At 43.3% G+C, this 72,089-nt stretch overlaps 1 long non-coding RNA gene across 1 annotated transcript; it reads right to left on the bottom strand.

Moving 5' to 3' along the window:
- Positions 1-25,447: 25,447 nt before the first annotated feature.
- Positions 25,448-57,092, bottom strand: LOC134146255 (uncharacterized). Its single transcript, XR_009959807.1, has 3 exons — positions 57,043-57,092; positions 26,852-27,012; positions 25,448-25,568 (listed from the first exon to the last, which is right to left on the bottom strand). It is a non-coding gene; the product is annotated as an uncharacterized LOC134146255 (long non-coding RNA).
- Positions 57,093-72,089: the final 14,997 nt, after the last annotated feature.

Genomic DNA, 72,089 nt, shown 5'->3' with positions numbered 1-72,089 from the left:
AAACACTAGCAGGAGCCTTTAAACTAGTGTCAATTCTCCTCCCAGATGAAGCCAATGGAACATTTCCTTGATTTTTGTGGCAATATATTTTGGTAGATCCCATGTAACCAGAGTTTCAAGAAGTCGTATCATCCTCCATCCTAATATTTTACCTGTTACAGGCTTGATCTTAATTAAACTTATGTAATCAATCCCTGTATTGCCCCCCGCTGTAAATCATGTTGTATGTGAACACAGAACGTGCGGCGAGAAAGTTTCCCACACAAAAGTTGCAGACACGTTGCTTGGGAAGGATTTCTTTGCTGTCTGCTGATAATAGCCACTGGAAATGAACGGAAGGGGATGAGAGGTGATACTAGCAAAATGCAAACAGATAAGGAAAGAAAAATGGGATATGTTTATCATTTCTGGCAAGGATTCAGTGTTCTGGGCTGTACAAGATGGTTTAGATTCCAGGAAAACTACTGCATAGGTATAGATTGGTCTGAAAAAACAGGCTTTGCATCCGTGCTTTCAATTTGCGACGTACCCAGAATATCAGCTCCTTTTCCTCACTGCAGGTGAGCTATCTAACAAGGAGTCCTCAAATCTATCGAGGCTTTGGTAGGCTTAGTGCCTCTTTCAATTTATATTGAGAGAATACTGACATTTAAAAAAAGACCCATCCTTACCCACAACTGAACTGAGCCTGCAAAAGGCTCTCATCCAGCTATTTTTGTGTACCTAACTCCCATTGCCTAATGCAATACGCATTGAAGAAAAAAGAAATGATGCTCACATAAAGCTCCCCCAAGGAGTTTTCTGAAACTATGAGTAAGAAAAGAAAGGATAGATAGAGCCTTTATTTTTCTCCTTCTAAACTAGAAAGAAGATTAAACTCAGCTAGCTTTCAGCAAAGAACTGCTTTCTGCTGAGATATATGAATCAACTCTTCCTCAGGAGTAAGATTTAGTAGACATAAAAATGAGATAATTGCTTTAGAAAATACCTAACACTTTATTCACTAGTATCGTATCAGGAGTCGGGTTGATTCAATGGTGAACGTTCAGGGTAGAATCCAATTCCCGAGCAAGTGAAGGAGAAAACTCCTAATGACTTCAATGCAGCCAGAATTTCATTTTTATGCAGCTTGATTTTTTTTTTTTTTTTTTTTTTTGGTATCAGTTAGCCAGGAATGTCTTTTGAGTAGATCTCAGTTTGCTTTTGGTGCAAATGCCATGTAACGCTGATTTGCAGTTGACCCAGAAAAATGAAAGTGAAACTCTGCTGAGTCCACACAGTTTCAGATGATGGTCCAGTTTGGAGAAAGCCTGGGACAGAGTTTTTTTCGAAACTCAGCAAGCACTCTGACAAACCTTGGCTGATTTTTCAGTTTCAAGAAAAGCCCACATCAGAGCAAATTTTACCTGGTTTCCAGTTTCATAGGTACAGCTGGCTGAATTTTTTTCAAACGAAGCAAATCACGCAAACTTGGCTTTTCTCCAAACATTGACATTTTTTATTAAAAAAATCACTAGTTTCTTTGGAATTTTTTCAAAAAAATTCTTTTAAGATCAAAAGAGGAAAAAATAAGGCCCTTCTCAGTGGCCTCCAAAATGTATCCTTTGTGTACTTCTAAGCATTTTTTGGTTTTGTATGGACAACCACAGCAAGTGTTTTGACTGGTTACCTAAAACTGTTGTGTGTTTTAAATTTTCTTCCATTCATAAATGAAACAGTTTTGGTCTGATTTTTCCAAATACAAAGCCAAATTCTACTCCTGAGCATCATCTCCCAGGTTTTCCGGGGCAATGAAAACTAAATTACAGTAAAACAAAATGGGCTGAAAAATATTATCACACTTGTATATGTTCCAGTAGGTTTTAAAATCTACTTTTCCCTCTCTGCTTTTAAGTAAAGTTTTTTCTAAATACAAAGCAAGAAGGTCATGGTGTATCACCATACGTGGGTTAGACAATGATTAGCTTCCAGTTCCTGAAGAGTTCATTTTAATTCAGATTATGTAACAGATGTTGCTGAAAATCTAGAAGGTGCAATAAATCCCTTGGTCTGACACAAGATAAAATAAGTTGTGTGACCACAGACCATGGAGTGGAAGGTCTCGGTGCTGCAGAGCTCCCGGACTCGAGCCTCGCGGTGGCTGTACCTTGGCAGGAGCAACCTTTCCTCCCGTGAAACTATTCTTTCCCCTCCTTCTCCAAAAACTGCAGTCTGCAGATTTTATGAGCAAGTGCCGGGACCTCCCAACATGGGACTCAAGCTATTCTTCAAGGTCCAGTTGGAATATTTTTCAACTAATGGGCACTTCGTAGATGGTTAACACCTCAGTGAACAAGTTCCCTCGAGCTGCTTTTTGCCAGAGATGCACAGCTTAAGCTTTTCAACAGCTGCTTTATCTCCACTTCTCACCCCTACCCCCACCCCAATTTAAGTTTAAGATGAGCCTCCACCCCCAGGCCCACGATATCTCACTCCAAAGTCCTGTCAGAGGCACAACCAAGGCCATAAATTTCCCAGCTGGGTCACAGTACTCCCTATTCATTTACTGAAACATTATAAATGTGTCCAGGCTCCGAGTGAAACCTAATCCCGACATTCCATGCATGGAGATTCCTGCAGCTGATGGCAGGGTCATCTGGAATCACTATCGGTTTATCTGATTGGAAACTCATCACCTGCATTTGAACACCAAGAGCTTGGCAATGCCTTGTAAAATAAGGCCCTCTTCTATTTCAGCTTTGCAGCTTTGGCACATCAGCCGTTAAATGTTGCAACGGGTGGCTTGCCCTCTCTTCCAGGGTTCATGCAGGAGCAGCAGAAATGACCTGTCTGGGAGAGATGCTCTCAAGCAGGGGCTCGTAAGAAGGAAAGGATGGGAAATGTCACCCCTGAGACAAAGAACTTTTGCAGTTCGAAGCTTGGCAAAGCCAGAGCTTTTGAGGAAAGGGGGGTCTGTAGCTCTTGTGAGCATCATTTCACTGAAACTAATAAATTTCGTTCTATTTTAGTTCATATAGGACTCTCACTGTGCCATATCTGAACATCTTCTGGTGGTGGTTATATGACCTTGTGCAAGATGCATCTTTTCTTTCTCTCATCCTGTCCTTAAAGGGAATTGAATCTGAAGTGTAGTGGGATTTTTTGGTTTGGAGGGAAGAAGGCTCATATTTGGTTTTTAGAGTTTTACTTCTGTTTCACCCAGGCAAAGTGAAAAGCTGTCAGGAATCATACCTTGGACTTAATGTTGTGACTGCAAAGACCTGCAGGGGCAGCCACATTTTAAACTGTCGGGCTTAAACCAACAGTCAAGCAGTTCAAATAGTTTAACCCCAACCCTGGGCCCTGTGCAGGTGCAGGACTTAGCTACGGGTAACAGCAAATTTAATTGAAAATTAACCCTATCTTCCAATACAACGCTATCTGTGCTACTTCCATTTCCAGATATGAAACAGCGAGTGCCTCTAAGCTATATGCTAAATAAACACAGCCCAGGAAAAGCTAAAACCGAAAAGCTTCACTTACTGCATTCAGCCAACATTCCTTTTCCTGTGCCAGCCATTCATTCCTGTAATATTTAGTGGATTGCAAAGAGATTTTGGATTTCCTGTCAGGTTTCTGTCCTTTGGGGAGTTAATTATGAATTGGGACTCAAAGAATAACCCCTGCCGCGGTGCCACGTTCAGGGCTTGGTTTGTGCCTGTGTTGCTGCTCTGATTTACCGCTGTCCCCCTGCTTCTCTAAAAGATCCTGTGCAAAAGTCCAAGGAAAATCAGTGATGCAGATGGTGCATAATGGCACACGTACGGTGGATGCCTCTTACGCAGCTGGGAGGGGATAAAGAGGACAGAAGGCAGAAAATGCCTAATTTTCAGTGCCTCCACCTTGCACCCAGTACCCATTATGGTGGTCAGTGCTCATGGCTGGTGAGTCCCTGCCCCATGGAGCGGGAGTAGTCTGGGTTGGTGTTGAGCTACCACCAGCCTCAGAGATGCAGCTCAACTCCCTGGACTGTCCTTGCATCACTTTGCACAAGTCGTTCACGTGATTTCTACCCTGCGGTGAGTGCAAGTAGATGCACTTAAGCTTGTTTTAAATGAATTAGCGTGGGTACTGCTGGCATTGACCGCTGAGCAACTTGCCCAAGTATTTATGCAGCCTCTCTCTCAGGTGGGTTTTCCAGCCATGCTGGATTCCGTTCTCCTCGGTGACTGCAGTGAATACATACACTTAAGTCTCTCTGTGAGGAACTTCCCCAGCTGTAAAATAGGGACAGTGTATTGCTATGTTGCAGGGGTGAAAGGAAAATAAATATGCAAAAGCTCCTAAGCAGCTTAGATATTAAGAAAATGAGATACATCTGTGGTTAAAATTTATAGACAGACTATTTGAATACAATCTGATTAGACTTATCCCATAGTAAAGGATCGTAATTTCTGTGAGTTCAAGAATGTTACTTCTGCCCCAGTAAAGCAAAAACCACTGCCAGTTCTTCGGCTTAGGTTATGTCAGCTCCAGGGGAAACATCTGAACGAAGCGGCTGATGCAGTCGAGTGGAGCCTCGCACGCTGGTTTTCCACCCATGCTCATTCCCGTTGGAGCTGCAGGAACGATTTCTTATGTGTCGAAGCAGCAGTTCTCCAAGGGCTCAGCACAGATCTGTGCAGTGTAGACATCTCCGCTTAATACGTATTCCTGTTGCACTCCTCCCTCATTTCCCAGTTTATACTGGATCAATATTTTTATGTATTATGACTGTGGCTTTTTAGATATGGTACAAGAAGCCAGAACACTATTTGCTGCACTGTTGAACTGAAGGCTCGGGAAAAAAGGTGGCGTTTACCAGAGGCTTTTTAATATTGGGGACAGGACTACTCCAACACGAGGAAGGGATCCACAGGGGTCAGCTCTTCAGATGAAATTTCTTGTCCAGATGATTTCAGAATTCTAACTGTATGGAAATCAACAATTTCTAATGTTACATTTTTCCTGGTTTTGTGCCAAATTAGCTAAAATCATGCCCCAAATTCAATGGAGACTCATCAGCCAGAACACCAGTGAATCAGTGGAAGAGCGTTGTCCCCTCCTCCTCTTCCCCACAACTGGAGCTAGCCACCTCCCTCTGGCTTGTCGTGGCATGGAGAATCACTGCTCCTGCTAGCCACCCTCCTGGCCTTCAACTGAGCGTTTGCTTGGTCTTCACAGAAGATCCTCCAGTGAACAATCCCCAGTGCTTGTTGTCCCTCCAAACAGACCCAACAGCTCTTTGCCTGTCTCTGCTCCTCCCAGCTTTGTCTCCTACTTCTCAGCATCACCACCTTTGTCGTCTTCTTCACTGTAGTACCTGGCACGAGCTCCGCTAGAGTTACCTGCTGTTTAATTGCCTTGCCACAGTTTACCCAGGGTCTGTGGGACCCTGTAGGAGGTATCAGTCTGGTACATAACGAACCTGTCTGCAGGTGGGGAGGTATTTTGTGCAAAGCATGGCAGTAAAGTTCTAGCTGTACAACTTTCTCATCAAATACTGCCTTTACTTCTTCTGCCTTTTCTTCTTCACTGCTCTCTTCCTTCAAGCTCTCAACAGCTTGCACAGCGGTTTTGCCACCTGTTGCAATCAGCTCCAAGGAAAGGACGGCCAAGGCGAGGATGGAGATCAGTTCCTGGGAGACACTTCAGGCAGCGTCACGAGGGCTCAGCCAGCTCACCCAGATTGGTTGGCTGTTTCCAGCATGGCCTTGGTTTCTTCCATGTAATCATTTTTACTGGCATTCGAACAGCCCTTCCTAAAACACTTCAGAATCTGTCATCCAAAGGCTTTGGTCTAGTTGGAAAGTTTATCGTTAGTATTATTTTCAGATCATTAATAACGAAATTATTGTCTCTTTGGGAAAAGCAAGGTACAACAAAAAATAAGTCAGCTAGGGTCACCAGCAGACTTGTTGTCAACGCTGAGATTAAACTGCCAAAGTTCAGGACCATCTCCCTTCCTGCAAGACCAAGAAAACGGTAGAAATGGACTGTCGGTGGGAGTAGGTTTTTAAGCAGGGGCTGTGTCTTTTATTAGACAAGTGGCATGTTCTTGAATTATCACAACTACGGCAAAACGCTCCTGGAGAACTAGACTTTGACAGCAGTGTTAGACCCTAACAATTTTACTCTTAGATATAAATAAGCCAAAGAATGCTACTATCTCAAAGTTTGAAGATAATTGGTTAATTTTATTAAGTTAAACTTGAAATGATTATTTTCATCCAGAAATTGGCTTGTGGTTTGTTGCTTAACACCTAAAGAAGGTTTGGCCTGCCTGACGTGTGTCATTTCCAAATACATCAGCTGTTGACAGAAATATATTGCCTCTTCCCAAAACCTTGCCTTGCTTTTATCTTTTTTCCCATCACAGCCACAACAAAACATCGACATTTACTGTATCACAAAATAAATTCATATTTTGGCATCTCTCTAGTACTTCTGGCCCTCTCTGTTTGAGCAGGGTGTTGGGGCTGGTGCAAGAGGGGATTGCTGAGCCTCAGGTGTACCTCATGCAGCCAGGAGCTGTGTGGCCACCTCTGAAAAGCAGCAGCAATTGTCATTTCAGCTGAAGCTTCACAAGCAGAGAAGCAAAGCCTGTTAATTTTTCATTTTCATGCCCTATACCTTATACACAGAAATGAAGAAATGCTTCTTTGGAAGCACTGCATGCAGGTCTATCCTGGTGTTACGTTTTTTGGAAACCTTCAATTCATCCATTTGGAGGACAGGAGGGAAAGCTTTCCGCTGCAGAGGTCTAAAAGATTCATTTGGGTTTTTTCAGTACCAAATCTTCACTGAACTTCCATGGAGTTGAGCACACCGTAATGAAGGAATTTTTAGCAATGCTACATATAAAATTGGAGCAGGTGCTCTCAATAAAGAAAATTCTTAACCCTGCTCATATTTATTTCAGTTCCGCTCTGGGCATAAAGCCACCATTTCAGTTTCAAGCTTTCCTGGCTTGCTGGAAAGGGTGAAGGATAATCTTTTTTTCTTTTTCTTCGAGAAAATGTGGAAACAGATTTTAACATCAACCCTGGAAGAAGGTTAGGTGGTGTGCCAGCAATACTTCTGAAATGAACTGCTGGGCCACCTAATTAAACAAACTCTTCCAACATTTTTCAGGCTCCTCTCTCCTGGAGTGCATGAAAGATCAATTTTGTTCCCTCGCAGGGTGACATGACGAAGGGAGCTCATAAACAGCCTTTTCCTGTTTGTCTCCCCAAAATGCATTTATTTAAGGGATGAATATCACCTGCAAAAATTACCCCTGGAACCAGACACCGCATGTTTAGCATAACTTCGTAACGGGAGTTTGAGCTGCTAGTGATGGAGATGTCCATTGCATTCGGGTTGTGTTGCAGGAGGAGGTGCTTACAGCCAACATCTAATTTAGGCTCGTTATCTTTCCTGTTTGAGTGCCAGAAATGTGCAAAGTTGTGCACCTAGGAATAAAGGCAGCTCCTTATCCTCCACCTTCTCACAAGAAGAGAGAAGCTTCTTGGGGGAGAAAAAAAAAATCCCAACCCAAAGCACCAGCGCCTGGAGCGCAAGTCAGCCGAGCCACGTTCAGATTTTATATAATTTGTGCGAGCTGGAGCTGTGAGATGCCATATCTGCTAAACTGCTCTGGGCCGCTGGACAAGTCTAGGGTGAAAAAAAAAAAAAAAAAAGAAGAAGAAGAAAAAAAGGGCTGCCAGGAGAGCGGGAGACAAGCAGGCCATTCATACCGGCATCACTGCAGCGCTTTATGACATTTCACGCTCGCCGGCAACACTGGAAGGAGGCTCCGCGTTAACCACCGCGCGGGTCCTGAACTCTCCCGCGTCTGCCCCCCGCCCCGCCGACGGCCCCTTAAGGTGGATCCCGCCGGGGGAGACGCACCGCGTGGGCATCCTCCCTCCGCCTCGCTCAAGCGGCTAGGGCACGCCAGCGGGCAGATCGGACTGCTATTCTTATTCTTATTATTTTTTTTTTTCCTTCGCCAGAGAGGAATATAAATGTTAGAGGCAGAAGTAAAGTAACTTCCATTGATTTGAGGCACTGCATATCAGCGCTGAACTTTCCTAACGCAGCTTTCCTTACAGTTTCCACAGTCACCAGGCTGGGTGACTTAAAGGAAAATATTTCTTGCCTGAAATTATTATTTGTGAAAGATTTCACAGAAATCCTTCTTTTTTTCCCCCCACCCCTCCCCAGACAGACAGGCAAATTACCAGAGCAATCCTATCAGCTGGGAAAGAGATGAATAACATTTTAGTCAAATCATTTAGTAAAGAGATATCGTGAAGTCTGCCAAAAGCACTGTCCTATGAATTTATTCAACAGACTCTAATCATCCATGGACCTGATGGCAATCAAAACACTCTACCTTTTTCTGCTAAGGAAGCAACATAGATTTTTTTTTTTAAACAACTGCATTTATGCTACTGAAAGTCAGAAACAAGTTATCTGCATACATGAAATCTACTACTTGTAGAATTAACTTATTTTAAAAATACAGTCCAATATTGCTTAAGATACTTAATAAAAAGAAGACTTAAACTGTCCCTCTTGAAAACAGATGAAAAACTGACAATCAGATGAAAGCTTAAAGAATTAAGGGTATAATCTCTATCTCTGAACTCTTCACATAATTCAGGCTTATGGATAATGTTTTTTAATAGCAGTATAAGTCGTTACCGCTATTAAAAATAGAACAACCATTAAGAAATTTATAGAAGCTTGGATAAAAATGACCCAGTCGAGAACTGCGAAGAAAATGTTATTCAGAGGCATAGAGAGAAATTCCAATAGCCAGTGAATCCGGGGTATGAACAGCCTGTTAACAGCACTGAGGTACAGCAGCAGAGTTAGATCATTTTCTTAACTGTTTTCTTTGACTAGTGAAGAAATGAACTGCTAGCAGGAGACCCTGTTTTATCCCTCCTGACTTATAACAACTGTATCTCTGTTTTATTTGCAAATCCCTTCTTTTCAAGTTCCAAACCAATAAGATTGCGCTTTTTAAAAAGTGACGTAAAACCTCCTTATTTCATGCAAAGATTAATTCAAAGATCTCTCTGTGGTACTCAGCATAGGACATTATATTTTTAAAGTATCAAATATTTTGTCATTGTTTTCTGTAGAGAAAAAAATACCAAACCCACAAAATTCTTAAGTGTAAAACTGCCCGAACAATACTGATTTAAGGAAAAGAAACTAAACAAATCTAACTAGCTAGCTTCTTAATATTTTTCCATCGAGTTAAATTCCTTTAATGTCCTTACTCCCTAAAGTCTTCAGGAGTCTGTGCACTCTGACAGAAGCTGCAGATGCAGGCGTGAGAAAATATAAACCTAAAATTATTACCTACATCACCAAAAAAAAAAAAAACAAAAAAAAAACTTTGAATTGGTGCCCTTTGAGTTTCATGACCCAGCTGAAACCCCACTCCTGCTAAGTGCTACAGAACTTGTCTGATTTCATGGTGGGGGCAGCCTGGGCAGCTATTTATAGACCCGAGATGAACATTTTTGCTGACACACACATGGAAACAATTGCGAATGCAAAGTGACTCATGCTGGGTCACAGGCTGACACACATTTGTTAATCCCCAGTTTTGCCTTCACCTGAAATTGGAAAGAAATGGTGATCGCACTTGAAGCTAAACATCTCCAGCCAGTATTTCAATTAGAACTGATAAGACACTTGACGTGTTTCAGCTGAAGAGTGAAGGCACTGTAAAAGAAAAAAAAAATCTAATTAAGTTTAATTGTTGTGCAATGGTTTAATCAATGTGGTTGGTAATTAAGTGCAAATTATGCACATAATACATTGCAGATGTGTAGCCCTACTTTAGAAAAATGGGGGCTATTATGGGATGCAGGAGAGGCTGCAGAGAGGGCAAGAAATTTGTTGCTAAAATTGCAACAGAGGCTTTGGCTATCGGAGAGTGAGGTAGGGCTCTTACGGTAGCTTTAACATTAGAACTTTTTCTATCAAAAACCTTCTTTGTTGTTAGGTCTTAAAATAGCAGAAAATATCAAAAACTCAAGCCTTAAAATACGGGATGTTATTGAGATTTGTGATGGTTATTAGTTTCCTCAGAACTTGAGTAATTCTGTAAACACAATAAACTCCAGTTGAAAGAGTCATTCCATTCTAACCCACTGTTTTTATATCTTCCCACATAACTTTCTCAAAAAATTTCCTTTCTGGCTACAATTTCTCATGTTTAGTCTGAACTTAGAGGTGACTTTTGTTTCCTTCAAAGTTGAAATAAAATCAGTGTGGCTGCTATTGGCTTTAAGACTTGAGGAAGGAGATAGGTAGAATTGGCTACCTTGCTCCATGTATGCTGCTAGCCTCAAATAAAAGAATAGAATTTAATTGGGGCTTATGCTTCAGTCATTTTGCATTAAGCTCAGAAAGAGCCAAAATCTTTTTGGCAATGCGGTAGCCTTCGGTGCGAGAGCGTGCTTGAGAAACTCTGAGGAAATTTGGTTGAAATGCATTGATTTCAGAAATTTATAGTTTTGATTGTGGACAGAACATAATTCTGAAGAGAAACGTGAGGCTATTTTAGTGTGCGCAGGACTTGCTCTTTTTGAATCGCTTACATCTCATTTATCTGAAGCTCTTGTGAGTGTGAAAGTAGTGTCATTCATCACACTTCTAAGAAAAGTAGCAATAGGATAAAAAGACAATACTTTTACCAAAAAAGGGCTTGCTTTTAGTTTATTTGTAGCCTTCAGAAAAAAATGCAGCCATTGCTGTAATATCCGATCCCCTTAAGTTTACTATCGACTGTATGTTCACAACTCTTTGAAAAGATAAAGTTTGATAAAACCCATTTTATAGATGGGGAAACTGAGGCACCAAAGAAAAACATTGGGGTGATCACGGTTTCCCAGGACGTCTATGATGTTGTTAGAGTTTGACTCATCAAACTCGTGTCAACTATTTGCTCACACACTTTTCTTTCCCTGTTATTTGTTCCTGTTCTTTACCTAAGTTCTACCAATTAGCATATATACGTATACCCCAACCCAGTAATATTGATTCTATCCTGGGGCAGACTCATAATTTTAAGCTCTCTATTGAGCTTCATAACATGCAAAATTAAAAGAACTGTTAAAACAATTGGGGTCAGAATCTGCCCGCTGGGTATGAGAACTCCTGCGGACGTTAATGGGACTATTTGAGCGAATAAAAGGAGCAGGGATACCCCACGGCTTCCTCGTTTATTCCAGCAAATGGAAACGTGGTGATATATGCCCAGAAGAAAGTGAAAGAGAGGTGGCTGAAATGTAGTAATTCTCCAGTGATTTTTGTAAGCAACTGAAAAATCCTAAATTTCCACAGAAACGTTCTTGTTTATTGACAAAAACCCAAAACCTAACACTTTTCCAAATTTTAACAACCGTTCTTCAGTTACTTCTGGTTTCTGAAAATTAAAACATATTCAGGTATATTCATAATTTTCTCCATTTTGGTTTTCAACCGCTCCTTTCCTACAGAGTCCAGTAACTAAATCATCTTAGCAGAAATAGAAATTTTAGCCAAAAAATTCAGTTATAAAAAAGGGTTCTTTTTTGTTCCAAAAAAAAAAAAAAAAGAAAAAAAAAAAAAAGAAAGAAAGAAAGAAAAGAAAACCCACACTGGAACACAATTCAACTTGTGATAATGATTGTAATATCAGACCAAGGTTTGACACGAAACAGGTAGAGCCGTGCAGATGCCGTCAGTAATGGAGATAAGTAGTAACGTGCCCGTGACTGCGTAGGGAAAGGTCAACGGGAAAGGTAGCCCGGTGGCCTCCTTGCTCTGTTGGACAATGAGGTCCATATGTTGCGTGTGCTCCTGAGTCCACTGTGGCTGGAAGAAGGTCAACAATGCAGAATTATGGGGAGGAAAGTGAAAAAGCGCGAATAGGTTTTACAAAGGCCAAAAAGTAAGGCTTTCATTTTATATTCAATTTATCTTTTAGCCTCTGAAAAGGGCACAGGGGTTGGAAATTATGACTTGAGTTTTTAATTTTATTAATGGCAGGCTTTGCGGTTGCTAGGGGAACCTGACCCAACTCAGGGAAAAAATGGCCCAACGCAGTATTATCAGGATTAATCTGCTGCCTTGAAATAGTTGGATTTCTCTCCATTGGCCTCATAAGTCCTTCCTGCTCTGCCTGTATCTCCACGACCACCTTGTTGACATGAGCCTACCGCTTAATCCTTCGAAGGAAACCTAACCCTTGGCCTCGGAGAGATGTCCCCGAGAGAGGGTAACCAGAGTGCAGCCGCGCGGGAGGTGAGCCCAGCCGGAGCGCCGGGCAGCGCTCAGACACCTCCCGGCCCCGCAGCCTCCGGGCGGTCGCTCCTCTCCCAGGCAATAAAGCAGCGAGCGCGAGTGAGATGCTAATTTAATGGGAGGCTTGATTACACTGCGATAGGGCCTTGCCGATCGCTTCCAACAGACCCCTTTATAGTATTAGTATTTATTACACCCTGTATTATAAAGCGCGGGGATTTGCTTCTGTAGGGCAGTTTGGCTGAGCAATGAAACATAATGTTTCTTTTATTGCTCAATAAACACTGTTCTCTCTTTCACTGCCTCTCCAACCTAGCTTTCCCAAGCCTGTTAAGCCTCTAACTAACACAATAATCTTCCAGCATAGCAATAGGAGACCTCAGCTTCTAAAAATTTTTGGTTACTTCTGAGGCCTCCTAGAGGTGAGATTTGTAGACAAACTATTTGGTCTCCCAGACATTTGCAATCCGTAGTTGCTTTTTTAAACCAGCCTTTGATCTTCCAGACGTAGAGATTCAGTTGATTCTCCTCATTCCTCAGAATGAGAGAAAAGACCTGTAGTAGAGCAGTCTTCATCTGAAAGACCTGGCTGTGGAGCATCTGGTATTTTGTTTTCCTGTTTTCCCGCTCGTGTAAATCCGCGTGTGGGTTTACATCCCATGATTTAACATGCCTGGTCAAGGCCAGGCGAAGTGCTGACAAGCCACCTACACGCATCTTCCACACTTCTCTGCCAACAAACCTAAATCTTTTCCTGTAACATGCCCACCTCCAAACTAGTCTCAATCTGGCCTTCTCCCGTAAGGAGACCAGTGTCTGTAGTAAATTAATTGATAGTGTTGTGAAGTGTTCAGCTGCCCCACCACGGACCAGAACAAGATTTTCCAGTGTCGGCTTCTGTCTGCATTAGTTAATGTTTGGAAACTCGGTACATCAACACGCTGGACTACAGCAACGGCCTCTCATCACCTTGTACGTCTCCTAACGTGCCAGACCGTTATCCCTCATGCCGTAATGGGATACAGCGATCACAAATACACTTCCTCGCAATAATATTGCGGATCGTTAGTGTTTACAAGGGTGAAACTGAGCCATTTTAGACTTTGGTTGCATAGGGCACATGGTTAGGCACTTAAAAAAAAATTATGCAAGCTTTGAGAGCATTCCTGAATATTACAAACAGGGATGATAGAGGCAGTTAGAATTATTTACGGGTTGTTCTGCTTAGAATTATAGTTTTAATTTCAGTTTCACATTTTACACTCAAAGCAGTTAGTATTTGGCCCCCTTTTTCCACAAAACCAAAGGTCTTTGGGTTAGTTTGGGCCAAAATCTTGCATAGGACAGGATTTGTATTTAATATGGTTTGTTACGAATGATGACAGCGATGGGTGCTGTTGGAAACCCTCCCATAAGCAACTGACCCTTTCTACGATGTGCTCCTTGAAACATAACCTTTATTTTTTCCTTCACACTGGACTATTCGAATTCTCTATCTTCCTATTTATCTTTTGTCATGCTAAATAACTTCTCTTGAGCATTCTTCATGCATTCGTAGATCGCTTTAATGCCCACACAGGTCAGTGCCAAGTGTGACTATAGTTGGCTGTTTTATTCTTCACTGAGGGGTTAGTATTTTTCAGCTCATGTAGCTATCCCAGCAGGAACCTTATCCACATGTTTTATGTTTTATGATGCTGTCCCCCTCTCCTGTTGAATGATAGAGGTTTTTGTTTTAATTAAATGCTGAAAGTATAATGATAGAATTATTGGGCTGTCTTCAATGTCAGCCTGAATATTCAACAGGAAATCAGGGAACTTAAAGTCAATTTTCACACCTGCCGTGATGCTGACAGCTTTTTCATTCCCAGAGACTACCAGGATAACAGATTTCTCTTTAAATGCACATACATGTTCATTTATATGAAGCTCTACTACTATATTTAGCTTATTATTTCTATAATTTTCTGTATTTTTTAAAAGTTGTACTGGGGGAAAAGTATACAACCAGCACTAGTATAATTGGGGAAGAAGGAAGGAGACTTTTAAATTTCCAGCAATGTGTTTTCTGGTAAATGTAACATATTTTTAATTTTGAAATTATTATTAATAATTTAAGGAACATCATTTTGATTACTCTACAAGCAGCTTTTCTGCTCCCTTCAAAGATGATTTTGTTCTGCATAGAGAGTTTTGTCTTCAGACTGTGAAGGTGGCCCCCTCTCTTCCATTGCTAGTTACTCAAATTTCTCTTAAATTGATGTTTGTAGCTATTTTTTTCCTCTCTGCAATTAGGGATGGTGGTTCAAATCTCTCTGTGGGCCTGATTCAAAACCCACTGAGGTCAGCTGAAAGACACGCGCTGACTTGCCTGCCTTTGAGCGAGCCTAAATTACCCCGGAGTTCTTCTTTTAATTTACAGGCAAGCGCCTGACCTTTAGTGCAAGCCACGGACCACTTCTACGCACCAAGTGCGACCTCCCGGGCTGCAGAGCATCGTCCCAACTGCTCCTTCTTGGAGCGGTTCCCCCCACCAAAGAAGTACACGTCTGCGCCAGAAGCTCTGTCCTGCTGTCAAAGGGTTAAAAAATACACATTTTAAAACGAATCCGTTTGAATCATAGCATGAGAGAGAGACAGCTCAAATATTTTCTCAATGGAGAGTCAGTGGAATTTTCTAAAGATCTGGGGTGAAAGAAAAGTCTTCAGAAAGTCTCAGAAGAAAGATCCTTTGAAATGGCCCGACTTCTGTTATGATAAGCAGTTCGATAAGCCCACCCATGGTAAAGTTATTAGGAATTCATATCATATGGATCCCATTAACCTAAACGTTTGCTTTTAAAGTAAACTTCTCAGTACACGACTACCACTAAGTCCAAGCACTTCAGGTTTGAGGATTGTGTTTTTACAAATGAATCTAGGGTTATCCAATCAATTAGCCGAATTCCCTGTGTAATTGTGCTTTAAATGAATCACCTGGTACTAATGAGACTGCTTGCCCATTAAAAAAGAAAAACCCCTGCTTTTAAAGGAAACAGTTTAAAATTTGTGGAAAAATATCACTCAGTATATAGTTAATCTTTGGCACTCACTGCCTTGGGATATAACCAAAGCAGGTAGATTTGAGAGATTAGGCAGAAGGATTTGGGTTTATATGTCAGTCAAAATATTACTCAAGCTACTTTTAATTTCTTATTTCAACAATTTCAAAGTCTTTATCTGAGATCAAGGCCCCAGTGTTTAGGTGATAATAAAAATGTATGCTAAGAATAAGGTTGTGGCTTATTCCTTCCTTACAAGAAGCACGCCAGTGCCATCAGGATGACAGGCAGAAGAGGAGGAAGGAGCCGAAGCTTGATGAGACCGATTAGCCCTGGCTGCACAAAAAGGCAGTTTTAGAGCTTGGAAGAGAACCCAGTTATTTTAATCATCTTCCCTGCTACACTCTGTTGCATTTTGGAAAGGCTCGATACATAAGCTTTTCCTATGAAATAATTTATCTCCATGCTATATTATTGCACAGTGTAGATGTATTAGAGGCCTTCTAGAAGCACAAAGGATTCCAGGCAAAATGGGCTATTTGTCTGTCCCAGTCAGGCAAAACTTAGCTATCAGTGGTTTAGTGAAGGATTTTATCATTAACTTATATTATGTTTCTAAACGAATTCAGTTGAGCAAAAAGAAAAAAGAGAAGAAAGCAATTAAGGCCATGCTATAACCAGCGGAGTCCGCAGGCAGGAGGCTGCAGCGAATTATACGGAACATACTTTTCCTAACCACAACGTGATTGAAACAATTTACTGGGTGCGTGCGTTGAACTACAGTGGATCCGAGTGACTGATGGGGGAGAAGCGCGTCAGCCCGCCTTCCCCCCTCCCTGCAAACACCTGATTCTCCTGTCGGGACACAGTCACGACTTTGTCGACGATGCTCTGCCGTTCCGCGAGCGGCTCCGCTCCGGTTCGTCCCGCCGGCTGGTGTGAAGTGCTGAAACGCCTCGGATCCAAAGAGGAAAACCAGCCTCCAGATCAGATATTAAGCATATTGTTGGAATTATTGCACGGGCTATTTTTGGTTCATTCAGAGGTCAGTGCACCTCCGTGTACAGGGAACTATTAGATATTCCCCTGGACAAACAGAGAGATAATTACTCGGCAAAATAAAAGAAAGCACTTGGAAGTTGGCAAACTTGCGAATATTTTTGTTCTTATTTAGAAAAAGCACTGATATGAATACTTGGGATTTCTGGCATGTAAAAAGAGTCTGATTGAATGTCTACCCAACTGTTTTCAGTGAGGTAGAAAAAAATGAGAAACATGCAAGAAGTACCTACTTTTGATCACCAAGGTGTTTTGATCTCATAAATTACGTCTGAAATTAGGCATGAACTGGAAAATGTGAGTGTGTTTTCTCTCGGTCTGGGAGCTTCTGGTTTTGAGAGAAGGAGCACTGTTCCTTTACCTTCATCAAATGCCTTTTTTTTCCACCTCTGCTTTCTAACAAGCAGGTTTCTCTTGCCATTTATCAGGGGTGTCATGTATATAGGATGGAGAAGCACCACACACCTCCCTTTTTTTCTCCTCTGGGACTTCTTCAGACCAAAGCCTGAGCTTAGATCCAGAGAGACCTGAAAATGTTCCAGTCGAAAAAGCAGGTTGACCTGCAACCTAATCTCATCCCAACTGTCATAACACTAGGTTAGCCATGCACAGCTAATAAATCATAATAATGCTGAGTTAATGGACCCAGCTTTGACAGTGCCAGGATTGGAAGGGCATACAATAAACAAAGACTTTCTGAGTAGAGAGGTACAGTGGAGCAGTGAATATCACCAAATGATGCAACAAATCTTCTGCTGGTATTTCCATGATCTGCTGCTATATACCCGGTGCCGGGGGGAGCTCAGACAGCTCCCTTCCGCTGTCCCTCTTCTCGTCCTGCTGTGCCAGGCCCCGAGACAAGGCGTGCAAAGAAGAGGTTTGGTGCGCAAGCTACGCCTGCCGTTCGCTCAGCCGGGGAGACGGCGCGGTCCGTCTGGAAGGGCGGCAGAGGACACCGGCGTTTCTTCTCGCCTCAAGTGGAGGTTTCCTCCTCCGCTGACCACATTGCAAGTTTGCAGCTCAGCAAACGGGAGCACGATCCAGCCGACTGCAATGAGGCCCTAAGCGTGTAGCTAGCTCCAATTTAAATAAAGCAGAGATAATGAATAAGGAAGGAAAAGCACGTCGGAAGAAGATGTCCATTTATCAAAGATTCCAGAATGTTTTACTGAATAGATTTTAGCCCAAAGAATTTTGTTCCCCTGTAACAGCCACACCTTCTGAAGCAAATGCATATGTAGATAGACAAGCTGTGTATAAACCTATTTATTATCTTTTTACTAGAATGCCTTTGGCACAGAAACGTGCATCTCTTGGATCCTGAAATAGATTTTAACATTGTTTTCTTAACCCCATCATGGGAAAGAGGATGGATTTTTCAACCCTTGTTAATGATGGACAAACCTGAAGACTTTTGATAATTTACTTTACAATGGGTAAATATCCAAAGTAACCTTATCTGAACTAGCCAGAATCATTTGGTCTGAATAAAGAAGCTGAAAGTCTCATGAGAACAGGATTTCTTACAAGATTTCCATTATTTCCTCTTGCCATTAGGAAAAGTGACACAAAGAGGATATCCTATCTTGTTGTATTTCAACACCTCTGCTTCTCCCGGTAGCTGGAACCAAAGAGCCGCCAAGTCATGTGAAACTAGAGATTGAGAATAATCTAACTGATCTTTTTGAAAAGATTAAATGTGGCTGCAGGTTTATCTGAATAACCACACAGTGGCAGAGAAACAACATCTCTTTGGTGCATTGCTACCATTAAGTCTATTAATTTCAGTGATGTTATTTCTTCACTCACATATTTTGTTAGAGACAAATCAGATCTCCCCTTTTCCCCTACACTTCAGCAGTATTTTTGCCAATAGAACTGGGCAAAACTTTTTCTTCTTAGTAAAAGAAGAAAAATCTTAATTCAACTTGGAGTCACCCAGAGAAATGAAAGAAGAATCTTAGGTTACGAGTTGAAAGAATAAATTGTCAACTCAGAGGAACTAATCAGTGAGTACAGTATGGCTTAGCTTTCAGATGTGAGCTTCTAGAATTGCTAGAAACATCCCTTTGCCCCAAACCCTTTGATTTCTAAGGGAAAAATTAAAACAGTAAAAATCGCGTTCTGCCTGACCTGACTACAGAATATGGAAACACACCATTTATAAAAGATCTGAGCTAAAAGAATAGAGAGCCTGACATTAATAAAAGTGTGCACCTCCAGACAATAATGGGCCCTTATGCTTTAAATTATGTGTATTAAAAAAAAAAGAAGGAAAAGAAGAAAAAAAACAAAGGAAAAGAAGGGCCATGATCCATGCTGATGCCTGCATTTTTGTTATTAGTAGTGGCCCTGTCCCAGCCAGGAACATATCACATGCAGAAATCAAAACTAAACGTTGAGTAATACATTGGGGGGTTGGGATTTGAAATCTCCATGTTTGGGTTTGCTCCAAGATGAGCAGAATAGAGCGATCTGGATCCACCCACACTTTAGCAGCTCCAACAAAATCTGTTGACTGGACTTTCGCTTAAGGCATATGCCAATTCGATCCAATGCTCTTTGGAGTGAAGCTTTCAGTGACTTCCTTGGTCTTTGAATCTTGCTGTTGAGAATATCCTAGACCTGCAATAAATGCGGTCTCCTCTCTGCCTTGAGCAAGGAGTAGATACATGGAAGGAGTCACCATCAATGCAATGGTTGCAATCATTTTTAAACTTCTCCAGTTAAAACAGATCAGTAAAAACCTCACATTCGGGTGACCGATTCTGCTTTGAAATGTGGAAGTGCTGGAAGCTGAACCCTTGGATTTCCTTGGGATTGCTGCACTCCTACAGAATACCTCTTTCTAGGAAAAAGCAGGCACACAATCAACACTTTCACAATTGGATTTTAACATCTAGAATAATAACTCCTGTCTATTTGGGTACTAAGTTTAATGTTTTTTTGATTTCTCAATTTTTTTTCAGATTTGCGTTTCCTCTGATTGTAGCTCTGACGAGTGAGAATTGGCAGGGGGCACTACGCATATCCGTGGGAGAATTAGGAAGCATAAAGAAGACAGTAAATTAGCAAGATTCTTTCCTCCGATAAATAAATATACATATCCCTCTACAAATAAGTTATTCTGCTTTAGCCTTGCAGAACCACTGTCTCCAGCAGAGATAATCCCGATTTTAAATGCGCCTGTTTTCCTCAAATGCTGAGTCCTGGCTCTCACTGCCTTGAAAGGGACGCAGTGCAACTCAACTCTTCACCACCTTAAGACTCTTTGACACACGAAATCCCCGTCCATGTACTTCCAGGTGACTGAGAAACTATTTGTGCATATTCATTTACACGGTATCTCCCAAATCTTTGCAGTGCTTGTTTTTGCAATTGTTACCCGTGAAAATTTCTCTGGGCTATTAAATGAATCTCTGCAATGCTGTTCACATTCCTGGACATTTGTTCGCTCAACATACATCTTTTTTTAAGGGTTCGTGTCCCTTCCTGTGCTGCCTGGTGCTTCCTCGTGATGTCTCAAGTGAAATGAAGGTTCTCCCCCGCACAGTTGACGTTCTGATTTTGGTTCTGAACAAGGATGTTTTTCTGCGAGGGCTGGCATTTCCGCGGGCGGCTAGCTGAGCTTGTTTACTCCCTGAGTCTTTCAAAGCCTGCACTGTCCCGCGGCTCCACGTCATGCGGGCAGCTTTAGTGCCCGACAAAAGCGTGGAGGAAAACCCCCTTGAGCATCGGGTGTTACAGCCTTCTCCAGCGGAGCGGCCAACCGCCTCAGCCCTCCGAAGCCTGCCTGCCAGACCACGCAGCGCTAAGATGCTGAAATGTGCTCTTTCCTGGCAGCGTTTAAGAACTGCCAATTTAGAGGGAGAAGGAAGTTGGCAGAGCTCTGTCTGTAGAAGACTTTGAAATATTATGATTTTTATCAGAAATGACAACAACAAAAAGAGCATAAGCCAAGCGTGCTCCAAAAGCTGCACTTTTCCCCTGCCTCCCTCCACTCTAACCAACGTCATGGGGAGAATTTCCTTAGGTTTTCTCCAGGAGACAAATAAGACTCTGTATAGATGAGTTTGACTCGGTTACTGCAAATGTCTTATGTGGCCTTACTTTCCTAAGGGTCAATGTGCATTTCAATTAAATTATTAACAAAGCAAAAGTGTGACTCTTCTGAGGTCGTTTAAGTGCATGAGGCTACATTCTTTCTTGCAGAGCTGGTGAAAGTAAACAACATTATTATAGATTTTGGTCATGCCCTGGCATCAGTAAGTATAGTTTCTGTGTTTGCCATATGCTCGCATTGAACTGGAACAGCAATGCGTACACAGGGAAATTGCTTAAAGAGCCAGTTCAGCCTCAGTACTCACTGTCAAAATTATGATGTACACGATTCATTCTGCTAACCGCAAAAGAGTTTTTGTTTGTCAAGTGAAATAATGTGTAATTTGGTATATCATTTAGGAAAGCTTTTTTCTTTTTCTTTCTTTCTTTCTTTTTTCTTTTTTTTTTTTTTTCCTCTCAATATCCGACCACAGGCCTGGAGACTGTAGCATCAGATTAGTGGATATCATCCTACAGCTCCCTGGGACAACAGTGACTCAACGTGAGATAGGAGACAGAGGACGCACAAGCCAAGACTTTAAACTGTGACTGCAGAAGGAGGCTTGCTGAGCCAAGTAAAGAGAAGAGGGAAAAATGACACCCCACAAGACATGGACAATCGTTGCCACCGGCTGGGAGGCCTTAAATTACAATCCCATTCTGTATATCCAAAAGCTTACACTTTCTATTTATATATCCCACTTCTTCTGTGCACCAAAAGTTGGATTTGGCAAATGCAGCTATTCCCTGCAGGCATATGGGTGAGGTTTTCTGCAGAGAAAATAAACTTGATTGTTGAAAACCTGTGTTTGCAATTACCATGGGTTTCAATATTCTGAGGTCAAAATAGATCCTTTAAAAAATCATAATGCTTTGAAATAGATTCGTTTTCTTTCTGAAATGGTTATTGGATTAAAATGAAATATTGAAACATTTTTGGTTAGCAAGTCATAGCAAAACTTTTCAATACAAATTATGAAAATATGGAAAGGAAAAAAATATACAAACTCGAGAGCTTGGGACAAAGATTTAGGGGAAGAAAAAAGGCCATTTCTTTTAAAAGTCATTAGTTCTAAAAATTGCAACCAGCTACATTAATCAGTTCAGCTACATTGACCATCCAAAACAGATTTCCAATACATCTTTTGGAAGGTTATTCTACAGTCTGAGAGATCTTTGCTTGGCAAAGAAGCAGGTTTAAAGAGTAAGAAACGTTTTCTTCAGGGACTTTGGTACTCTGGATGAGAATCTTAGTTCATAAATATTGTCATAGAAAACTGTGTGACTGTCTGCGCACGAAGAGCCAGATTTTGAAAGGCATTTAATGTACCTTAATTCCTTTAGGAGTGAGGAACACTGCCTGGCATTTAAAGCGAAGGAAAGGTCCTAGCCAGGACTGAACCTGGTAGGTCTCAGGAGCTAGGAATAATCTGTAAATTCTAAAGCAATTATGCAGGGCACCAAACTATTTTTAATGATCTATTTGCTCTTTATATTTCAACGACATCTCCAGAGCAGAACTGTGCAGATTCCGCATCGGACGACAGGCCCTGAGGTGGCTTCTCATATTTCTCAGCAGCAGAGAAAGAGGAAGAAATCAGAATTTCAGCAGCAGGAATAAAAGAAGATCCAGCCAAAACCCAGTACGCGATTATTTAGGTTCTTTAGGTATGCGCGCGCGCTGGAAAAAGCCTTCCATGGGAACGAGAGCCGGACCCTTCCTCCTTCACCTCGGACTGCAGCTACATCTGGCATTTCACCCTCGGAGGGAAACAGTGAGGGGCTTGTTCCCAGAAAGGTGTAAGGCGGGTAGCAAGAGCTCGCTCTGCATGTTCCTTTCCCCTTGAATTATTCCTTCACTGCATGCCCACTTGAAGGCCCCTTTATGCTAAGGAAACTTAGTGTAAATAAGAGTCAGGCTCAAAGAGCCTGGAAAGCAATAGCACGAGGGTTCAGACCGCTTCGGCTCAGACCGCCGCGGATCGGAGCAGCCCCCAGCCTCGTCCCGGGCGCCACCGCACGATAGCGGGTTGCTTTGGGCTCGTTAAGTCCAGCTGCCGGGCTCTGATAATTGCCCTATGTGTCGGGCTGTCATGTTATGTATAGCAAGAAAACCAAGAGTAAGTTTTTGGCCAAAAGGAGAGGGGTCTTTCAGTTCTCTTCAATTTCTTCAAAAGAAAAACCTTTTTTCTTTCTTTCTTCTTTTTTTTTCCCCCTCTTACCTTAAAGTGTGACTTGTAGATGGAGGCCAAAATTTAATTTCAGATAGTGTTACTCCACCTTGTGCAAGTGATTTCTCTTGACACTGCACTGCCTGCTCGTGCACAAAAAGCCCTTTATGACTTACACGCCAAAGGGCCTGAAGTATTTTTTGCTTCTCCAAAAATGACATTTCGTTCCCCCCTCTCTCTCTCTCTTTTTTTTTTTTTTTTTATCACCTGAACACTGGTCTTAAAACCACAGCACGCAAAGGCCCCATGTGAAGTAGGGAAAGGCATTCAGCATCTGCTTATATCCCCAAACTGAAGCACCAGTGTGCCTAAAAAAGCTTGTATTTAAAGGCATTGCAGCTGCATCAGCTCATATTTCATCCAGCCACCAATTTCCTTTTCCCCCTGACAAACAGGCCTCAGAAAGAACGCAGGCCAGAAATTCTCCACGTTAGCGAAACATTTCCTCTTTCCCGTTCTCCCTTCCATTAACATTATTACACTGCTCCTGGGAAAAGATGACTTTTCCAATCCAGGCAGCATATTTCTTTCTTTCTTTTCTTTCTTTCTTCCCTCTTTCTCTCTCCCCACGCTCGCGGTGACGGAAGGTCTGTGGGGCGCAGTATCGAGGGGAAAAGGAAGATGGGGAGGTGAAAGGAAATGCAATGTTCAGAAAAGGGACCTTAAAATCTGGGATTTGCTTGCAAATGCAGAGGGATAGCAGCCCCCGGGCTCTCCCCTCCCCGGGAGATACCAACAGGGAGAAAACCGCACGCCCGAACCGGGTGACAACGTTCATCGTGGGCAGGTGCCCGCGCCGGGTCACGAAAAGACCGTTCGACTGAGCAGCCAGTTCTACCTACAAACAGTTGATAAGTCTATATTTTATTTACAGCCCCTGGGATAGTCTGCCTTTTTCTAGCTATCCAGCATCCCACAGAGAAAGCATCACGTTTTGTGCAATCCCCGCAGTGCATATATCACTTTTATTTAATTTCTCCGTCCTCCCACCTTGCAGGAGCCACCCCACAGCAGCTCCCAGGCCAAGTGTCCTTACTGCCTGCCGTACAGCGTGACCGTGGCAAACGGGTTCAACCTATGCAAGACCAAGACCGGATCTGATGCAAAAAAGAGTGATTATATTGCATGTCAGGAGAGCTGCGCTTTTATCAGGTCCGATTTTGGCATGTGAATGTTCACTTTAGCCAGCTTTTATTTTCCCTTCTTGAAGAATTAGAAGGCAAACTCCTAGAGGAGAGAAAATATCTCCCTGAAGTTAGTGGCCAAGGACAACCAGGTCATAATTCCTTGCTGCAGTGTGTGTCATGACCGAACTCTCAGCTTTTTTCCATGTCCATAAAGAGGAAGAGCAACATCTACCCACTCAAAATACCCTCTGGCGCTACTTGAAAGTCATTTTACCTTATTCTAAGGTAACCTGTAGAGGAAATGTGTGCTTGAGACAGCTCTCAGCAGTTCTAGTGGGTGTTTGCTTCTTCTTTATCATTTGGCCTAAAAATCTGAAAATACTTTGGTTTTGTCGTGTCCAGGTTTTCAAGTAGTCAACACAGACAGTAGGCGCCGTTTCTGAAAAAGAGGATTCGAAAGCGGCTGAAATAAAGGGAACTATTTTCTGTGGAAGAATCGGTTTGACAGAAAGTTTCCTGCAGGTACTAGTCGCCTAGTTGTGTGCGGGTGGCTAAAGCAGGCACTCGGGATCAGCTGGGTCGTACATCGTGTTTGAGGGTCCTTGGCAGCACGTGGTAAAACTGGCCACAGGAACGGGTGAAACATCAAGGTTGGAGAACCGTTCGCGGCCCGTTCGTTTCAAACGGTCGGGCTGAGCAAATTTACACGGGCTATTCTGGTAAAATATTGCCTCTCCATTTTGACTTTGTAATTTTTTAGTCAGAAAATCTTCTGTACAAAGAATCTCACTGAGGCAGACCCGCAAACTGTTTGTCAAGCGACTCTCGGAAAGGGGCAGTTTCTCCGATCGCTTTTCGTTCCCCAGTTTTCTTTTTTCGTTGTTTTGTTTTGTTTTGTTTTCTTCCTTGCTTTTCTGTTTTCGCTTTTCCCTCCGACTTGGGAGCTTTGTTCAGACAGACCTTCCCTTGTGAATGGTTTCAGTTTCAACAAATTGCCATTCTGTGACACCCCGCCAAATAAGTACCTTGGAAAATTACCAACAGCCTCTAATCTGTACGCTGGAGCACACTTCATTTCGAAATCCTCGGCTTGCTATGGACCAAAGCATCCGTGGGTGTAGCTCCATTGACTCCAGGGCATCTCCTCTGCAAGGGAATTTGGCCCAGCATTACTGGAGAGCAATTTGTATCAGAGAGGAGTGCAGTCATTTCGGAGGTGAGACACAGACTCAGTTTCGAGCTGGGGAGGGTGTTATTCAGCAGTTTTGACAAGAGCAGAAAAATCATGTTGTATCTGGTTTCGATTTAGAATGAGCTGGATTAGAGGATTTTAAAAATTAAAATTATTCCTCTCGTGCTGGGCTCGAAAAAGATGCGTTTTCCCGTTTTTCAAGGTTACTTGCAAGTTGTCCTCTCAGCTTTATAGCTTTATCATTTTCAGACAGAAAATTCTGTTGTATTTAGCAGGGTTTTCAGCAAATAAGGAATCATTTATTTCTTTAAGTAGTTCTAAATTGTCATTTAGAATTATGAAAAAATTTTAAATATTGATAATGACAAATTTTGTAGGAAATGTCATTTTTTTTCCAGACAGGAGAATTTTTCAATGATAGAATGCTTACTGTGAAAAAGACAAGATGCATTTATACTTTCTTTCAATGAATAAATAAATCCAGAACTCAAGTGCAGAAGAGCTGTAACGAGAAGCAAAGGCATTAGATGCAAAGAGACTCAATTAATTGACAAGGCAGGTTAATTCTTCAGTTGTGTATCATGCTCCTCTTGATGACTGATTCTAGTCACATCCCCTGAACAAAATCCTTGATACAATTTTTTCTCTTTCGATTTTCATTGGAACAGCTCACACAAAAATTTTAAACTGTGCTCTGACTGATTTTCTTTTTTTTTTTTTTACTTACCTCACACAGTTTCCACAGTCCTCAAATGCAATAAGAATAATAAAAATAATAAAAGCAATGTTAAACTTATGCCTGAAGAAGCTTAACTTCAGCAGTCCACCAATGTCAAAATACCATTTTTAGCAGTGCTCATTCCTTGTCACATGGTTAAAGATTTTTGCTTCATGCCTTTCTGGTTAGAGATGTCTTTTTTGAGAATTTTATTTCATGGCAGTCATAGAGCAAATATGTTTTTTATGACATTTATGAATGTGACCAGTCTGGGAACACGCTGTCTGTCTGGCCGGGTTTAAGCCAAATTTTAATTCATTGTAACTAGAATTTCCAATTTTGGTGATAGCTGATATAGCAAGCGGGTTCAATAAACTGGCAAAGTCATCTTTTATAGTAGGAAAAGGTGGTTTGCCTTCTGACTTCCAAGAATTGTCAGGTAGAAGTTTAATTAACTAAGATATTAATCAGAAACATTCCTACCTTCCCCTGCCCTTCCTTTTCATTAAGACTTCATCTAGTCCTATAAAATTTATATTAACAACCATAGTGTTAAAGCAAAAAATACTTCTAGATTCTGAATATCTTTCAGGGAAATCAGTTTTGGATAATCACTTTTGTCCTGAAATGCAAGAATCCAGCCTGTAGCATCGAAACATCAAAGAATTTCACTTTTATGTTGTATTAAGCTTGCCTGTCTTATTTCAGCTATCCTAACACTCCGAAATACATGATTGAAAGCTGTTAACTCCCAACTATACGCTCCTGGCAAGCAGACTTGAGGTTTTTTTAATATTTTATTTTAATTATTTTTAGTTTATAGCTCAGCAACTCGACTGACCCAGGGGAACACTTAAACTAAATTTGATAGATGTCAAGTTAGAAAAAATAAAGACAGCAGTGTTCTTTCTCCTTGCAATTACAAATGTTTGCTGTAGACTTTTCTGACAGTATTAAGCCTAGCAGAGACCTGGGGAGAGCGGAGAAGGACGCCGTAGCCGTTCACCGAGGTCACTTTGGCTGATGTTCTCCAGAACCTGGAAGGGGAGGAAGAATAAGACACCTACCAGTAGCAGTGGCTCCTAGCATTAAATGTAGTGGTTTTGCCTTTTTTCCTTATGCCTGAGCGTCTTGATGTATTTTACGTCGGCTGGAGGAGCCAGAAAGAGATTGTTTTCTCAGCTGACCTTTGGAGCCGTGGAGAGCAGCGAGATGCATCATAGATGGACTGAAAAAAAAACCAAATCCAAAACAACAACAAAAATGGAGCTCAGTGATGTTTTCCAGGAAACTATGCAAAAGCCTACCTTTGGCAGTCTACCTGAAAAATAAATATCACAAATTTTTGGAAAAAAAAGCGGACCTACTGTTTTCTACTCATTTTTTTTCTTGTGAACTGAAAGATATGAAGATATCATCACATATACTGGTTCAGTCAGTGAGAAAGAGAAAGAAAAATAATCTCCATGAAGTTCTACAGAAATTATTCAGAGAGGAAGAATGCTGCATATCTACAGTATAATGTTAGCTATCTGCATCAGGGGAAAGGAATGGGCTTTCCAGTCTTTTATCATTAGATCACTGGCTCTAATCTCTTTGAGGGATTTCATCCAACATCCAGTGAGATCAGTGGGAGTTTCATTGCTCTGAATCAATACCCAGGTAGATAATAACAAAGGACTAACAAATAGTATTATAAAAATCAGAATTTTAATATGCTATTTTCAAAATTCATTCAAAACTCAGAATGTTTTTCTTCCATTTGGAGTAAGAGGAGAAATTTCCTAATAGTCTCATCTGTTAATACTTCTTTTTCTCATGGCATTTGTTTTTGAGAGATCCCCATTCCCGTACTTCTATTTTTTCACTTATGATCATTAAAAAAAGAGAAGAGAGGGAGCGAGACAGAAAGGCCAAGGGCTTGAAATAAATACCCCTCCACACCACCACCACTACCAAAAATGAGGTTTGATTTGAAGACTGGAAACCATCCCTGTTTTACTACTCTTCTTTTTTTTTTTTTTTTTTTTTTTTAATGAAAAAATCAGAATTATATCTATGGGAAAAATGGGAAAATGATTGCTGGCCTAGTTTTGTGAATTTTATGAATGAGATGGTAGTGTCAGAGAGGTGTCCTTGGCACAAAACTGAGCTTCAAAATTGCCCTGAATCTTGCAATTTTGTTAAACGTAAAACCAGAATTATAGTTTCCCGCCAGAGATGTTCTTTCCATGATGGGAACCCAGGGTAATCCTACATTTGCTCTCAATTTAGAATGTTTTCACAGTCCATTTTCTATTCTTTTAAATTAATTTTCGGTCAATTCTCTCACTGAATGGACAGATATTTTTATAACGTATTAGTGAATGTGTTCCTCAAGTGAAATACAATCTAATTTTTTCTCTATAACCGTGGAGGGCAGGAGTATTCCCTCCATATTTTTCTTCCCAGCTATCAGACAAATAAATCAGCACATGTATGTATTTGTGACAGCTGCTAACAAAGAAAGTCGAGGTCATATGAATTATTTGATAAACAGGCAGGTAAAGTGGCTTAGCAGATTACGAAATCAAGCCGCTGCCAAATTGTTCCATGATGATAATTATTTGCTTCTGTTCTTTAATTCTGGGTGGGCAACACTGCTTTTCCTCTGTCCGCTGGAAAAAAAAGCAGGATGGCTCTCCCTACGGTTTTTTGGCTTAACTGCACACATCTGGGTTTCGTATCAAAAGAAATAAATATTAGACCTAATTAATCCTCCGAGGCTGCTGGGCACTGACTCCTGAGCAGCACAGGCTTTAATTACAGCGTCAGCCAGGCATGGTGATGGAGTCAGTCGCACAAGACTGACTGTTGATTTAATGCCGTATATCATGTCTAGAAGTATCTGGAACAACACTGATTTACATCAGCTGAATATTTGGCTCATTTGAGACTCTCTGGGGAAAAAGGGGGGGATACCAATATATATGCATACACCCAAAGTTATTCAGATGCCGGGTAGAGCAAACTAGATTGCAGAAATGCTGTTGAAATCCAGAGCAGTTTTTATAACACGGTTCTCAGACTACTAAAATAGAAATGTCGAAATTGCTTAATTGGCAAAAAAAAAAAAAAAAAAAAAGAAAAAAGAAAAAAAAAGAAAAAAGAAAGAAACCATGATTCGATTCTCTTTCAAGAAATGCAAGCTGCTTGATTTACTAGTCCTTTATAAAGGATTATTTGTAACTGATAACATATGTAATGATTCTACCAGAAGATAAAGTTCCTACATTTCAGACAAAGGAGTATCTAGACAGCAGTATTGTGATTAGTTTTACATCTTTTCTAATGCAGCTAATTTAAAGATGGACTTGAGGGACTTAGGTGAACAGCAATAAAACTTGTCGGGAATGGAGTCTGTTATATGTTTTATAATTCTAAAGCTCCCTCTCCTCTACTCCCCTCCTCCTCTTATTATTTTTTTTTTTTTTTTGAAGACTTTAAAACCATTTTGATTGCAAATATATGAGTGAATTCAGAGCAAATGAAAGTAAAGAGACTGTTAACACTGGCCTCGGTACAGCTAGGCTTTGTGCAAACTTCCCCTCCCTGCCAATGCACCTCGAGTCTAGCTTGCAGTAACTCTTGTTATTCTAGTCCTGAATTTATCTAGAGAAGAGCTGCCAATGGTACCAAACCATGTGGTTATTTTTTGCAGCGTCAACTAATGAGACCACCACACTTATCTTCCCTCCCAACCAGAGCCCGACCTGGAACCAGCATCCCCAGACGCACAAACCTGGTGTATTAATCCTCTGCGACCCCCCTCCTGCCTCCCCGCTATGTCCTCTGAAGTCATACCCATGAATCCAGGCTGGTTTTGTTGTGCTAGGCAGCGGTGTGTTTACACGACTATCCATCTAATACAGGATATTATTTTTCCAGTGGGGAATATTTCAAATATTTCCAATGAAGATTTTTTTTCCCTGCTTTCTTTATTGGTATTATTAAAAATAAAAATGGAAAGGCATAAAATCATACCACAAAAAATTTATGTTAAAGTAAGAAAAGTGGGGAAAATGAGAATTTAAAGATCAGACCAACATCCTCCTTGCTCCACTACATGGTGTCCCCTGGCTGATGCACAGATCCTAATCAGAAATACTGAATTGTGCAAAACGTTTGCTAAAATTTCGTGCGTGTACATAAAATTCTTTCTTCTACTCTTCTACTCACCTATGTTATTTTAAGACAAAGCAACAGAATCTTCAGAATAAATAAATACAGTCATGATAATTAATTTTGGTCTATAGCCTTGCTATTTCAAAGTATTTCATAAACACCAAGGGCCAGATTTATAGGTGTAATGGTAGCAAAATATTTAATCAGTGGCATACCGAAGTAGATTAATTGCAGAAAATTCCCAGGATCACTGATTTCTTATACCTGCTCTGTACATATCCTTCAGTGTCAGTCCAAGACCTTCCACTGACTCTGATTTAAGTTTTAAAAAGTCCTTTCATAGATGAAAGGAGTAAAATGAAAATAATCCGAAGGGCAGCGCCTGCTGCTCTGGGGCTCCGCGTCGTCCGGGATGCGAAGGGCTGTCTCCCCAAGCTCTGCGGCTCTCAGCACTTGGGACTCCTTGAATGAACATTTCACAGCAGTTTCTTCACTTGAAACAAAGTCCTTGCAGAAAGAAACCATGGCTGCAGAAAGCTCATTCCCGGGAAGCGCGCAATTTGCCATTAATTTTATTCTATCAGTTCCTCCCAGCTGATAAGACTCACATTAGACCCTTAAGTCAAGTTCTGCTTCCCCTGATATCTTCAAGTGGTCACTTAGTGCTCCCGATCCTCACACGTCTCTGTAGGGTTGGGTTTCTCTTCCATTTTCCCTTTCACTTTGATAGCTCTGGAAACAGGAGAGTTTGGTCTCATCTGCTACATTCTCCTCACATCTTCCACTGGCTCAGATCGAGAGCAACTGCTTAAATTAGCATGCAACACCCATCTCTCCATTTAAATATTCATTCCACCTTTATCAATGATTGTAAGTGGTTTGTTTGGACACATCAGGTGAAATTATCCCCTGGCCAACTTTCTCCATGAATGGCAATGTGCTGTGCTGTCTGTCTACTCGCACTCAATAGCCCGTAGAGCATGTGTGTTCTAGCACGAGGGCAAAATATATTAAAGATAGGAAGTTTTCCTTTGATATTTCTCAAGTTATAGTGGCATATTTTTTTCTTATTTAATTACTTCTCCAGATATATATCTGATCAAACAACCTTGGATGAAGTTTAACAAAATAAGTCCTGCAACAGTTTATTCCACCTACTCTCTGCCATTCTGCTGAGCTAAGTGAAAAACCGTTATACTAATGAATAATTGCATTTGGATTCTTTCTAGCTCCCTGTTACAACAATATCTGAATTCCTCATTGCTTCTAATCATGTATTTGCCAAGGGAGAGAGATAAAATCACCCTGTGTTGTAGGTGGGACACTGGATGCTTTAAGTCAGGGACAAGGAGGTGGTAAGTTCGGTTTTCAGTTCTAGCAATGAACTGAAAACCCTCCAGCTGCATAACAGCAACCGCAAATCGAATATGACTCAGCGCGCTGGTGTAGACCCGTTGATAGGTTAATTTTGCCCTGGCAGGCGGCGGGCTGGATCGGGCGCTCTCTGCCCGAACTCCTCGGCCAGCCGGCGCTGATTGCCCTCCCGCCGCTGGCCCGAAGCGAGCGTGAGCTCCGCGCCTCGCGCCCCGGCGAAGGGTGCTTCGGCTCAAACGCGCCCTTGAGAGCGAAGCAGCAACGCGCGGCGCGACTGCTATAGCTCGTGGAGCTACAACCTAAGCACCTTGTTCGGGCGCGAAAACAAAACGTGGTCGCAGAGTCAGAGAGCGTGTTTTCCTCCGCGCGGGATTTTAATCACGTATTCCTCCTCCCTCTGATCCAATATCCTATTTTCAAGAACGACCGCGCATGGTTCAGAGGTTAGCACGTAGGGAGGGACAAGCAGTGTGACTGAACACGCAGAAAGCTGTTCATTAAATCACCCATTTTGAAAACTTATTTTGAGCCCGTTTTTATTTTTTTTTTCTTTAAAAATAACCCTGAAAGGAAAAAAGAAACAAAGTTTTGAGCACTCTCATGCAATAAAGGAACAATACGGTTTGGCTTAAATAAGGAAAACTTATGTTTAGTGCAGTGCAATAGTCATCAGAGACATTGCATTTCTCAGAGCTGCTTAGCTCAGAAAACCCATCTGATTAGGCACTTTGTGAGTGAAAAAAAATCTTACTTATTCAAATAGGCTTTAAATGTCAAAATAAAGATTTATGGCTCAGAATTGAACATAAATAAATAGCTGGCTGCACACTTGGAACAAATTCTTTTGTATTGTGCAATTAATATCATCGAGATTATTATTTAAAACGTGAACAAATGTCTCTTTCTGGTTTGCGTATTTTTGGTGGTGATGGCGAGGGCTGCGCTGAACACGTTTGCTGGGACGTATTTCTGGCCAAGGGCAAACCCGGGGATGCGAGAGGCTGGTTGCATGCCCTGCACCACTGGAACCAGCCTGGCGGCACTGAAAGCGCTGGCTTCTGCCAGCAGACGTGACCGTCGGTCCAATTTCATCCTGTTTGTTCAGCTAGCAAATATGTAGTTAAGGTGGGACTGACTGTGATCTAATTCTTCTGAGAGAGGCTTGCAAAGCTATTGCCAAAAGAAGCAACCAGAGGCACTGTTATCATCAATAGCTAGCAAATGAAGTCCTCTGTCGGTCGTACAATCATCTGCCGGGTGGATGTCCATGCCAGGCGGGCGCTTCCCCCAAGCCCCCACTTTAGCAACGCTCAGACACCTATCGAAAGCAGAAGGACACAGGGCTGGAAGACGTGTTTAACCATTTGATTACAGCTAAACCTGTACTTAAATGGTTTTCTGCTTGAAAAAGCTAGCTGTACTGGAGGTTAGAAAAGGCAGGCTGCGCTTCCAGTGTGTTTCTGCAGGAAATTAATTGATAACTATTTTGGAAGCTACAGTCAAGGATTGCAGCTGATGTAAATCAGCATTGCTCCATTGGTTTTGAGCTTGGAAAATCTGGCTCGGTTTTTCAACTAGTTTATCTGCCAGGGATAATTAAGAACAAAATGACAAAGCTGTTGGGTCTCGTGTGTGTGTGAATGCACAGTTGCTTCAGATTATGTGAGTCCCTATTTCATAGGGACTTTTATATATCTTATTTTAACTTCATAAAAGAGTTTAGAACAAATTGAGTCTTTCACATTTTCATTGTGTTATTCATATAGAAATTCATCTCAACCAGCTGTAATTTAGAAAGTGGAGGAAGGTTTTATGGTTATTGATTACATCATGCAAATCCACTTGAGAAACTCTTTGCGAACGTCAGAGTCTGGCACAGAACTGGAAAAATCCATATCCTTTTGGCAGAGGAAGCTGACTACAAATATTCAGTGATCAGGTTTTTCGAAGATGTTGAACCTCTGCAGCTCTTCAGATTTCCATAGCAATGTTCCAGGGTTTGACATGGTTGAAAATCTGTCCATTATCATCTACATATTTAGTTTATGACTCTCCTAGAAAAAAACATATCTTTGCAAAATGTGTCTCCTGGAGCAGAAAGTACTGCCAGCTTTGCCTGCGCACTTTAGGAATATACACAATTTAAATCCATGCTCATGCCGGCCCGTACGTACTGCCGTCTTCATACTCCTGCCTGACTTCACTGCTTGTACTGGACTGAAACCTGAAGATCTTTCTGCTCTTTTGTGTGCAGAGTTATCTTTAAAGCCTGTAGTTCTATGAGCAAAATTAAGGATTTTTGTTGTGAGCTTCATTTCTTGTCCTTTGGGTTCGCAAATGACTTGTATAGCATGGAGACCCACTACTGCTCTCCCTTTAGGGAGGTCGTTCACTAAAGCTCTACCTCCGACTTAACTATTTTTATAAAACATGATTAGTTAATATTTTGGCAGACTTTGGCTCTTTGGTTAAATGTGAGAGACAGACAGACAGGTACAACACAGACACAATGATTACGTAAACCTTAAGTCCCTGAGAAGACAAACTCAAAATCTCTTTATGAGAAAAAGATTCACTTATTCACAAGTCATTGCAGAATTACAGGTGGGATTTCAGATGGACTATTTAGCTTTAGCTCCAGGCAGGAATGTTTTGTGTGTACAAATGAAAACCAAAACAGAAATAAAAATGTGTGAAACGGGAAAATCAGAGTTTTCAAAAATTTATAATTGGGCGAGAAGAGACAATTGTACATATCTAATCTGACTTTCTAGTATGCGATGTGTTCCTATTTGACCAGAAAATATGTTTTGAAAGAAACACCTAATCACATTTAGAAATACTCACTGATATCTTTACCTTTTTCTATTTCAGTTTATTTTTCTTTTTCATCATAAACAATTCTTTCTTTTCTATTATGACTTCATTATAAGTATGGCATTTTGGCGATAGGGGACAGAACCACTCTGGGCCAGATGTGTTGGCTGCCTATGAAGGGCTTGGCCATAGGATGTTAGTGGTTTAAAGTAACAGGAAACCTGAGGAATATCATAAATCAGGCTTCTCTGACTAGGTTTTTTGTACAGAGTATAACAAAATGTATTGAATAACTTAAGTATGTGTGAGCCTCCTGCCTACCAAATTACTGGGGTCTGCCAGTGGAAAGCGCACTAATTTGATGTTGGCCTCAAACAGAAAATTGTTAAGCAAAAATTAGGTTTCAGCATTTTAACAAAAAATCAGCTTGGAGTACAGTGTTAACAGGAGCCTAAGGATTTAACTAACTGTAATGAAAATAAAGAGAGACAAATTTCTTGACTTTCTAAGCCTCAGTCCTGAGAAGAGCTTTCTCCTGCTGGATCTCGACACAGCGTGAGGGACACAGTATGTACCACAGGGTGGATTTGCTTTCTTTTCTCTGTGCTGCCATGGATTTCGTCGGGTCATAAGTTGACATTTTGTACTTTTCCTTACTCGTATTGACTTTTATTAACAATAAACAGAAGGTGCTGGACCAAAGTCATCAAATCCTTGACAGTGCATTTTAAAATGCTAACCTCCCACCTCCCGTGCAAGGACACTGGAAAGGGCTCAGGGCAGAGGTGCCCCTGGCCTGGCATCCTGGCTCTGCCCGGCCGGCGGCGGAGAAGCACGAGAACCACATCCGAGCTGTTCCCCACCAGGGAGCTCCCTGCAATTCGGACGAGAGCAATCACATTTTAGTGATAACCCTGGAGACAAACCCGCCCACAGCAGCGCAGACCCTGGCTAATCGAGTTCCTAAGATGTCACCTAGTTCTCTCCCAGCGATTCTCTCCCCTTATTTAATAAAACAAGTGCAAAAGGCCGAAAGCATTCTTTCCCCCTCGTTTGTTTTTTGGGGAAAGAAATAAATCTAAACTTCTTTCAGCCTCCTGCTTTGGACCATTCTGTGGAGATGGTCGTGACACGTTGATGTATTTGTGAGGGAAACGTGTGGGTACCAAACCTGGTACCACATTTGTGCCATAGCAGCTAAGCCTTCTCCGATGCCTGTCTCCTGTCTTTCAGAAAACACAGCAAAATCACATACAAATCCATTAAATCAACAGAGTTACACTGATACTGGAACTGCTGTGGGCAAGGTAAAAAACAGCCTGAGTTTTATTCTCTCCTGATACAGTAGGTGGTTCAGGTCAGAGGAGCAATCTTTGCTGCTCTTCCTCTCCCTTTTCTCCATCGTGTCATTACGAGATATATACGCATATGGGCCTCCTCCAATGCCATTTTCTTATGGATGTGAGGAGGGTTAATACATTGAATGTTACAGAGCGCTCCAACTTGAAATACGCCCGCAATCCTTACTTCTGGACCATATTTCTTATAGTTTTTTTTTTTTTTTTTTAGTATGTATTTTGGTTTCTGGCAGAAGTACAGGGAGCGAATGTGGTGTGCAGCATGCTGCGTTTCCCAGACTGTGTAGCTTGGCACCAGAAAATAATTTCTCCAGAGTTCAAAACCTGTCAGGATGCTCTCTCGAAACTGCTCCACGTTTAAGACGTGTAACACTGAAATGTCACTTTTGGAGCCCCAACCGGAGTGCCTTCAGCTTTCTGATTGGCAGAAAGCTGATGCTTAAGCTCCAGGGAATTTCTGCTACAGCTGTAAACTTTCAAAAATACTTTGCTGCTGCAAAAACTATAGAGTGTGGTTTAAATGAACAATATGCCCTCTTCATACCTCATCACCAGAAAGAGCGCACTTTCAGCTTGAGCACTTACACCCCGTGGTTTGATTTTTCACCCGCATGAAGCAGATTAAGCAGTTTTTATCTGGGTTTCTACCTGTCACAAAAAGAGGAGTATATTCCAGACCTCTCTGGGAGGAAGAAGAGATGATACAGATGCTCGTGCAGATGTTTGGATCTCATTCTTTTAATGTTCTATGCAGGACAAATTTAACCTCCTTATATGCCTCGTAGAAGACTAGATCACGGCCCTATTCTATCCCTGGGATCTCTGAGAAAGCCAAATATCTAGCTAATATGTTTATGTGACATTCTGCGCTTGGCTTTCCTCTGCTGCCATGGGCCAAATCCTAATATGACCCAGTGCTCTCTCACATCAACTGGAGTTTTGCCTGAGTAAAGTATAAGTCAAAACTGAGCAATGCCTCCCGGTTTTAGGTCCAGCAATTCCATTTCACAAAAACTCATTGTATTATAAAAAAATGCATCAGCTTCAGCCCACTGCAGGCTTTTTTTCTTTTTTTTTTCTTTCTTTTCTTTTCTTTTTTTTTTTTTTTTTTTTTTTTTTTTTTGTTGTTATGCATTTTTAAAATCTGAACTGGCAGAAGTCAGATCTCCTCCTCCCACTCCTGGGGCTACACCCTTCTCCGAACAAACCTACACTCAGCAGGACGAGGCTCCTACCTAAACTGGTTTGTTCTTGCGGGGCTGGAACTGGCTGGCATCCTGCTGTATTGCGCTAGACAGAAAGATGTCTTCTGAGGTTGCTAGGGGCTAGATTACACCCTATTAATAAAAAAAAATAAAAATAAAAATAAAGCTTTTGCTCCAGTCCTTCCTTAACGTTTGCTCCTATGCTCTCTCCCTGCACTTGATTCAAACCTAAGAAATGACTAATGGTTTTATGGGAACAATCCTGACAAGCAACGTAAAAAGAGCTAAACAATACTAGAGAGGAGATGACAGTTCTCCGGCTGAAGAAAGGCTACTGGAAACTGTGCAGGCTCAGGGAGAAGCCTAGCGCACTGATTCACGATGGGGGATGCACGCCTCGGGTTTGCCGACAGGATTTCTGTGTCTGTCAGATGGTTCTGGCCGTACCTCTCATGGCTCCTCATGCTGAGGTGCTCCAGGTCCCCTCCCGGCAGCTGCAGCTGCTGCAGGACAGCCAGGGTGTCCCGCCCAGTGAACTGTGGTCCTGGTCTGTAGGCCAGCCTGACATGCAAATCCCATGGAGACATCCCTGATGTGTAGGGTGAGCTCCCACAAAGTGGCCTCCATGTGGGACAATGCGCCCCGTTGCATGGGGGTCATCTTCCCCCAGGGTTGGATGGGGAGCTGCTTTGCTGCTTTCTGAGTTCTCTCACTGGCACTGTTTGAAATAATTATGAGCCCGATGAAGACAGGAAGCCAGCCAAGTTCATCTTTGGTGTCGAGCTATTAAATGTATGTCTAAGTGGTGACTTTGAATCAGTAATCATAATGCTTCAACGCTTTAATTGTACCTTCAGTTTTTGAAACACATTACAGCCAAATGACTCTGTAATCATCACAACAATCCCATGAATGAGCCAGATAAGTATGATTACGCATGGAGAAACTGAGACAGAGAAAAGGGGAGACCACACAGCGAGCAGTGTGAGCCATGGGATTAGAAACTGGGCTTTCTTTGCTCTAAGCACTGTCCACTAGGCCATGCTACCCCTTATGATCTCATGAAAGAAGTACATTTTCCATCTGCAAGGAACTCCTCACCATATCAGCTAAGTGCAAATTAATGTGATCATTAGACACCCTTTGCATGCGGCAGCTGCCAGGAAGCCTGTGTGTGTGTTTCAGGAAGAATTCCTAACGTCTCTGTGTCTGGAGGAGTATAAATTCTTCTACTCCTCTCCAGTAGCCTAATTAGATTTTACTCTGTTTATTAGAAGAGTTTGGTTGCTAGCTTAACGTGAAATAAAATCCACATGATTAAGAAGTCACGAGCAGTAAAGTTTGCAGTATGCTCTTAAAAATTTTCCTGCCATATCAGCAATGATGAAACACACCAGTGTTAAATAAAGTGAAAGCGTGAGTGTCTTCAGGTCCAGCGGTCAGGTTCGTATCTTCAAGAGAGAGTATCAGGGATAGAGGAAGGGTAGGAAAGGGGGATTATGTCATTCAAATGTTGCCTGAAATGAGAGAGTATTACTGGAAAAATCATGTTTTCAGACTCATAGTAGACTGAAAGAAACATTTTCTTTAATGGATCTTCCCTCTAAGACAAACAAAGACGTTCTTCAATTAGAAAATACACTCTTCAGTTCTTCTTACCTACTTGTATAGACAGAGGAGTATCTGAATATCTAAGGGTCATAAGAAGATGGGGTAAAGTCTAGATCTGAGTCTATTGGAATATCTTCAGCATGAGATTAGGCCTAACCTTGCAGGGCTTGATGGTCTCAGGCATGTAAAATAGCTTCCAACAGTATCTATATCCTGTAGACATTAATTTTTCAAAAGTGACCCCTGGTTTTGACCTTGGAATAAAAACCTATTGAGGACAATGAGGTGTTTTGCTTTTGGATCAGATTTTTGTATGAAAAATACAGAGGAGTTCTCTGATAAGCTGGTAATAATCACTAAAATGCCTGAAATTCAATTTGCCTCCCAGTTTCCAGACCTGTAGTGGCACTGAAAGCAGGATGAAGATGGAATATCAGTGCTGAAATCCAAGCATGCACCCCTCAAAACCTCCATGTAGCATTTTTGGTACTGAGGATTGAGGATCCGTAAAAGAAGGCACATATTCTGTTTCCATTGATTCGTCAGGAACAGCTGGCAGTGTGTCACATACAAAGTCATTAGGGAGCTGCACGAAGGAATTTTCCAAATGGATTTTGAGCTGATGACCCCAAAATCCTACTGAAAAAAAATGCCTCTTTATTCACATACCTGTGGAAAGAAAAATAGAGTGTTCTTTCTTTCCCTTAATAATCTGAGAAAGCAGCCTTTAGCTGCGAGGTGGATCATGCTTCTAGAGAACCTCGGTTACAGCAAGCCGCTGTGTCCTAGTGTAGGTTTGCACACATGTTGGGATGCACAGACAACCTCAGAGTCCAGAAAATCCAACTCGTATTCTTAACCTGATCTATAGCCACAAACATGAGGGGTCCTACTTTTAACAGCTCTTTTACAAAGACATTAGGGCTTAGAGTCAGGGTGCAAATCTGAGGACAGGCTAGGAAGCTTGGTGCAGAAAGAAAGTTCTGAAGGCTGAAAAAGAAACAAGCTGTCTCAAAGGAGAAGACTAGGAGTTAAGAGAAGAAGGTCTCAAAGTCTTCCCCCAAAAGCAAAAGGATTTGTGTAACCCAAGGGACTAAAAGTGCATTTCGGCCCACTGTCTGGTTTTCCTCAGCACGTGCCCGGCCACAAGAGCCCATGTGGTTCTTCTGCTTTCCCAACTCTTTTGAAATATAGATGCAAGAGTCTTGAATCCCTGCACATCCTTGCATTCCTTAAGAAATTGGCCCACCAAGTAGTTGTAATTCAGGATACCACCATACACCCACGTGTAAGATTCCTTAACAACTATGCACTTTTTTAGGCTCAAATATTTTAGAATTGTTTTCACTGTGCCTGAGCTGTAATTGGCTCAGCTTCCCAAGTGTTGGATCATCTAACTAGACTGATTTTTGACTCAGAGCCCAGGCACCATATCAAAACATTTATCAATTAATCATAAAAAGTAACTAACATTGTTGTCCACCCAAGAAAAACTGTCACTTACAGACTCATGTATGTTATTCCTTATGAAAGAGCTGCTATATAGAAGTTGATTTCCTGCACAGACCAGGTGGAAAATCTGCTAAAGGCAGAGGTCAAATCTAGTTTAATTTTATACCCTTTGTTAAGAATGTTCTCTCTCTTGCTCAAAAAAAAAAAAAAAAAAAAAAAATCGTGTTCCTTTCCAAGTTTTCTAAAGTTAATTCATGTGGAAGAAAAAAAGATTAGGATAAAATTTCAAATATTAAATTCAAATGCAGGATTAATGAGTTTTATTTCAAAACCCAAGAGGTTGTCTGGAATTTAGGACATTTTTTTAGTAGCAGACACAAGACATAGCCAGATGCAGTCGTGTTTTGGACCAGCTCAGCACAAATTTAGCACCTTGAAGGAGAAATTTTATGTCTGTTTTGCAAAGCAAACATTTCAACTATTCCAAAATCCGTAGTCCAGAAGATATTCCTATTGCATGGGATGAAAGAATGAATTTAAAATAATACTGACTTGTGTCTCTTGCACACAGTAATTACCACCACCCCCATCATCATCACTGTAGGTGATGTAGATCCTTTGCCCCATGCAACGCATACATATATATATTTATATATATTTTTTTTATTAGTGTAAAGCATCCCAGCTAACAAATGAATTAAAAGATGTAATGAAATCAAATTCAAGATATTCCTTACAACACTACAGGAAAGAGCTTTTTGAAGCTTGGTTTCTTAAAGACAAATAAGGAACAGCTTGGCAGATGTACAAATGCAATGCTTCTCACGCCCTTACAGACAGCATGGCAAATCCAAGGATAATGAGCTACTTCACTTCACACCCGATCCCTAAGGCAAAGGAGTTGTAGGCCAAACCCATCCCTTCGCTGAAAGCTGGTTTTATCATCACAGAATTTAACAGTGTTCAACTTGCTTCCCAAGCAAGGTTGCTCTCAAAAAGCATCAAATAACATTAGCATTTCAGGCAACTGCAGCATATTTGTTCAACAGGGAAAGAAACTCTTGTTTTCTGTCAAGATTGACTTTCAATGATGACTGAAGAAAAGCCAGTAACACCTGCAAAGCATGGCTTCAGCAATAGTCTGTCCAGAACAGGTTATCTGGACAGCAGTGTCTTTTGAATGGCCAAAAGTGTTTAGCATTGGCCAGATCATGCTCCGCTTGAAATCAAAGAATAAAATCCCTGCTGAGCTCAATGGAAGGAGAAGAGGCCGACATTGAGCTTCATGCTTTATACATCAGTAGCGAAAGCTTGATGGGTAAGGACCAAAACCTTGCAGCGAACACCCTCAAACACTGGAATCTTGTCTTGAAAGATTCCAATTATAGCGAGAAGAAAACACTGGCGTTTCAGTTTCAGATTCTGGCTTTTCTTCAAATTGACATACCACAGTCTGTAAATAGAACCAAAACTGAAAAATCATTCTGTTTAAATTCCTTCATTGCCTTAGAAGTTCACCTCACCTATGGAGAATCAATGTAATCAACTGTAACATGAACAGGTAATTAGGAGCTGGTGAAATGCAAGCTTCAGACAAACTATTCCGTTTAGAAAAGCACTCACAAATGTTTTTCTGATTTCTCTTTGAGCTAGAAATCCTACAAGAACAGGTTTTCTTCTCTTTCTCCCCCTCCCACCCCCCCCGCAGTATAGTGCAAAAATAGACCATGGAAATAGCCTTGTCTCACAGTATTTCTGTTTATGGTCCCCGTCAAAATCAGTAAGTGTGATGGTACACAAAATATTGCACAGAGCTATGTAGAAACTTCTGAAAAAGTTTAGCCTGAGTTGCAACTCAAGTTTCCAGTCAACCACAATTTTATTCCATCCAAGTGCTCAGAATCACATCCTGGCACTGAAGCTTGGACTTGGTACTTCATTTTCAAGTGGATGTCTTTCAGCCTTTTGAGTCTGGACCGGATGGGAGCATACGGGCATAGTTGTCACGAATTGGAATTGTAACTATTTTGAGCTAGGGACAGTGAATGCAACGGTGTGCCATCGTCGAAGGAAAGGAAAAGTTGCATAATGCAGTGGTAACTTCAGTAGCTGCAGTAGGATTTCACTTACATGTGGCTAATGTCTCTTTTGGCCCTTTCTCATCTCTGAACTCAACCCACAGCATTTTCTTAGAGTTTTAGGTTGGAAAATATCTTAAAGGCCCAAAGAGAAAATTTGTGAAGACTCGGTATTTTACGGACAAAGCTATGCAATGTGGCATCAATGGCGCAAGCGTGTTTCATTTAGGGTATGCCAAAAGAGGTTTGCTTCCTCGGCACTTGCTTCGCACAAATACGAGCACATATGTAAGTATAGTATCTGTGTGCTGTATGGTTTGGCTCAAAACACTTCTGTTCAAAAGTTGCCCCCAAATCAGTTGTATCATTATGACTCATTGTCCAAGCACAACTCAGAGACTCAGCCAAGGGAAATGCTATCCAAAGGAAGACAGCAATAGCAGAAATGTATCCTATGTACCAACAGGATGTGAACCCTACACAATGTTTTCCTTTTTTGAGAACGCACACTCTTAACACAATAAAAACATTGGGCTATGCTCCCATCTGGACCATGTGAGTCCTTCCTAAGGCAGCTTAGCTGACTAGATTTGATGGGTTTCCACTGTTGGCCTGGGCTTCAGTGTAAAATATTCCCACAGTCGGATGATCATTTACGCAATGAAAAAACAGGGAAGTATCCCAGTGGCCAGAAAACTGACACACACGAGCCAAACCCAGGCCTGGGTGGAAGCCTGCATGATGACCAATTGCTCCACACCTGGCTCTGGGGCTTGGGGAGTTCTTACATGGTGCCGTCAGGTTTTATGGGCACTCCATCTATCATCACTTCAAAAAAAAAAAAAAGTAAAGAAAAGAAAGAAAGAAAGAAAGAAAGAGAAACCCAGCAAAAATGAATAAAATGACCATTTTTATGGGCCTAGGAGGAGCTAACCTGGAAATATCATTGGCACAAATAGAGCTGTTCAGCAGATAATAGCACTCTGACATTGCCACAGGTTTGTTTATCCTCACTGTGAATTCTCCACCATCCTTGTCCCCCAGCCTGGGAAGAATCCCCACCGCCCTCCAGCTGATGGGACACAAGCACTGCGGTGATTTCCATGCTGACAGCTTTATTGCCTCCCTGACCTTGCTATTTTTAACAAAACAGGTTATCTCAGTGATGTAAACAGGTCTTCCTCATACGGTTGTGTCACTCCCATTGCAGGGAGCTGGAGCCTTTGCTCCTCGCTCGTATTGTCAAGTCAGCTGTTTCAAGTGCCCTGGAGTTTAGTCAGTGGTTTTACTGAGAGCTACCTGGGTTGATGCAGTGATTTTATTTTCCTAAGTCGTTTGAAAAATTCTGCTTTAGAGCTCTTCTTCAAGCCTATTTTACCCACACTGATAGAGTTATATTAGCCAGATCTTCAGAATCAAAGTTTAAAGAACTATCAGTGTGTCCTGGCTGGCGTTCATGAGATACTGGATTGAGCATGGATTAATTAAATGTGAGCCGGTGCTGAAACTGGGATAGTAAAGGTACAATTTTTAGTGTGTGAATCATTCTCCAGAACTCGAAGTGGTAAGGTAATGAGTGGGTAAATGACAAAAAATTGCATTGTAAAAATGGCATTGCCCTCATATTTCAAAGAGGAGAGTGGACAGAATGGCCAGATCCTTAGCTAGGGAAAAATACATATTTTCATTGGTGGAGTTATGCAGATTTACTCAGGTCTGTTGTCTAGATTATCTTTTCTGGGGCACAGACGGGCAAGATCTCGGAAAAGGTTAAAAGCTGGAGTTAATTTAGAAAAGCACTTAATAATTTAGCTAACCATTTATCCAAGGCTCATTGTATGTAAACTACTCACTCAGAAGGATACAAGTAAAATGGAAAATGTCGCAGTCTTCCTCCAGTTCTAAAATTCCTGCCTCCAGTCCTAACCCCATAAGCGAAGAAGTGCCCACAACAAAGATTAGATCAGCTCAGTCAGAAGGCCTTTCTTTAATTCCCAAGAAATGAGAACATCTCCTTTCAGTCTCAGCTGGAATGAGGAAGTGAGAAAAAGATTAAAATTCTTGCACCCATGGAGTCCAAACATGGCCAGAGCTTTCCAAGCTGCTTCAGATCATGTCATCAGTCTATTCTTGTTGAGCTCAGTGTCGAGGAGGTTGTAGGACCCTGTCACAGATCTGACTGCAGGACTTCCCCAGGGCCTCTCAGCCTGTAGGCCAACCTCATGGAAAGAAGTAGTGTCCTCTACTGCTCTACTGCTCCTTTTCAGCCCTTGGAAATGGGAAGAAGTACATACGGGTTAGTCCTCTTACAGTAAATATCTCCATTCCCTTTAGAGGTGATGGAGATGGTGCATCCGGAGGCCTCCAGGAAGCAGCCAGTGCATGTGCTCTAGGCAGTGACATCATTCTCATAATGTCATAGCAAGGAGAGACAGGGTGGAATGAAAATAGCAGTTCAGTGGCTTGCCACTCACCTTTCTCTTTAAAGGCGTTCTTTACTGCAGATAAGCAAATTGAAAATGATGTCATGACTCCCGCAGGACAATGCAATACCTTGTTATTTCTCCAACCACAGTACAACTCTTATTAGCGTGATATAACACAGTAGTTGTGACTCAATAGAAAAAACAAAGCAGGAATTCAAGAAAACTTATAGCTTTTAACTTGTTGCCCCTAACACTCAGAGCTACTGTAAGTGAGTGCCTTAACATGAAAACTCTGAAGACCAAAGAATTAAAGTAAATGTAATCAGCAGATTACTAAATACCAATGGGAAATTTGGAGCTATAGAGCAAAATCCCACAGCATTAAAGGATTTACCACTTGGCATTGATGAGAAGCAAATCTTTGGATTTCCATTTCTATCCTTAATTAGTAACTGAGGTTTATTTTAGTCTAAACTAAGTCACAAAAGATAACACACCCTAAAAGAAAATAGAAAGCAGTGCAAAAATCTTCATAAAATATCTTATTAAAAATAAGACGAAAACAGAATAGATCCTAATGGAAAATCAGTTTCCAGCACTTCCATTTCCTTTTGTTTTCTTGTCTTCCCACCCATACTCAACTCTTTTCTAATAACATTCAGCTCTTTGCTAGAGAGGTTACTGAGGGTAGTAACAAAGATAGCATTTAAAAACTGAAAGGGAGGCTCCTATTTAGAAGGGACATTTTAGGAGTGTTCTTGCTTGTTCACAGCTTGGATTTTGAAAGTTTGCTGTCTCCCTGCCCAGTTCCCAGGGCCTTCACTGGAAATAGGACCTAAAATGGGTGACTGCTGAAAAAGTGCAAGCCGTTCGTTCTCCATGCTTCTACGGGGCTCCAGCTCCGGGGAAAAAAAAAATGCACGTCTGGGCCGGGACACCCTGGCACACTGGCAGCAGCCTGGCTGGGCTGGCTCATGCCCAGCGGCTGAGATGCCGCAGAGATTTTGTGTCTGTCTTCTTCAGCTGTAATACCTAGTCCCACTGCAAAACCCCGCAGTCTTCTGAGCATGGTTCCTGCCAAGGCTTTAAGTGAAGTGGTGAAATATAACCATCTTGCTTTAAAATAAGAAAAGAAAAAGACTTCAAGAGATCATAAGTGAAATCTGAAGAAATACACAGTAAAGAGCCCAGTCCCAAATCAACTACATGCTTTGGCAAAAAAATAAAAGATTAAAAAAAAAGAAAAAGAAAAGGCTGAAGTACAATTGTGCTGGTGTTCATCACTCCTTGCTTCCCTCCCCTCCCCAGGGAACCCACAAACATATCTGGTCTCCTGCAAGACTTCCCCACTTCAGCACAGCATGGGCTGCACGTGACTTATGGGCTGTGGCTGAAGAGCGATCCCCAGACACGAAGGAGCGATCAAGGGACAACATGCTAGTGAGGCTAAGGCAGGGAAAGCACACCCGTTTAAACAGATACTTAGGAAGATTCCCTGTCTCTGTAGACATCTTCTCAACGTAAGCCTGAGGCACCAAGACAGGGAACAGAACAGCAGGGCAGAGGGACATGTCTAAGTTGCTCGTTTCTTTGTCTTCCACAGTCAAAGAGAGCAGGACATAGGGCAGGAAGGGGCCTCTTGAATCAGCTCATTTATTTCCTTCTACAGCAGGTTTGAGGTCAAGTAATTCCCCTCATAAACTCACTAAAGTCCCTTACAAAACTGAACAAGCTATTTGCCCTTACTTTACCAACTGCAACTGCTCCAGATCCTCATTTAGACATCTACTGATTTCTACCCACTTGCTTCTTTTTGAAGCACTTGGCGGGGGGAGGATCTCTAAAAAGTCTTACAGAAGCTCCTCTCAACATCTAGCCAAAATACATGATCTAAGAGACTGCATCAGGAAAGATGATACAGAAACTGGGTAACAGGACAAAAATATTTGTGTCACAAAAGCCATGGTCAGCAAGCTTTGTCCAATAGTTAAAATCTCGTAACAGACGCAGATAAACATAACCTCTTTTTTGCTTAGTTTGAGATGCATTATGCAGAGTCACTGCTGTGCTCACTGCAGTAGATAAAAGATTCTCTCTTGCCTGAGCCCAACCTGTTTAGCTCTGTTCCACTGCATTTACCCACTTACTCTGGTCCTAAGCTGTCCAGAGCCCAAAATGGACCTCAGTGTAATCAGTCACGGTTTTGAGTTCCTTTGGAGGCTGTGGAAGCTAAGTAAAACTGCATGCTCTCTCCTAGTCCTCCTTTCTGTCTCCTGTCCTTCTCAATACTCTCTCCGCTGTCACTGATGATGTCAAAGAAACAGCAGTGCTGGCCTCACCTGAGAAGCCATCTCTTTCAGAGGAATGTTTTTTCACAGAGACTTTTAGGCTACTTTGCACCACCACAAAGCAAAGCAGCCAAATCGATGGTCCAGAGTTGAGCCACAGTTCAAATAGTATTTTTAGAGGTCTCGCCCGAAATACAGCTCTGCATTGCCAAATATGGCCATAAATTTCCCCTTGCCCCGCTTCTTCTCCCACACTGCCGTGTGGCTGGATGGAGCTTGCCCAAACCAAGCGTCGAGGCTGGAGGCAATGCAGGGGCTCTGCTAATCCCCCCAGCGAGCCACCTCGCGGGCAGGGCAGCATCGGGCACACCTCGTCCATTAGTCAGTCAGCAAGGAGCTGGTAGACATGCCCAGTTCCTCATACCATCCGCGGGCTTTTGGGGTCTGGTGACTCAGAGGTACAGATTTATAGAGCTGTCCCTCAGGCAGCACAATTACACGTTGCTTCATCGTCAGGGCTCCAAGCCAAATCCAGCCCTCACATCCACTAGGTCCTCTAAGCTCATGAATCATCTAATGAGCAAAACTGCATTAAGTACAGCCAACCCCAGTAGTTTCAAGGTTGGAATTTAGGCCTCAGAAATTATCATACGGCTTAAAATGATGAGTTAAAAAAATCTACTTTGAGTTCATTTTATTTTTCTTGCAGTTTCTAGTCTCTTGGGCTGACACTGGACACTGTGCACATTTTCAAAGTTCTCATTACAAGCTAAAAGAATTAGAGATATGCATCTAAAAGTGAACACTGACATTTTTGTACAATCATATGACTCTGGAAGCAGAGCCCTTAAGAATATCATCAAACATCATGCAAAGTAAAATCGCAAGAGCTGGTGATGCAAGCTCCTTTTTCAACTATTCCTTTCATGGAAAACAAACAAACAAACAACATACAACCTGATTAACAAATTGCTTTAAAAAGTGGTGAGATTTCAGTTGCGGTTGTCCATTGGATTCTTGTACTCTAAGCCTTCTCGTACCCAGTTAGGCATTTTGTGGCTCTGATGAATATCTGTTCATCTGAGTTACCCTGTATCATCTTAGTGCTTGAGCAGCTCACACTCTTTAAAGTACTTTGTTCTCATGACACCTCTGCTCTCGGCAGATGGGAAACTACCGCAGGGGGATGCGAGGGAAGAGTGCAGCAGACCAGGAGCTGAACCTACGCTTGCCGTGGTATGGGGTACCCTGTGCTAGCTTGGAGAGTAGAGAGAAAGCAACTCCCTCGCTTGTTTTTTTAATTTGTTAAACTAACAACTCCATATTCCTAGGGGCAAATGTCAGGAATAATTGCATGCAAATTGCACTGGATTCATGCTGCAGCATCCCCGTAGTGGCTAACGCACCCATTGCCACCCAAGGGCTCCTGAAGGGTTAATATCGAGGGCTCACTGGAGTTCAGTTAATTTACAACTGGAGACCTTTATCATCTCACACTGACATTGAGGGCTCACATTTCGCACTTAATTACTTGTTCAGCAATCACGCCTGGAAGAGATAGATGTGTTTCTGTGTTTAGCCCATGCAGCTGTGAATTGTTTATTTACTTATCGTCAGGCCGGGAATGGCTGTAATTTAAAGGTTCAGATCTCTGCTACCCTGAGTGGTGCAGGTCTTCCTTTAAACACTTCCATATTGCACCGGTGGAATTTGGCTGGAAATGCCCGGTTTCTCCTCCTGTTCCACGTAATGGGCGAGCAGGTGTTACTGGTTACCGGCGACTGTGATTATTTATGCTAAACAGTCGCTGCCAAGTTCACAATCATAACGAAGATCTGCAGAGATAAATTTTGAAAGATAAAAAGCGAGCCAGAGATGAAACTAGATGAATTCCAGTAATGCGGCTTCTGGGTGATGACTCGATTCCTATCTTGGTGCTAGAATAGCTGAATCACAGCAGCTTCAAACAGTGGCTTGCAGCAATTCATAGGCCAAATGGTGTAATTACAATTTAAGCCGTCAAATGGTGACCAGATGGCTTTATCTTTCACACCAGAGGCCTAAGAAGTTGCTAGGTGTGACCTTTCTGCAAACCGATCCACCTGCGCAGCTCAGGCAGTCTGCGAAACTCAACCTTCCAGTCGCATCTAGCACGGTGCTCTGCTGCCCATCTTTGCCGGTGACCATTTCTGAGCAGAGTCACGTAAAAAAACCCGCATCAGCATTCACCGCCAGGCAGTAGGGCTTCCAGGCTGCTCCAGCTTTGAACACCAAGCAAGCAGCCACCAGCAGCGTCGATGGATATGTTAGCTAATGGAATGAAAATTTCAGTGGCTTGCTTCACAGCAGGAGCTGAGCAGCTTCGGGGAAGGTATTTCCTCTGCATATTTGGCATTTCGGATTGGCCACTTGCTGTACAGACCCCGGCATCCACCCGAGCTGGGTGTAGCTGCTGCGTGAGTGGGGACAGTGCTCAGCTGTACTGGGCAGGGCGACCTCGGACGGCTCCTAATGCCCGTGGTTCAAAGGGCGGCTGGGGAGCAAAGGGCCTTGGGGACATCCCATCTTTCTATGGAGAAAGGAATTATGTAGGACAAGAGAATCTACAGCTGCAAGACAAAGTATGTCTCAGAAGGAGACGTGGGTGAAGCTTCTTCCCAAGAGGAGGTAGCCAAATGGGTATGTCCATCTGGGCATTGCCAGCTCACGGGTAGACAAGCTGCAACATAAGGACACTATGGTCCAGCCACCCCAGTAATGTGCACGGTGCAGGAGGAGCCGTTCGAGGAGGTCCCCTGAACTGCAGTGTCTGGTCCTCCCGGCCAGAGACTCGTTCCCTGGGCAAGCCCCGCTCTCGTCCCCGCAGTCTCCCCATGGAGAGTAGGTGCCTCGCGGTGACAAATCCCCACGGCCTGGCCATCTCCGTGGGCGACTCTCCCCCACCACCGGGATATCCCGTCTGGTCCCGTGCCGGCCAGCGCCCGCGGGAAGGCACGCCGCGTCGCAGCAGGCCACGGATTAGAGCGGTATTAAAAATAAGGGCTTTGGTTTTGATGTTAACCCCAATGAATTACGCCTGTGGGCAGGTGGAAGGACTGGTGTATCCCACCAGCAGCAGAATTTCTGCCTCAAAACTCTTCCAGAAACCAATTGCTTTCGATTTAAAGGAAAAGCTTTCCTGTCTTGCATCCTTATAAGAAACTTACGTTTCTCCCAGTCGCAAGGTTATTTCTGTCCCACAGGTTAGGAGAAGTGGATGCACGCTGGCAGCTAGCACGGCAAGGAACGCCAGCGCAAAGATGTGTTGTTTCTCGATAATTTTTTAATTATCATTACCACTGCTGCTGTAATGAATCACCAATCTCTGAAGATGGAACATTATTAACACAATTTAAGAATAAGTAATAATATCAGCTTGGACCTTTCTATTTTTGAGATGATATAAGTGATACTATTGGGCATACACAAACATACAGAAATACAGCTAATTCTGGGCTGATCTGAGTCTTCTCTGAGAGGGAACACACAACCTTATGTATCATTCAGTGAAGCCAAAGAAGAAGGATACAGACAAGCATAACTGAATTACACAGAAACTTGGAGTGTGATGAGAGAGAGAATTCCTACTAATTCTCTCTTAGAAAGAGAAAAAAAAAAGAAGAAGAAATTAAGATGTCAGAAGAGCAGTGAGGTGTTTAATTGAACGTTCATTTTTTTGGGCCCGTTCACGGTCGTGTTGGCATTGCATCAGTGTAGGCACTAACGTAAAAATACTGCGCTATGAAAAACCTCCCAAGATAACTTTTGCAAAGGAGATTAACAGGGCTTAAATTAACAGCTCAGAAATATTGCAGGATTTACAAAAGAGCACTGCGAGGCATAAATAATCACCAGCGAAAGCGAAGCCAGTTACAGGCTGAAATTTCACTGAAAAATTCACGGCAAAGAAGAGGTGATTTACAGCCACAGCAACTTTGGTATCTGGACGGGTCAAAGGAAATTGCTCCCTCGGATTTTGTTTTAAAATCCTTCATGTTCAGTGCGCTGACGCTGGGACCGGGAAGAGCCACGCGGGGCTCGAGCTGTATGGGTGGCGCCAACGACTTCGACCCGACCTGCTCCCACCTCCAAAACGCCCCTCTGACACCCAGAGCTGAGAGGACAAACTTGCTTATTTGGGTAGTTTGGGACTCCAAGGGAACTAAGAAAATTTGCCTCGGATGAGGTGGATCTGGCCCCGATTTAATAGATAGGGGAATACTGGCTATAAATAAGCTTCCCAGGCTGTCGGAGGGATTACTGTACGGCCGATGATATCTGCGAGCAGCGGGACCGGCGGGAAGGGGCGCAGAGGGAGATTTCCGCAGCGGGCACCGAGGGGACGCAGAGAGAAAAAAAAACCCTCGCGCAGCCTCCCCCGGCCCGTCGCTTCGCTGGGGCTTTTCCCACGCTCAAAAGGAAGCAGAAACGTTTGCCACGAGGCTGAAGGGAGACGAGGAGGCAGCGGCGCGCTGGGGCGGAGGTGCCACGCTCGCGCCGGCGCTCGGCAGCGTGCTCCCGCGGCTGGAAAAACTAGATGTTTTGCAGCGGGAGATGGAAAATCCTGCCTAGCTGCGACTCCCCGTATTATTTTCTCCCTGTGCACACACAACACCGGCTGGTTTGGTGATAATACCATTCTCTAAAGGGTTTTCTACGCTGGGCATCGTGCAGAGGTGCATGGCCCCGAGCGTACGAAGCATCTCTGCAGGCAAAGCCTCCCCGGCACGGGGGGCCGCAGGGCCGAGGGGGGATCGCGTGCTTTGACAGTGGCTCATCGCTGCCCTCCGTTTCAAAGAGATTTTTATCAGCCTGGCACTGAAGATTTCCCAAACTGTTTATATTAAGAGCAGCTTTGGATGCCAGCAATGAATATTACTATATTGCTGAAAGGAATCAAAAGCTAAAGTGCCTGCGTGTACAGTTAATCTATCCAAACAGAGAATGTTTCTTAAAAAATTACGGCACTATTTTTATAGCAAACCTCAGCCAAATTCAAAACTGGATAAATATAATATGTTCTTTTAAAACTAATTTATTTTTTTAATCATGAGCAAAAATACTTTCCTTGCTTTCATTCATCAACTAATACTCCCCCCCATATTCACGCTGGCTACACGTGGGAGCCCGGGGCTTTGCCTCTGAATGCATTTCTGCTCCAGGGGCATCCGGATTGAAACAGATCCCACGGCTGGCGGCGAAGCTTATTCAAGCACGTAAAGCCAGTATCACGGCCAGCCTGTGGTTTGCATCTCTTTCGGACAGAACCGTGGAGATGGCAAGAACGTGCCTCAGAGGGGCTGGCAGCGATGGGAAAGTAAGGCACCCTAAAGCCCTGAGCCGACAGGAGCCTAAATAGAGGCAGAGCCTCTGCTCATCTGCTTTTAAGGCAAGAATATAGTTTCCACGTTCCTGTTAGTAAGAACTGGCCTGAGTGGTCATTACTGCAGTGTGATTTCCATTTGGGTTGCTTACAGCAGAGTTTGGCCCTTCCATGGCTTTATTATTGTTATTTTTATTATTTTAGTCTAATCAGAAGAGCCACACAGATTTTTTTTCTCCCCCCCAGAGGTTTTAAGCATTTATTTAGACTCGCATCATTGCCTAAGACCACGATTTGACTTTTTGGAAATCTCAGCCGGGGTCTGTGACTCCCGTAGACATCATGCATACGCCGTATGTGCAAAGCAAGCAATTTGCAATGCGCCAAACACCCCAAAGCATAGTTAAAAATGACTGGGGGAGAGATGCCGTTCGGTGATGAAGAGGGAAGCAAGGAAGCCCGACCCCCCGAGAGCTGCCACGTCCCCTTTCTGTTTGTTTGTTTGCTCTGCCAGCTTTCCAGGGGTTTCAGCCAGGGCCTTATAACGCCAGATAAAGTTGCAAAAATGCTGCAACGCATACCAACGCGTTGACCGTTTGTGTACGTGTTTCTCAAGAGCAGATTGTTTCAGCTGCTAGCTGTCACAGGAATATATGTTTAAATTACTTTCATCTAATTTTCCCGCTTTAAAGCACAAACTCTGTTTGGGGGGGGGGGCGTGTCATTGCCCCGGCATTTGCGCACTGCTGCTTCTGCTCCCCGATAAAGGTCAAAAGCAAGTAAAGCTCCAAGGCTGTTGACTTTGATATCAGTTTTCTTCCCCTTCTTGGGAGTGTGTGTGGGGAAATCACTCCAGCTCCTCATTGATTTTTCATGGAAATTCACCAATATCTCCCAATTCCAGTCTCTGATTCTCCCTGATCGCAAATCCTTATCCCTCTGCCCCCAAAATGAAATCCTGCCTTGTTTCAGTTGGTGATGATGCTGATGGTATCGTTGTTAGTGCACTGAGTGCGGGGGGGGGGGGGGAGATCCAGTTTGCTAGAACACAACCCTTGCGTAGAATGACAGAGGTTACTTTAAAAAAAAAGAAAAAAGAAAGAAAAAGAAAGAAAAAAAAGCAATAAATGCATCTTAAGAAAAGTTAAAAATAAGGAAAGCAGAAGGTACACAGACCTTGTAATGCAACTCTACGGGCTGCAACGTAACGTGACTGTGCCCTTGTGCAGAACATGCTACCACACCTAACGCTGCCGAATTAACCGCTGTTGTGACTTTAAATTCTCCGTTTGGAAATCACACTTCACTCCGGCTTTGTTTGTTTGGTTTTGTCTCACTGCCTCTCTCTTCCTTGGCTTCGGCCCTCCTGTTTTTAGCTGCAAACTGATACAAGGAAAAAAACTGCTTTGCGTTTCTACAACTTCAGATAATGCAACATGAATTACTGGAATGAACCACGTAACATTATGGTCTCTCCTGGAATCTGCAAAGGGCAAAAACGGCCTTTAACCAAACAAACAAAATCTCGGTCATCAACCCGCTTAAACGGCGTACAAGTGAATTAGCGCCTTCCCGTTGGGCTCCCCAGGCATTAAAGCTACTTTTCTTCGGATGCATCTATTTAGATGTTGATCTTGATTCATCTGCTCAGGCTCTTTCAGAAGCGACCGGGGAAAGCATTCCTCAGCTCACATTTATAAATGTGCATGTGGCACGAACGCTCAATTTGTCATTGCTGGAGTCTAAAAATCTAAGGTGTTAGAATTAAAACTTCTTTTCATTTTCACTGACTCACAAACTCAAATCAGAGTGCTGTAACGTTCCGCGCGCATCAGAAAAGTTTATGAAAACTTCAGTTGTCGGATTAGCCAGGTTACTCCTTTGTATGAGGAGCACAAGAGAGCAGCATGGGTCATTAAGAAAAAGTCCAGCAAATCAGAGTTTTAAAATTTGCTCAGATAAATAATCTGGTGCAGGGTCCAGAAAAGAAAACAAAATGGTAAACTATTTGTATTGTGGAAAGAAAAGCCACATCTTAAAATAAAAATCATTTTCCTAGGTAAAAATGCCCAGTGCTTTAAAATCTATTCAGCCCTTGGTGAGAGTAGGCATTTTATCATACGTGTAGCAAACTAACATTTGCAACACAGCTTACCATTCGTAACTTTGACAAAATACACAATCTGATCTTTCCCTGTGAGTCAGAATGTTTTAAATGCTTCTTGGGAATTCCTTCTTTAAAGACAGTGTCTTGAGATTAAAATGCAGATTTAGTTCTTTAGCACATTTTTCCTAAATGGGTATAAACACAAAGTCTGCCCTTTAAATTAAATGACAGCAAGAAGTCAGGGGAAAAAAACAAAACAAAACAAACAATAGCAAACTGTGTGAGACCGAGTCTGCTCTTACCAACCTCACTGTAAATAAGGGACTGGCTCTAATTTGGTTAATGAAATTTCACCAGTGTAAATTAAATTAGGCTAATTATTTTATGGTTAAAACTACCTCTGCAAACAAAATTAGTGGATTTTTCTGCAATTTAAGGATTTTTTCAAATTCAAAAAAATGCTGTCCTGACCTGTAAAAGGAGAGCTCCCACAGACAGAACGTTAAAGTGAGCAGAAAGTAGATTTTTTTTTTTAATTGATTTATATCTCATTCTTTTTTTGGAGTTGTAATTATTTTTACTATTTAAAATAACAGCTATAATCCCCCGGATCCAACATGCTCAAAAAACCTGTCTTTTTCCTGGTGTTGTCGTGCCTTTGAGCAATGTGCAGCAGAGCCGCACTTTGTAGCCGTATGAAATCCGTTTGCCCAAGCACGCTGGCTACCTCGCACGGCTAGGGTGAATCGTCAGGTATTCAAACCTTTGGAAAACAGGAAATGATAACATATTATGTTATGTTTTATGCTGGCCTGTTATGTTCCTTTTTTTTTAAGTACAACATAGTAACCAATTATTTTTATAATGCTTCTACCTGCAAAAAAGCAGATGCAACATGCATGCTGTTTATAGGGAGAGGGCATTAATTCTGAATTTTGATACAGAAGCCCAGCCGATAAAAATTATTAAACTGTCTGTTGATAAAGTAAATTGTACTATAAGTACATAACAAGTGCTGAAAAGATAAATATGCTTTCAACTGCAATGCAAATACAAGCCCTTGCAGCATGAGCGGACCGGTCCCGAGCGCACGAAGCTGCTCTGCGCAGCTTGCACTGCAAAAGTCGCAATGCCATCTAACGGAGAGAGCAGGCACCCCAGCACGAGGCAGATTTCCCTGATAGCAATCTGTGCTTCGGTTTAACAGCTTTAAAAAAGATTTACAAAGCAACAGTTTCGATGGAAGAATAACAAAATCCTGTAGCAAAGGCTGGACAAATATTTTGATTTCCTTGCTAGATGTCAACACTTGAAATGAGTAGCGTTGTCTCAACCCGTCCCTGTCTCCCAGGCAGATGCACGTGCCCCCGAAAGCTGGTTTTGTGCGGGGTGCACGTCCGATGCGGGAGTTTGGATTTATGATCGTGGTAGAAATTCCCCACTGATGTAAAACTCGAGGAAGCGACCCACTAGCAAAGAAAGGCAGAAATGCCCTCTGAGGAGCTTAGCCTTGCTCCTGGATGCGCGGTCGTGTCTCGCTGTCGTCTTCCCCGCCTCGCTCGCACCCCCACGGCCAGACCCACGCGCCGCCGGCCCCACGACGCGCCGGTGCACCCGTACGCGGCGGTCACCCCCTGGCCCCGCTGCTCACGCAGGGCCGTCTGCGGACGTCTCCGCAGAGAGAAACGGAGACCGGCGTACAGAAAAGCAGAATAAACCTTGCCTTAAACTGCGCTTTGCAGTGCATGTTGTATCTCTTTCCTATACAGTTAGCAATAGTATTAAAATATATGTGTCTGCACCTTTCCAGAAACGCTTTTGCACATCCACAGACAGGCAGGCACGCGTCAGTGCTGACAAAAATGTGCGTGTTTATTTATACACATAGAGGTAAGTGTAGGGGAGACTTTGGGCACAGGACTCAGTGGGCTCCAGGGCTCAGTCCTCCAAACTCAAATCATGCTGCATTTTTACCCAGGTAGCAAATAGAGTTTGACTAACCTTTGAGACTAACGCCCAAAACAGGCCCTAATCTGAAGATGATTTAAGATTTCAACCCTAGTTAAATACCTTCAGATGGAAGACCATTAGAAAGCAGTTTGAATTTTACTCTACCCCTTCCTTGTTGCAGCTGAACAAAGCACCATTCTCTCTGACTCGTATATATTTTCCCTCACACTATACCCAGGATTTTTCTCTAATTTATTTCTTTAGGGCCTGATCCAAAGTTCCTGCTGATTTCAGGAGGTCTTGGATAGGGCCCTTCGTGTCCTCAGCTCCTGACCTGCCGCAGACATTATTGAAGTCACTGTTGATTTAAATGATAAACATCAGACTGCACAAAATAGTTTAGAAGAGGGGGGGGAAGTCATTCTTTAAAGAGTGCTGTGCTTATTCTAAGCTGGGTGTCCCGCAATCACTACCCATTTCAAGCTTATTCTAATATAGTAGGGTTAGGGATGAAAATCAACCATAAAAATGATATGGTTTTAAAAGTAGCAATAAAAGCTAGTAGAGCTGGGGGGAAAATGCTGCAAAATAGCTTTGCTGCCCTCAAAAAACAATCGAAAAAATATTAAAATAAACTCAAACATACCCAACAACAGAAAACTGAAGTGAATAATAATAATTAAAAAAATGGAATCGATTTCCATGTTTACTTTTCTTTCTGCAGTTGGATCTCTTGTTGTAGCCACAAGAACTGAAAGGATAGGACGTGAAATCGGAAATAAAACACGGGGGGGGGGCAGAGAGAAATAAGGGTTTTTTCAGCTATTTAAGGCAAAAGAATCAAATTTAGGACAGAAGCGCCTACGAGGCAGCCCCGCAGAGCAGATCTGCTCTGCATCCCTCTCTGCCCGGGGTCTCGTCCCAGCTGCATTTTTGCAAGGCAGAAGCTTGAGAGCAGGGAAGGAGACGGTGCAAACCCGGGGCTTGGAGGGGAGGAAGAGGAAGAGGAGGAAGGTTTCGAGACGGGCTCGGAGGGGGAGAGGAAAGAGAAAAGTCCAGTACATACAGCTTGATGAGTCCACCAGCCCCCAGCCTCCGCTTCTCTCTCTCTCTCTCCCTCTTAAGCCAAAAAGGAAATGCGGTTCTCTCCTTTTTTTTTTTTCAGAATTAGAAAACGAACCGTCAGGAAGTTGGCAAAATCTCTAACTAAACAGCCCGTCGAGGAAAGGCAGCAGCGGCCGCGCGGGGAGGGGAGCGGGGCCGGCGGGCGGGCGCGCAGCCCCGCGCATCTCCCGGCCGGTTTTGCTCATTTTCAGCCCAGCAAAGGCAGGGGCGGCCGGGCCCGGGGCCGCCTGCGCTGCGGCAGGAGGCGGCACCTGCCCCCGCGGAGCGCCGCGGCAGCGGGCGCCCCCGCGGAGCCGCCGCCCCCGCGCGGGGACGGGCTCCGCGCGGGTCGGGCGGAAAGGCGCTGCGCACGGGGCTGAGCGCGCCGGGGCGAGGCGCTTCTTGGTGCCCCGTTCTCGCCCCTGCATCCTCCGCACTTTTCCGCGGCGGGTTTGCTCTTCCCTCCCCCTTTCCTTCCCGTTTCGAAACGGGGATTTCTGCCTGCTGGCACGGGCCGAAAGACTCCCCCCACCCTTGCGTAAAACAAACAAATACAGGAATAAATAAAAGCTACGTGAGCGAAAGCAGCGAGCGCAGAAAGCCCGGAGCCGGCGCGCCGCCGCCGCCGCCGCGGCGAGCCCCGGGGGGCTGCGGGAGCCGCGGCTCAGCACTGCCGCGGGCGGCCGCTGCCGGCCTCGGCCTCCCGTCCCGAGCCAAACGTCCCCGGCTGCGCAAGGTAACGCGCTAAATCCCGCAGCGGGGTTTTCCGCGGCGGGGGGAGGGAGGAGGGGGGCGGAGGAGGGGGGCAGCATGGGGGTGGGGGGGTGCGGCCTCCCCCCCCCCCCGCCACCCCCTTCCCCCCCCCCGAGGCGGGCCGGGGCCGGGGCTGCCCTGGGCGAGCCGGGCGCGGGGAGCCGCAGCCCCGAGAAGCGCGGCGCACCGCGGCGGGGTCGCTGCTAAAAGCAACACAGCTCCGCGTTTTTTAATAAAGCCCGTTCTCTGGCGAGCTGGCTGCCTTCCACCCGCCCCGCGGATGAGCTGGCTCGGTAAACACTGAATAGAAGATTAACACTGCTGTTATAACCTCACATAGAGATGTGGGCCCTCGGAAAGCTTTTGCTGCTGCCGACCCGTGGGCTCCACAATAGCCCTTTTGTGCTAAGCGTGACAAGAGGGGCGGCCCGAGCGCCCTGCGCCGCCGCCCGCGGCACCGCGCTGCCCCGCGGGCCCTGCCGGCGCGGAGCGAGCGGGGCAGCGCCGCGGGGCACCGACCGCAAGCGGCCCGGCGGAGATAGGCATAATTTTTCTTTTTTTCTTTTTTTTAATGGACGATGCCTTTCATCTGGCAGGCGAGAAGAGCTCGTAACAAATGACAGAGGTGGCTGCCAGCGAGGTTTTTGCAGCAGACACCGGCCTGGGTAACAGCAGCTCCTCGCTGATGGCTTGTGTCTCCGGGAGCGGCGGAGGGGGGGGAACAGCGCTAGCTCCAGGCGCGGGTGCGTTGCTGGTACTGCTCCTCGCCGAGCAGAGACCGAGCAAAAAAACATTCGGGAAGAGCCAAGCGGCCCGGCTTGGGCGAAAGCTGCGGGGCCGCCGCAGCCTCCCACCCTTCCCTGGCACCTTCCTGCGCACCTCGGTTAGCTGAAACCTCAGAAGGAAGCTTTTATTTCGCCAAAAGTAAGTTGAATAATAGCAATTAGGAAAAAGAAGAAGAAAAAGAAGAAGAAAAGGGCCAGTCCTGCTTTCCCTCCCTCCGCAAACAAGACCTGCACACAGCAAAATGCCTCCTTCGGTACGGATTTCCCCCCACATCGTTTTAACCTCCCGAGTCCTTTTGCTAAAGCCCTCCTTTAATGTATGACACATTTTTTTCCCTTTTGCCCTTTCCCGAGAATACTGACACTTAGCACACTTTATGATACGATGACTTGAATTTATTTCAGCCCCTGTGACAGAGAGAATGGGGTACTTAAGAGCGATGTAAAATCGGAATAAAACAGCAGACCTGTGCTGAAGAACCCGGAAAGCCGTCAGACAAAACAAACTGCAGCCACGATGGGCTTTCCCTCCGTGAAACCTGCAGATTGCTGCTATGGACACTTCGGAAGCCTTTGAAATTCCTTCATTAGTTATTTGATGCATTTGACATCCGAGCTCATTGTACCCCCAGGGCACCCCAAACCTTGAAAACTAGATTTTCTTAACCTAAGAAACTGCAAGCATACAAAATCCGGAGAAAAATTCAGGAAGTGTCTGAAGTTTTTTTGTTTTTTTTTTTTTTTTTTTTTTTTTAATGCTGGATAGAGGAGGCAAACTATTTATTTGCCCAAAAAAGATTTTTTTCTTTTTTCTTTTTTTGCTTAGACAATCAGTTTTATAGAGAAATTGCTCAAAAAAGAGAACCGAGCATTCATTTACCTATATAATTGACAAGCTGTCTTCGTTTCCATCTATATGATATACTTCCCCCTCTTCCTTAATTCCTGTATTATGCAATAACTCAGTCATTTTTATGAACAAAGGGCAAAAAAAATAATCAGAAACATTACAGCAGGAGTGTGCGTTTTCTGCCCACAGAAACAGCAGAGCGGTTTGCATGCCATAGATCTCGTTTCCAGCCAAAACTAACGATCTTAATCGTTTACACGATGCAGAAGGACAAGTTTGCAGTGTAGGCACTGTCGGCCGGGTGATTTGGACTCTCGGCCACGAAGCCCGGCCGAGCAGGCTCCGCAGCCGCTTTTAGTGCTCCGGCGCGACGAAGACGCGTCTCGGGCCAGCTTCCCACTCAAACTCTTGTTTCCGACCCAAATCCCGTCCCAGGCTCAGCCAGGCAGGCGGTGCGCTCCCAGGCGTGCTCCCAGCCGCAAATAACCGGGGCTGTTCTCCCCGCAATTGAGACTAAAGTGCCATAAACCTAGTAGCCATTAGCAATCGGTAAATAAGTGTGCGGACTGTAAAGCTAAGTGTTGTGTCCCTTTGATAAGGGCTTATCTATCTAGCCATTAAACCCACGGTTGCCTCTTTAGCAAGACTGAGAGGCTGAGACTGTTGACCCCTATAGGAAAATATTTATCTAGTCCCTTTGAGACCGAAGAATTTAATCCAGTCCAACCTGACCAGCCCAGAGAAACCTATGTCTTGCTGCTGTTTGTGGATTGCAATGTTGTGCATTTTAAGGTTTTGGGATTGTTGGTTTCTCGTAGCACAAATAAAAGATTTTTTGCATGGAGTGATATAGCTCATAATATGTGGTGCGTTTTCTGCAATTTTTTTGACAAAATTCAACATTTGACCATATATATAGGTTGCTGATGAAGTGAGCTTTATATATATGTTCCAGACGAATGTATATTGGAAAAGAGGACCTAATCTTGCCAACTCTTGGCGAGCCTGAAACAGTTTCTGGTCCACACAGTAAGCTCACAGCAAAGCCGCTGGCAACTCTCCCATGGATTTGAGCATCTTCTGGATTGGACCCTGCAGGAAGGAACATCAAGCAAACAGCCTGAAGGAAATAACTATGAACGGGCTGGTCTACATGGATTATATTAATGAGAATACAACATAGATTAATGAGAATTAACAAGATCTAGGTCCTGTATCTTGAGTCTTTCTCTTTAGCACAATTATATTCTTGTATTTAAGGAGGTCCTCATGCAGTTCGTATTGCCATGTAGCAGAGTGCCTAAACCCAAGACTTTCTTTAAAGCAACAACAACAGCAGCAAAAGCTGTTCCAGGATGCAACTTGAATGATGTCCTGTTCTTATTTCTAGGTCTTATATAATACCTATAAATTTCAAAGCTTTTTACAAAAATTGATAGCATTTATTTTTGTTTTTATAGATGAGGAAACTAATGCACTGGGAAGAAAGAGGCTCTTCCAAGATGCAATTTCAGTGGTAAACCCCAGAATTAAACTATGGGTTCTTTGCACCCCAGCCTGCTGTGCTCATCCCAATGCCATGCTGTCTTTCAAGTAAGAGCCTCTGTCAGGTTCTTACTGAAATCAATGAAAATTTTAGCATTTCCTTCAAAACAAAAAAGAAAAGAAAAAAAAAAACCCAAAAGACTCAGAAGGATATTGGCAAATGATCATTTACTATTGGTCCTTTCTGAACAGCTCTCCCTTCTATAACATAAGCCATTCTGCTTGCTGCAGAGGGGGTCCGGCATTCAAGGTGGGGGGCTGTTGAAAAATAGGAGTATTGGTATGATTTTTTCCAGAAGAAAGTAAAATAATCAGCAGAAGACAGTTGCAATCTGAACCCTTTCTTTCAGTTTACGCTGCACATTTTTAGAACAGCACCCTTTCTGATCCGTCTATAAAACCTTAATATACTACAATTCAGCTGGCAGCAGAATATATAAGAACACTAGACTGAAGTATTCATGTGAAAGCCAGGTCATAACTTTCCCTAATATGACACACTCAAAGTTCAAGGCTGAGAAATGAAAGGAATCTCACATGCCTTAACTTAATCCCAATATAACAGAGCCAGATTAGAAAGAAAGAAGGTTTTTTCTCAATAGCTGGCAGCTCTAAGGATAAGGCTGTGCATATCGTCTCACTACCTTCCTATCCTCACGAAGAGACTAAAATCCAATGCCCCAGAGCAGGGGGAGTTTTGCCACTGAATTAAATGAGGAAAGATATTAATAAAATAAAAGTATTCAATTCCAGTTCTTTTGGGCTGATTATTGTCCTACGTTTGCAGTCTGCCTTGCTTCAGCAGTCGTTACTTGAGTGCGGAGCCTCATTAACTTTACCAGCATAGTCACACAAGCAATAACTGCAGCATCAGGGAATAAGACACTGTCCTACCCCATGTGGGACATCACACCCCATCGAGGGCCATAAGATTTGAGGGCATTGATATCTCTGCTGGAGAAGGCTTTCAGGACCCAACACACAAGGATGTCTTTGAGAGCTATGGCAACCTAGGTTCCCAAAGGAGGGCCTAAATTTGCCCTTCTGTGCCTAAATTTGCCAATTATTGAAGTGCATTTAGCTTGGCCTTCCATGAGGTCCTGCCTGTTATCTCAAAAATTGAGTTTGCCCAGCACTCCCTTTGCAGTAAGCTGGATGATTGACAGCCAAGACTGAACAGCAATAGGTTTGCCGTCCTAAAATGTTAGTTCTGAGGGCTTCTGACAGCTCCCTTCTGTGATCTCATAAAAAAACATCCCCCATTCTGCTCCTCTTCTGCATTTGGTCTTGGTAAAGGTGCTAAAAAGCAAGTGAATGGGCCAATAAGTAGTTTATTGCCATCATCCACTTGGGATCCACAATGACCCTGAGCACCCCCTGCCTTGTAATCACATTAGATTGCATTGGCCCTCAGCCTGCCACAGAAGGGTTTAACTATTTCATATATTTTTGTGCTTTCAAAATGAAAAAAAAGTACCAAGGTAAGACATAAATTTTCCTGCCACTCAATATTTCAAGCTATAATTGCTGACCTGTTGAGTGCAACACAACCCAGCAGTAATTCCATAGGCTCCAGATGATTTTATGTTTTCTTCCCCCCCCTTTTTTTTCGTGTTTTGTAAGAAAAGTGTTCAAAAAAAACCCAAACAAACCCAGGTCTTCATAGCTAAACTTTTAAAAGACTAGGGAGGTTTATCAACAGCCAAAGGAGCTAGCAAGGAAAAGAATGAAAACACAAGAAAGACCAAGCTGGCACTATTGCTCCTGTATAGCACCTCTCTTCTGATCATATCTAATCGAAATGAATCTAAGAGCAATTACCCACTTTATAATTAACAGTTTTTCATTAGGATAAATTTCTGAATTGGTCTCTCCTTCCCTTTGCACGCTGTCTTGCAACTCTGAGTGCGTTATGACCTGCAGGTAGGGTCGAAAGCGGCACCGGCCACGTCGGCCCCGGCTCCGCTCCACCTGCCGAGGGGAGCGTGGCCGGTCCGGGCACCCGCGGCTGCGCTTCGCTCCAAGCAATACCCTCTAGCGGAATCTGCGTGCATTTGCTCTTAGTTAAAAGTTGGAAGGAGAGTTTTATATGCAGCTTCCATTTTCAAGAAGCCTACTGCTGAAAAGATCTGCAGTATGCTGTCAGGATGTCTTTCTCTCCTTACTATTTTGTCCAGTGCTGGCATTTTGCAGAAGAGAGCTAAAATACACAGTGAAGGGAAGGTCCTCCTCTAAAGTAAACACCTTTTTTCCCATGTGGGAAGAAAGCTAAAAATCTTTTTCATTTTCCAGTCATGAAAGGGCGGAGAGAATTTCAGCCTAAAGCGAAGGACTAAAAATTGCTTAATTTATTTTGTATGTATCTTATAACTTTATGGATCTTATTAAAAGTAATCTCCCTAAAATAATTCCTAGGATGAACACTCATTTTGCGGGGGATATATAATAATAAAACAGTCTTGTAAATAGACCCAGTTACAGTCTTCAGGGTTGAAGAGAGAAAAGATGAAATATCTCCAATTTTCTCTTTGCAAACATCACAGTGACATTTAAATAGGTCATTGTTTTTTTAAAAAAGTATAAACAGTTTTGAATATTCTGCCCGGATTTTAAACAAAGATACTGACAGTACTTGGTTGTAAAAAATAAATCCAGCACTGAGTGAAATGTTTATATTATACCTTAAAATTTCAAACGGCCACTTTCTAATTCAGAATTGCCTCAGATTTTTCTGTGTCAGATCTAGGGAAGAAGAGCCCAGAACTGAGCATTAATAATGCACAGTGGAGGGAAGGAGAAAGGACAAAGAAATTACTCACATTCGGGTCTTAAAAAGCAGTGCTACCCCCTCCCCACTGCTCCCCAGCCAGCCCAGAGCTGCAAATTCCCCGTCTCTTGCGTTTATGCAGGTAGCACAGCTCCCCAGCCAGGCAGAAGCGGTGACAGCTCGAGAAACGTCACCGTTGGATCGCTCCATGTTAGAAAGAACCAGATTTGAAGCAAGATTCAGATCTGGATACGCTTCTCCCGGCACCTCGGAAGTACTGAGATCTGGTTGTGCTTGCGTGGTTTTTTTTTTTTTTTTTTTTTTTTTTTTAAGACTCGTTTTTTCGGTTTTATTTATGGGTTAATGAAGGCTCTGTCACCAGGAGAGCCGGCGGCCGCCTGCGGGGCACGTGTGGCATTTGTGGTACTCTGTCCATGGTACCTGCTCTGGAGAAGCCTGACATCTTCCCAGGACCAAAACCATTTGCTTACCCCGCGAGCACATGGCCTTAATTTCCTCCCCCACCGCCTCCCTCGAGCCCACACGAGGGACCAAATTCCAGTTTTATTGCCGCTGTGCTGGAGGTGTCCTGCTGAGAGCCAGCGCGGCCGGACCATGCGGAACGGCGGCCAGCATTTGATAACCCACCTCTCCTCCTCCCGGGCTCTTTGACCCGCGGAGCCGGGAGGAAGGAGGCAAGGCATGGGCAGCTCGCCCTCCTTCCCAGCCTCCCTGTTGCGCCAGCTGAAGCTGTCTGGTGGCTAAAACCTAAGGGACCCTCTCAAAATAGTTGGACGTGCCGCATTTGGACACTACAGGACAGTAGCAGCAGGAACGGTGATATTACAGCCACGTTGCAGTGTGTTTGCAGGGGTCTCCAGTACAAGGCAGCTCTCCACCTGCAGGCTTCTTGCATTGAATGTTAGCATTTATTTCATGCTTAGTTTATTTAATTGTAGGAAGAGAAAGCCAGGATGGTTGCCCATTACAGAGGAGAAGGAGCAGTGGCAGGAAATGAGGTCAGTGAAACTGCCCTGTTGTGCAGAGAAGAGATTTTGTTCCTTAAGAAACTTCCACTGAAGAAAACAAGCATCGCATGCAGCAGAGCTGCCTCCTTTGTTTTATCTCAGGCCCCCTTTTCAGCTTTTTTTCTGTGGATCCAATTACCCTTCTCTGGGAACGAGCTGTGGCTCTAAATTAAATCAAACCATTTATTTGTCTGGGGCAGCTTGGCTAAGATACACCATGTGGTTTTCCGAGAAGTTGCTGCCATCTGAAAGTATGTGTTTGCAGTTGTCACTCCTCATCAAGAAGGAGGAGAAGCATGGGTGCCCGTGTCAGATTGGCACTTCTATCCACAAGCTTTTTTTTTTTTTTTTTTTTTTTTTTCTCAAGGGAAATTCTTCCACCCAGGACTAGTCTTTTGTCTTTACTGATGGTTTTTCCCTTCTTCATTTACAGTCTGCTTTTTGAAACTGCATTTCTCTATGCTGGAGATGTGTAAATCTCCAGCTACCCCAAAACCTCTTCTTCCTAGGGTTTGATTTCTTCCAAGCCTCTCAAAACAGACATTGTGCAGCTCAAGCCCTCAGAACTGTGCTCTGGGGAAGAATCCTGTGAATTCACTTGCTTTCACTCCAGGGTGCAAGGCAGGCAGGAGGTTTCTGTCCTATAGCCCCTTCCTCTTCCTGGAGAAATGTGGCCCGCTTTGAGACTGAAATAAGTCAGGACTTTGCATTTTTGCATTTGTCTCCTGGACGTTTTGCTCAGCTCCCCGTTTCATCAGGACTGCTTTATCCCCTAACCCCACAGGAAGAAAACTGTCTAGAGCCTTGTTATCTCACCTTAGCTTATAGATGAGAGGAGTGAGAAGGGCTGTCACTGATCATTTTCCCAACGCATGCTCAGTGCCTGTCCAACTCTTCTCCTCCAAAGCACCTTCATAGTAGAGATCCCAGAAACCACGTCAGAGAGCCACTCTGGGACTAGAAACTTCTGCATTTCCCTATATGTGCTTCTTTTTTTTTTAAAGCGGAACTCAGCCATGAGAGTGTTTGGGACCCCAATGGTCAGGTTCATTCCCTGTTTCAAGTTTTGAATGTTTTTTTTTTTCTTTTTTAATATACAAGCTGTAATATTGAGCTGCCGGAACAGCCATGGTGGCTTTTGGTCCTGGGGATGCAGAAAAGATCTCATGAGATCCTCCTAAGAAGATTGGGGACTACCAGAGCACCAGCAAGAGGCAATAAGCCTGCAGAAATTCAGGAATGGTAGAAAAGGGATGCCTTTAAAGTTTTATAAAAGCAAAGCAGAAGAATTCACTAAAGAATGAGAAGCTGTGAAGTAAGAAGGGGACAGGTTATTGGAGTAAAGCACTGTGCATGCCACCAAATGAGCAGTCACAAATGGAGACTTTCAAAAGAATTTCCATTTTTGTCCACTTCTGTGTTTCCCAAGATCTCTTGAAAAAAAAGCCAGTGCTTCTGGAACAGATGGAGAGAGGAGGTCTAGAGAGCAGCTTTCCACTGAGCTAGACTCACCTGGAAGGCAAACCGGTGAATCCGGATTAGACAACTCAAAGGGGTGTCCCTTTAGGACGCCGCGCTCCAGAGCGATAGGGTAAATGTCAATAGGGCATGACATCCAGTTTTGCACGTACATTCGTGTTCTGCCCTTTGCCTATTCCAGGCTTCTTCAGCCTTGCGGAAATGCTCCCGCGATGGAAGAACCCCCCGCCGTGGCCTCACCACAGCCGCTCCTTTACACACGAGCCTTTGTGCTGCTGTAAACACTGAGCGAAGGCGAATTAGAGACACATTTTGGAAGCGGGCTCCCGCTTCTGTGTTAGGTTAATTAGTGGTTTGCTAGTATGTTAACTGTTCTGCACATTGACCTCAGGCTGGTTTGTCTCTAATGAACAAAAGCAGTTCTCCAGCAACAGGTAACCACTGATTTCTCAGGGACTATAACTTAACTAACAAGCATTGAGTTACTGAGTCTCCCATCTGGCCAAGAAGTGAGAAAATCCTTCTTAGGAAACTCACCCTCTTCATCCCCTAAGGAAAGAAGTTATTAGAATGATCTTTAGTCTAATTTAAAATCCAAAGCCTGGGATTGTTTAAAACCTTCTTTGTTTCTTCTCAATAAACTCCCCCAAAGCTGAAGGGACTTTTTGGACCACAATCTGACAGCTGCCAATTTTGTTTCCACGGTGAAGTTCATCATGAAAGAATTCACCTTTTGTAGGAAATTCCATTTTGATCAGGAAATGTACTTTTGCCAATGTTAAGTACAGCTAGACAGGCTCTTGTCAGGAAGTAGGATAGGGCCAGGCTGAAAACCCAAGACTTTTTCCCTTTCCTGTTAGGATGTCCTTGCATTGACAGGCTATAAAACTGAATTGTGTCCCCCCACCCAAAAAAAAAAAAAAAAAAAAAAAAAAGGCAAGGAGACAGACAGCTCTTGGGTGACCCAATGGCCTGGCTCCTATTTTTGCACGGGATTTTGGAATAATTGCAAACGTCGCCAACCTCTGCAAAAGCAATGCTGCAACTTGCAAGTAATGCTGACTCCGTTTGCTGCCAGGAGTTTCGAGATGATCCCTGGAAACACATTTGGTTTTAATCAGGCCCCTGCACTGTGGAACATCCTGTTTGTCTACACTTATTATTACTGACAAATTATCCTCCTCCAAATCTCAGGGAGCATTCACTTTATCCTCACATTAAACCTGATTGGAAACAGTAGGTTTAATTGGACTCAGCATGAGGTCCAGTCGTAAACTGCACCAGTTCCTTTTTTTATTGTGGCATTCACTAGATGTGTGAAAATAGTATATTTCATATACTGATCCCAAATTGCTACTGCGAGGGCTGTTAAAGACAGTGCCCAGATGCCCTGTGGTATGGGAGCAACCTCTGCCCACTCTCAGTGCACCCACCACGGCTGAAATGCCAGCAAGCTCACGTGCAGGCATCAGGGAAAGGTTTGCCATCCTCAGCAGCCTGTGTACATAATATATCACTCCAGAGGAAAGACCCTGCCCCAGAAAGTTTGCTTCTATCAGTAACTGATCAGTGCAGTTTGCAGACTGGATTGCAAGGGTCTATTCTGCTTCTGTCAAGGTCCGTGATCCGGAGTCAGAGGATGAGACAGTCAGGGGCTTCCCTTGTCCAGCTTGCTGAGGAAGGTGAGCATCATTTTCTTACATGTCATCAAGCAGTAAGCAAAGCTGAGGGGTCAAAGGCATGTGACTTTAACACTTGCGGAGTTTGTGCTGGTGGCTGATCACACAGGAGACAAGATGAGCCCCCCTGGGGTCTGCAGGCACATAGTCCCAAAGAAATCATTCCCTCTTTCCAACACCACTGACTTGCTCTTGCCTGGGCTGAACCGCCAGCAGCTGCTCCTCTAGGCATGCATCTGAAAAGGAGGGAGACTTGGGTGTTTCCAAATCAAAGTCTGGCGAGGTGTCACATGGTGGTGATGGGAGCCTGGCTGCGTGGCCCAGGACGGCAGGCTGGGACCCGCTGAGGGGAGGTGTGATTTGCTGAAATCAAGCTTCTCGTTACAATACCGTCTTTCCTACGTGGATAAAGTAACACGACTCAAGGGGCTGTCTCGGGTTAGATATTATTTTAAATTTAGCTTAAGTTAAAAACCATGTCTGAGGAGGTATAAACAGACCGGGGGTAGGCTGGAGCGGTAAATCCTCAGTGCTCTTCTGGAGCCCTCGCAGACATGCAGCCCTGTGGAGCGTGTCATCACGGCGCGGCAGTGGCTCCTCCGGTGCAGTGGGACACCAGAGTACAAGCACATGCTCAAGCCCAGCTCTGCCCAAAACCGGTGGCCAGGCTAGCTCCAGCCACCGCTAGCAGCGGTTGAACAGCTGACCTTGCGGAGAAGCAGCTGCGGAAGGCTCATGCTTTCCGTTCTCCCGTCTCACATGGAGATTCATTTCTGTTAGGGAAAGGCCCAGGCTCTTGGTGCTATTGCGAGGGAGCTCCAGAAATCCATGGGAGATGAGACACAAGGGACCACTGTGCCCCCAGTATCTACCAACCCTTCAGCAGAGGTCACCCCCCCCCCCCAACAAATCTCGCTAAAGCAGGGTCAACGAACAGCACATAGAGCCTCCCCAGCGGTTACTTGTCACAATCTGGAGTATAAACTGCTGCCACCTCAGTTTGAGGTGTTCTCTTCTTTGTACGTCTTATTTTCTTTGGCTTCATTTCTGAGGTATGTACACTGCATGTGTTACTTTGAGGACAATTTTTAAACAGCGCTGTGGACAAACCTACAAGTGAATTATGGCTGAGATATGAAAGTGCGTCACAAAGTCAAAGCATCCAACTCTCATTGAAAATTGCTTATATCTTTTTCGATGCAATATGTTTCCTCTATGATATTTTGAAAGAAAACATGGTGCAGTGGCTAGAATAGATGTGGAGCTTCTTACCATATGGAGGTGGCCTGACAGCTTGTAAAAAACCCTTTGCAAACAGTTAGGAGTAACAACAACTGACCTCAATTACTGCAGCCTTTCATTTTTCCATCTGGGTAGTGCACTCACAATTGCTCCACACCGAGGTGATAAACAGGCTGGAAGGAATACGGAAAGTTAGTTTATGTAAAACCATAGTCCGCTTGAAAACATATCCCACAAACAAGTTCTTTCTCATGCTGTATTTTTCCCCCAGTTCAGCTTTGGTGCTGAACTTTCCATTTTCAACTGACCAACATAAATTAAAGGCAAACATTGGCATGGAGAGGAAAGATGGAGAAAGTTGACCATTTCCCTCAGGAGGTCAGCCACAAATTCCTGCTGTTGTCTGAGAAATGATGAGCTACTCTTTGGAGACATGACTTAGATCATTTAGTGTCACAGGGAAACTTTTCAGGCGTTTCAACAAGGGCTGAAATACGTCGTCTTTTTCTTTTTCCTTCTTCTTCTTTATAAATATAGCTTTAGTCTATGTGTGTTCTTTTTTCCTCACTCTTTTTTTCTTTTAATATAGTTTTCTGCACAAAAAGCCAGTTGTGCATGGTGCTATTTCCTCTGGGCGACGTTACGAGAAACGTTCCCAGCTCACTTCATGCCACTGCAAATACCTCTTTACCTCGGAGAAAAGGGCACATCACTCACTTTGCAGGCCTAAACAAATTTGACTGCTTGGAGCTCTAACAGCTCTGGGTGACAAAGTATGGCAGGGGGAAATATGTCATTCCCCCTTCGTCGTTATTCTCACTTTCACTATTCATAAATATAGGATATAAATCCTTTGCCTCCAAGAGGGAGGCATGTCATGGGAGACAAGCTAGCCGGCTGTTGCGTCCCAGCCCCAACACGCCCCACGGAGCTTCGAGAAGAATTTCCAATAGAACGGGAACTCAAAGTGCTAGGAATCGAAGATTTAGATCTTGTATGTTATGTTTCCAGACAGAAGGAAAACAAGCTTTCAAGTTCACGTAAACGATGAATAATGAGAAATGGTTTTGAACCTTCTGCGGAGGCTTTTCTGGTTTTCACATTTGTAATAGCTTTTTGCTGACTGACTTAGCAGATGCAACCTGAATTTAGTAGAGATGAGTAAAATGGTTCGTGGCTCCATAAATGTTCATCAAAAACTCACACAAAGCCTGAAATTAACTTTCAGTTCAGGTTCTTGAAACTGATTTTTTAAATTCTTCCTCATAATGTAATGGTTTTGGCCTCATTTTCATATCTGCATTTCACCCAGGGAAAGAAGGCAAAGAAATTTCTTCTGGTGAGATATTTATTGCATTTGCTTTGCTAGGAAGTATTTGTAACTTGTCCAAGGTTCAAATAATCACCTGAAATCTTGCATACTGACCTACGAACCTGTTGCAGATTTATTTCTGAGGGCTTAAAATGTAGGTTTGACATTTTTACAGTTTTCTGGTGGAATAAAAAAGGTAAAAATGAGTGTTACTGTGTTTCTACTGCCAATTCTTTTTTTTTTAATATAAATGTCTAAAAACAAGTAAATAATTCCCCCAGGAAAATGATCTTACGTAGGTCTTTTGCTGAAAGAAAAAAATCTTTTCTTTGACTGTCTCTTGTAATCATAGTGGGCTTCCATGTGCCACAAGGGATCCAAACCCTGATTGGGTTCACCTTTTTCTTTCTTTCTTTCCTTTTTTTTTTTTAATCTGCCTGTTAATTTTGGTAAACCCTGCTGTACTGCTAGATTAGCCATTGATAGCAATGTAATTTTTATGGCACATAGCCCTTGACTTCAATAGTAATTTCTAAAGCAGGTACTGTAGAGTTTTTCTTTTTTGCTTTTTCTCAATTACAGATTTACATTTTGTCCTTTGCTGTTTTTTAATTATCCAGGATAACTTAATGTTATGTAAATCTGCCATTAGTTTCAGTGGCTGCAGATCATTTAATTGGAAGAAGCATCCAGCAACGGCAGGAAAATCCCCCCCAAAACTTCAAGTCCTTGTTTCCCGTGTGGTTCTCTCTGCACCGTACCACATCTATCGCGACCTGAATGAGAGGTGCTAAAAGAAGGAACAAAGCGTCAGAAGAAGGTTTCTCTGAGCACCAGGCTGGAGGCAGATCTCCCCTAATGAATTCATGTGCCCAGCCTAGAAAGTGGAAGCAGAACTGAACATATCTGCAAGCAGTGAGCACCAGCAGGGAGTGTGTTTTAGAGAAGGCTTGTTTAAGGTCATCTTTGTAATCACCAGCTCTGAAACATGTTCTCTTCTCTTCGCTTTGCCTCTTGCACTGTGTTGTAACAAGGAGAAAAAAGCCCTCTGTATTCAAAACACGGGCACAGCACTAATAACGACACCAGCATCAGCCTCCACTAATACAGTTGGAAGTAAATACTGTCCATAGTGCAGGAAGATGATGGGCTCTGCATCCATAAACATCGCTCTCCTCTCCCTCTTTTTTTCCATGCTCGATCTGCCAAGCCTTAGATATCTGGGAGCATATCTGCAATGCTGGCATGGCTCTTTAAACTCCCTGCTGGCCTCTGACTCTCTTTCCTGTCTTACAGAAATTTAGATTCATTTAAGAAATGTCCTTTTAACACAGTAAATTGAGGTCAAGAACCACAGAAAGATGGGAATTTCCTTGGAAGCGCAGTCAGTCTACCCCCGTTTGATGGTGCCAGACGCAGAAGTGCCGAGGTAGAAGGCTGCCTGTTAGAGACGGAGCAATACTCTCTCTTGAATAGGCTGACTTTGAAACTCCGGCCTCTGTCTCTGCATTTCTTTCTGCCTTCGTACCACAGCTTGACATCTTCCCAGCCGAAGGCCTGTCGAAAGGG

The sequence above is a fragment of the Rhea pennata genome, chromosome 13, assembly GCF_028389875.1.
Source record: "Rhea pennata isolate bPtePen1 chromosome 13, bPtePen1.pri, whole genome shotgun sequence".
Taxonomy (NCBI): Eukaryota; Metazoa; Chordata; class Aves; order Rheiformes; family Rheidae; genus Rhea; species Rhea pennata.
Note: the sequence above shows the minus strand (reverse complement) of the source record. Positions and strands in the feature narration are given on the sequence as shown.